We start from the raw sequence: 72,089 nt of genomic DNA on the forward strand, positions 1-72,089 counted from the left end.
TTTCGCCCGCAGTCAGCTGGGAAAGGCTCCAGCTTGCCTGCGACCCTGTAGAACAGAATAAAGTGGCTAGAGATAATGAGATGAAATGTCAGCAACACATTTCAGAAACGTTTGGACAGGGGCAACAAAAGACTGAAAAAATTGTGTAATGCTCAAGAAAACTAATTTGGTTCATTGGCAACATGACTGGGTATAAAAAGAGCATCCCAGAGAGGCTGAGTCTCTCAGAAGTAAAGATGGGGAGGGGTTCACTGCTCTGTGAAAGACTGCATGGGCAAACAGTGCAACAATTTAAGAATAACGTTCCTCAATGTAAAATTGCAGAAAATTTGAGGATCACATTATCTATGGTCCATAACATCATTAAAAGATTCAGAGAATCTGGAGAAATCTCTGTATGCAAGAGGCAAGGCTGAAAACTGACATTGGATGTCATGTAATCTTCAGGCCCTCAGGTGACACTTCATTAACAGCAGATATGTTTCTATTGTAGAAATCACTGTATGGGCTCAGGAACACTTCAGAAAACCATCATCTGTGAAAACAGTTCATTACTGCATCCACAAATGCAAGTTAAAACCATATATAAACAATATCCAGAAACACCACCACCTTCTCTGGGCCCGAGCTCTTTTACAGTGGACTGAGGTGAAGTGGAAAATTGTCCTGTGGTCTGACAAAACAAAAGTAGAAATTCTTTTTAGAAATCATAGACACCACATCCTCCAGGCTAAAGAGGAGAGGGACCATCTGGCTTGTTAGCAGTGCGCAGTTCAAAAGCCAGCATCTGTGACTGTATGAGGGGCATTAGTGCACGTGACATGAGTAGCTTGTACATCTGGGAAGGCATCATTAATGGTGAATGATATATACACGTTTCAGAGCAATATGCTGCCATCCAGACAAAATCTTTTTCAGGAAAGGCTTTCCTTCTTTCAGCAAGACAATGCCAAACCACTTTCTGCACATATTAAAACTGCATGGCTCTGGAGTAAAAGAGTCCGGGTGCTAAACTGGCCTGCCTGCAGTCCAGACCTGTCTCCCATTTAAAACATTTGGCACATTATGAAGCATAAAATACAACAAAATATGAAAAATGCTCCGTCCCAACTTTTCTGAAACGTGTTGCTGACATCAAATTCAAAATGAGCATGTATTTTTCAAAAAACAGTAAAATTTCTCAGTTTCAATATTTGGTATGTTGTCTTTGTATTATTTTCAATGAAATATAGGGTTTCCATGATTTGCAAATTATCACATTCTGTTTTTATTTACAGTTTACACAGCGTCCAAACTTTTTTTGGAATTGGGATTGTAAAAAAATAATAATAAAGGAGTTTTTCTTTAATAAGATATATGTGTTCAATTTCCTCTTTCTAGAAGATGTATTTGTGAGATTGCATATAAATATTACACAACAAATTTAATGTTTGGAAGAACTAAGATACTACTTGAGAAGTCCTGGGAGTTTGATTACCCTGGGTACCTAACTTTCCTTGAGCTTTAAAAAGCTTTTGATCAAGTTCCCCGCTGCAAATTGTGTTGTGGGAGGCCATCAGTCAAGCAGAATACCAGATTCCCCCCCTCCAAATTAAGAAGAATGATACAAAGTTTGTACATCATGAACAGGACTGCTGTGCAGCCTCTTGGTATGTTGTGGTTCGACTTTAAGACTGCTGTGAGACAAGGGTCAATAGTATCACCTATTCTGTTATTAAAACTGTCAATGAGAGGGAAGGACAAAGGGGTCATGAAATGAAAGACAACTTTGCTTATGTCGATGACGTAGCAGTTATTGAGTCTGACCCACTGACCTTGACCAACTCTGTCCTGGTGTGGAACATGGTGCTAAAAGAACATGGATTAAAATTAAACCTAGGGAAGACAGAGGTGATGGCAGTACCAAGGCACCCTGAGGAGATGAAAGTGGAAGTTGATGGAGTCATCTTGAAGCAAGTCAATCAATTTAAATACTTGGGGAATATTTTCGACAGCAAAGCTACACATGAGAATGCTGTTTTGGTGCGAATCAAGGAATATAACAAAAATGTGAACCTGCTCTACCTCTTTCTAAAAGACAAACATATACCACGAAAAGTGAAAATATATATACACTACCGTTCAAAAGTTTGGGGTCACCCAGACAATTTTGTGTTTTCCATGAAAAGTCACACTTTTATTTACCACCATAAGTTGTAAAATGAATAGAAAATATAGTCAAGACATTTTTCTGGCCATTTTGAGCATTTAATCGACCCCACAAATGTGATGCTCCAGAAACTCAATCTGCTCAAAGGAAGGTCAGTTTTATAGCTTCTCTAAAGAGCTAAACTGTTTTCAGCTGTGTTAACATGATTGTACAAGGGTTTTCTAATCATCCATTAGCCTTCTGAGGCAATGAGCAAACACATTGTACCATTAGAACACTGGAGTGATAGTTGCTGGAAATGGGCCTCTATACACCTATGTAGATATTGCACCAAAAACCAGACATTTGCAGCTAGAATAGTCATTTACCACATTAGCAATGTATAGAGTGTATTTCTGATTAGTTTAAAGTGATCTTCATTGAAAAGAACAGTGCTTTTCTTTCAAAAATAAGGAAATTTCAAAGTGACCCCAAACTTTTGAACGGTAGTGTACCGGTATATCAGACCATCCTACAACCAATACTGTGTTATGGCTGCAAAGCATGTACCCTTTCATCAAAAACCAAGAGAAGGGTGCAGGCAACAGAGATGAGAGTTCTTAGAATGATCAAGAGTGTAACCAAACCCGACAAAACCAGGAATGAAAAAATGACAAGAACTGGGTGTGGAGAGTGTCCTCATATTGTGGCGTGTGCCCAACTTAGGTGGTTTGGTCATATGATGAGAATGGAGGACCAACAAATACCAAAGAAATGGTTCATCTGGAAACCTACGACTAAAAGACGCATTGGTCAGCCAAGAAAGAGATGGATCCAAAACATTACTGAGTCGCTTACAGCAAATTGACATCTTTGGACTCTGTAATGGAAGCTGAATTATTTAGACCGGGATAAATGGAAGAAGCTTATCTGCTGACAGATGCTAGGCCTATCAGGAGTTTGGTGAGAAGGTGAGGAAGAATAAACAAACAAATACCAAAAAGCAGACAGGTTTATATTAGTAGATTTATTTGTATGATGTCTCTATTAGACAAGTACATTGTGAAAATACTGAATCCTATTCAAAATAAGTAAAAACGCAGTCTTTAGATTTGAAGGTTGCTTTAAATTACAAATTGTTGTGTAGCTATCTGTAAAAAAAAAAAGGATTCTAAAATAAATCTAATATAATGATGCCACTATACAGATTTCTAATTAGCTGCAGGGAAGAAAAATAAATTTAAAAAAATCGAAAAAGTTATGAAAGGACATTTTGTATGTGCATAGACTGGTGTAGAACATTTACAATGCTGATAATAAAGTTAATATCCAGAATTTCTTGTATTTGCAGGGCAGTGATCAAACATTGAGTTCAAGGAAATTACTATATATAAATAATTGCAATATATTATATAATTATTAAGACATACACACATACATACATACATGTCTAGTTGTATTAGATATACACTGTATTTTATTGTACACTGTATACCGTTTTAGTAAATAAAAACAGTGCGTTGAAGAAAATATCACAAATGATTCAAAAATTTATACAATAGTATATTACATTTTATTTGATAAGGCCAGTGGTGTTTAACTAGTTGGAAATCAAGCCCATGGTTTGATGGAATAGTAAAAGATCTAAAAATATTGTGTGCTAAGTACTACATTTTAAAGCGTCAATCTCAGTCTTATATCATGAAATGCAAACTGTATTGATATGTTGAAAGCTTTCAAAATAAATATTTAAGCACACAAAAATGTTGAATATTATTAAATAATAATAGGCAACAATACATGTGGTCTACCTTATTTCTTCAAATCAACAAATCAAAGCAAACAATTAGTGTATTAAAATTGCAACAATTAGCACTATAATCCTGCATCACATTTTAAACTGTAGCTGGAAAAAAAACTAAAAACCACAACATGGATTATTACATTAAAAGCATTTATCAGCAAGCAGTTAGCAGTACAGTCCTTACAGTGCACTGCCTGACTTCACTGGTGTTACTATCACATAGCCTTCCGGTAATAGTGAATATATGCACATATACATGGGCCACTCACTGTATCATAATAATCAGTTTGATTATGCAAAGCAATTTAAGGAACGAAGGCTGTAGCTATAAATCATGAACTTGAGATGATGTGATGTTATGTAGTAGGTATGTTGTTAAAAGAAAGCAGTGCTTTTTAATATAAAGTCATGCTTTAATTCAATTAATCAAATATGAATCAAACTGACTTACAAGATGTACAGTACTGTGCAAAAGTAGTAGGCACATATAAAGAAATGCTGTAGACCAAAAATGGCTTAAAAATAATTAAATTAAATGTTTCAACATAAAAAAATAAACCATAGGTGCTAAAAAAAAAAAAGCAATTGGACTTGCTTGAAGTTCTTGAAGACGTTTCACCTCTCATCCGAAAGGCTTCTTCAGTTCTGTCTGACTAGTGGGGAGTTCCAGGTATTTATCCTCCAGTGGATCAAAAGCAACCCTGAGGAGAGTTGTTGAGGTTACCTGGGTCGTTGAGTCATCCTGTAGGTGTAGGTCACTAGGGGCCGGGTGTGAACAGCGTTAGTGGCCCAGAGAGTCATTAGGGTGATCTGTGGGTCGTTGGCTCTCTCTGCCATCATGTGAGTCATTGAAGTCAGCTGAGTTTTGGTGTGGATGTGTATTCAGTTTTCTGGGACGTGTACTCAACGACCCAGGTAACCTCAACGACTCTCCTTAGGGTTGCTTTTGATCCACTGGATGAATACCTGGAACTCCCCACTAGTCAGGCAGAACTGAAGAAGCCTTTCGGATGAGAGGTGGAACGTCTTCAGGAACTTCAAGCAAGTCCAGTTGCCTGGGTTTTTTTTTTAGCATTTACAGGTTACGATGACCTGGATGACTGAGAACCTTCACAGACATATTAAAAAATACTATAAATAAACAGTAATCAGTAACCCATAATAAATGAAACAAAGGCTACATCCACACGACAACGGCAACGAGATTTTTTTTTTTTAAATATCGCGTCCACATGGGCAACGGATCAGTAAAATATCAGGTACATATGGCAACGCAACGCTTGCTGAAAACGATGCAATACACATGCCACACCTCTACGTGCGCTGTAAGACGGTACCATCGGAGACACCAGAACAATAGAAGAAGTAGACGCATGCGCATAAACCTCTTCTTCTGTAGCATTAGCCACATAAAGTTTTGATTATTAATCAGTAGCGTAAAACGAAAGACGCGGAAAGAGGAATGAATGGGGGTAGATGGAAGCCGGTACGCCAACATTCTGATATCCTCCAGAATTCTTTAATGGTCCGGAATAAATTCAGTGCTACACGTTGATGGATTACTTTGTTCTTCTACGCCCTTTTTGAGGAATGTATTGTCGGACTTAAACCAACATCTGAAGAGGTGAGATCGCTCCTTTTTTTTTCCTATTTTTGCTGGCGGGATTGTTTTTGTTTTTGGAAAGCGCACGGGCGGTACGCGGTTTGGTTATACTCAGTACTTCTGCAGTGTTTGGACTAAAGACTCTGCCCTAAGGGCTATTCTCTCCCTCTCTCTCTCTCCCTCTCTCACTTTGCACCATTACACAATAAATATTCACAGTTAAAATATTTTGTAAGCGCGTTTCATGAACCAAGTTATAGGATTTGTTGACAACTCGCATCGAGTTCGTTACACTTCTACCCAGCGTGACGCACTGACAGTCATGTGGTTGTGATGTCATCGTAAACAAATCCGTTCTACTCATCCAGACGACTTCGCAATGGCGCCGTTGCCAGATTTTTCCACTCTGGGACCCATTCTCAAAAGATTTTGTTTTGGGGCACCCAAAACGCCAGTGCCGTGTGGACGCTAGGCCAAAACGATAAACAATTTTATCAGATTCACCTGAATCCGTTGCCGTGTGGACAGGGCCAAAGTCAATATTTGGTGTGAGGCGACCCTTTGTTTTGAAAAAAAAAAAAATAGTAGTCTCAGGGACAATGAGTGCAGTTTTATAAGGAAATGAGCTGTAGGTTTTACTGAACATCTTGCAGAACCAGCCACAGTTCTTCTGGACACTTTGTCACACTCGTGTCTTCATTTTGCCCCAAAACCCAGTAGCCTTTATTATGGTTTTCTTTTTAATCTCAGATACAAACTTTTTTTTTCTGTAACATTTAATTTTGTGCTGGGAAACAAACATTTGGAACTCTAAAATGTTTTTGTACTGACTCGATAATGTAGAAGTCATAAAATAGAAATTTATAACAAAATTTGGATGGAAAAAAAAGGGTGCCTAAGACTTTTGCACAGTACTGTGTGTTGGGGTCGAACAGTATTATTTGGTTGTGTACAGTATTTGGTTAAAACTCAATGAAGATGACTTTACATATTGCACTGGGGTTCAATGCAAATATTACATTGCTAGGTCAAAAAAAATTCTAGCATTTTTGTTTCAAACAGATTTAGACTTAGTTTCGTGTATTTTATCAAAACCATGTAGAAATACCACTGTTTTTCACTCTGTACGTTTGTTCATAACAAGGAGGAATATTTTCATGTTTTAGCACATTCTAAAAAAAGACATTATTATTTATACTGGTAAAGCATAACATACAGGATATAGCATATCCTATCCTGCTATACTGTCATACCAGCACATTTTTACCTCCCTAGATATGTCAATAACTCAATACTGACCAAATCTACATTAGTCTGAAGTAACCCTTTGTTCTAGTTTATGTGTTTGTGTGTGTGGATGTATACCTCAGTCTAACTTAGCAACCACATACAAAAGGTAATGTCAACTTTAACCTTATTACAATGATAATATGTCAACTTCACATTAGCTGTATGACAGGTATGAAAGAAACAAAGCAACATTTTCATACACTCTTTATACTCTCACTGAGCACTTTATTAGGAACACCTGTACATCTAATCATTTATGAAGTTATCTCATCAGCCTATCATGTGGCAGCAGTGCAAAGCATAACATCATGAAGTCACGTGCCAGCAGCTTTAGGTAATGTCCACACTGACCATCAAAATAGGAAAAAAATGTGATCTTTTGACTGTAGCTGATTGACTGTAAAAACATAGCCTGGTCTGAATTATCTCAATTTCTGCTGAGGCACACAGATGGTAGGGTCAGAATTTGGCACCAACAGAATGAATCCATGGACTCAATCTGCCTTGTGTTACTCAACAGTCCAGGCTGGTGGAGGTGCTGTAATGGTGTGGGGAATGTTTTTTTGGCACTCTTTGGGCCTGTTAATACCAACCCATCATCACTTGAATGCCACAGCCTTTTTGAGTATTGTTGTTCACCATCCATTCATGGGCACGATTTACCAGCTTCTAATGGATACTTCTAATAAGAAAATGCCCCATTAAGCAAAACTTGTCTCAAACTGGTTTCATGAACATGACAGTGTTCTTCAGCCACCTTCCCAGTCACTGGATCTGAATCCAATAGAGCACCTTTGGGAAGTGGAAGAATGAGAGATTTGCAGCATGAAAATGCACCTGAAAAATCTGCAGGGATTGCATGATGCAATCATATCAACATGGACCAGAATCTCAAAGGAATGTGCCCAACCATGCCATGAGGATTTGAGGCTGTTTTTAGAGCAAACGGAGGTCCTACCCAGTGTTAGTATAGTGTTCTGAATAAAGTGCTCAGTGAAAGTATTATTTAATAACACAACCCCATGAAGTATTTACTCATTCATTCACAATCCAATGGAATTTTTTTGTATTAAATTTCTGTTTAATTTTCTTTTTTATGCATTTAAGCAAGCAATATTTTCCCTTTTTTGATTGTTCGTTTCCACATTTATTCATTTTTGTGGCCAAAGTAACTTGCAGTTTAGAGTTAAGGTCCTTGCTGGGATTTGAAATCCCAACCTTCTAATGTGTAGCCGACTAAGACATCGCTGCCATATTTTAATGCAACATTTTCTTTAGTGACCCTCTGTAGAGCCAACATTGGACCCTCTGTGCAACCAAAATTGGACATACACAATTTCTGAAAGAAATTACTTTAACAATGTATATATGTGTGACTTTGAAGCATAGGAAATTTTATACACAATATGTTGTTATGGCTTGTTTGGGATTAAAAAGACAGTAGTATTTACATCTGCCTTTTAAACCAATCCCTAAAGTTGATCCTGAATATCATTCAAGTACAATAAATGTTGCGACATTGCTAGAATTGATTAATAACAGCTTAATTAGTTTGACATGTTAAATAATTAATTATTCCACGAAATTGGGTCATACATGAACTGATAGCCTTGTCGGCTATAAGCCATGTATAACGAGACTGAGTGGAATAACTGTTTTATTATATCCACGTTCACTGGATTTTGAGAATCAGAGTATTTTTATTTTTTGCAAATTCGATAAATAAAAATTTTATACAAAACGTCCAACAAAATAATTTCTGCTTAGGCAGACTCCTTAAAAACCTATTGATGGCTGCACAAATTGACTTTTTTTTTCTAGACCTCAGCACGGTGTCTTGCTGTCGTGTCAAGGTATAGAATAGCTTGAGACTAGTGCTGTCAAGCGATTAAAATATTTAATCGCGATTAATGTCGCAACTGTCATAGTTAACTCGCGATTAATCGCAATTTAATCGCACATTTTTGTCACATGAAAAACCATTGTAATTCTCTTATCAGCATAAAAAAGTGAATGGGCTTGCTCACCGTTCGAATTACGGGGGTACTCGGGGGATCCGAGATCCCCTGAAACAGACATGAGATCCCTTGAAAACATGACTTGGGAAATGTTGGGGGGGTCTCTAAAATATTGTCAGAATGATGTTTATTGACATAGCAATCATGTGTAACGGGAAGCATTTGCATATCCGAAGTGAGCGCGCGATGGAGAGCCGCGCTCTGAAACAAGCGCAAGCACCCCCCCAAGGGAATAAAGGGACCCCCCGAAAATATCGGCATAGTTCGAACACTGGTTGTACCAATGTTTTTTTTTTTTTTATTGCAGAGCATAACACGTCTTGTCACAGCCACTGCAAAGTGGGTCTGGAGCCCCCGATGGGAAAACGAAACCTTAGCCGAGCACCGTGGCTCTTCGGGGGAGGGCAGAGGACTCTGGCTGTGTGGGGCGTGGCATCATGTCACAGAGCGTTAATCTCGCGATAAAAAAATTATCGCCGTTAAAATTGAGTCAAGTTAACGCGTTAATAACGCGACATTTTTGACAGCACTACTTGAGACATTTATTTAATTCTTTCTTGGACATTTCAGTGATGCAATTTTCAAACTTCTTTGAGCTTTTGAACCAGTCTAAAATAATTCAACAAATTTTAATGCTTAAAGATGAAGAACGTAAATAAATCAACAAAATGACAGTAGCAATTTGTGAAAAGTGCTATAATAATAATAATTCTTGAAAAATAAAAGATACGCTCTTACCATCAAATACTTTCATTCCATATTTTGTTGCTTTTTTGTAATTTTTTGGGGTTTTGTTTTCGAGTAGAGTTTTTATTTCATCCTTGGTTGGTTCAGCAACACGCTCCGCCATTTTGGTTTTCTCTACTCACCATATATGAGCAGATAGCCTAGTAGTAGAGTAGCCAATTAGAGCATGTGATTGCTCATACCCAGTGAATGTGGATAGAATAATGCCAGATATACTAACATTTAAATAAACATGATACATTTGTTAATAATCAAGTTGATTAGTAATGTCACATCAATAAGTCATTTACAAACACATCATATAGGTAGCTCTCTATATACTGGCTTTAGGATGTTAGTTGCATTATTTACATTTAAGGCAATATCTAATATATAAATACTTGCACATTACTTAAAAAATAGCACTCCCATAAAATAATACCATATGAATTTTCCTGTATATATCACAGCAGAAAATTAAAGGTTATATAACACAGATAGGCTATATGTGTGATAATCACCAGCAATTAGCTTTCTTTCTTTCTTTCTTTCTTTATTTATTTATTTATTTAGTTTACTACTAACATTTTGGTCAGAAGTGTTATAAGGCCTTTGTTAATAATAGTGCATGCATTATGATTTACATTCAGTCATGTTATGTTGACTATACAGATAATAGAGTATAGTGCAGCAGATATGGGCATGCAGTTCACAGGCGTGTTGCTGGTTAACGCTTGTCAGATTTTTGAGCAAATAAGTAAACACAGTGCTCGAATGTCTCAGTTTGGCAGAGTTATTTGGGTTTTCTGAAAATTCTGCATTGGTAGCAGATTCTGATCAGATCCTGAGCTGAAACAGTATTAGAATGGCTTTAAACTAAGTGTAATTATTGCACTGTCAGAAATAGGGGTACAGTAGGAGTCCATTTCTGTCCCCCAAGGTACAATCTACACTAATGTACCCCCTAGGCCTCATTATTGGACCTCAAGTTAACTATTTACTAGTTAATTATTTACTATTTTAGGGCCAAAAAGGTACTTATATGTTCCCAAGCAGTATATAAAGGGTACAATTAAGTACCTTAGAGGCTACTGATCCGGTGATAAGCCATTGTATCCTGAAAGGTACAACAATGTACTTTATTTTCTGAGAGTGTGCGGTAATGTGTTTTTGCAGCCTTTCTAAGGACAGCCCTCTTTCTGGCTGACTAAATACAACTTTCTAAAAAATTAAAACCTCATACGCTCCACCATTCATATGTCTTGGCTTCCATTTAAATGCTTTATCTAAACACTATTCTACTGGTCCCTTCACAGCAATCATGCTTTGCTTTGGCAGTTAGTTGTGTGTTGCTTCACCCCACCATGGCAATCTCTGCTTCCGCTGTGGACATGTGCCGGGGTGTATCCTGGATCTTATTTGGAGGAAGTTTAAATGCTTGTTTCTCTCTGCACAGCATCTTCGCCTTTCCTGCAGAGTTCCTCAGATGCCTGTCCATCTTCTGTGCAATCAGGTCCCTTGTCAGGCTCTTCGAGCTCTGCTTGCTTGTACATCTCCTGCTTGCGTTCTTTCTCCAGCAGACGGTAATTGATGAAGTTGCCAATGAAAAGCCAGATGCTGGCAAAGATGACTATAGCACCACAGCATATGTACATATACTTGTATTCCTTAGTAATATCCACTAGTTTCCCTGTAAGGCAACAATGGTAGGACGTAATGTTATTGAATGAGTTGGGTATGACCTAGTCATTTCTGGATAAAAGTGTATTTAAAAAATATAGGACTCATTTACTACTGTGATTTTGGACTAAACACATAGCATCCTTGTCACTTTGGCATTGTTGTTGTTGTGATGGGGATATTCAGGCCCAATCCCACAACACCGATAACTATAACGATACCTATAACTACAACTATGACTATCCCTCTGCCTGAATTTAGCTCCAGTCTGGAGCAGTCACACCACAACTATAATCCCAGCTATAATATCGGTTGGTTCTGACACTCAGGGAAATAAATGCATGCAACTTAGAAATAGTCATAGAAGATTTTTTTAAGTAGTAGCGCATTATTCTGGGTCATACTGTACAGCTTGGACTTCAAAACAACCCATGCACATATCATTGTGGTTGATATAATACAGATAAGTCATGGATTACGGAATTATAATAAAAAAAGATACAAAATACGGCGTGATTACAGATTTTAGTACGGTTGCATCACAGATGCTAATAATTTACAGATTGGTCACAGATGTTTCAGTATATTACAGATTGGTTACCGATTTCATATGGATGATGCATCACAGATAAAGAATTAAGAAGTCTAAAATAATTAAATGTTTGGACTGCCAAAGTTCATAATTAAAATATCTTACCTGCATTTATATGTGTACTTTATTAAATTCTCATCTCATCTCATTATCTGTAGCCGCTTTATCCTTCTACAGGGTCGCAGGCAAGCTGGAGCCTATCCCAGCTGACTACAGGCGAAAGGCGGGGTACACCCTGGACAAGTCGCCAGGTCATCACAGGGCTGACACATAGACACAGACAACCATTCACACTCACATTCACACCTACGGTCAATTTAGAGTCACCAGTTAACCTAACCTGCATGTCTTTGGACTGTGGAGGAAACCGGAGCACCCGGAGGAAACCCACGCGGACACGGGGAGAACATGCAAACTCCGCACAGAAAGGCCCTCGCCGGCCACGGGGCTCGAACCCGGACCTTCTTGCTGTGAGGCGACAGCGCTAACCACCACACCACCGTGCCGCCCCCTTTATTAAATTACTATTGATATTTCACAGAAAATCACATATCCATGAATAAAGGAACTGTGCTTTGTATTATATTTTTTTATTTTCCGTGAATCCGTATTCTGTGACTTCATGATGCAACAAGGATGTACAAAGATGCCTGGGAAAAATAGCATGTGCTCAGACAATGTCACATGTAAACAATTGCCTGATTGGTCAGATGTTTTATCGGATCAGGTCCAGGCCTGGAAAAATTACTCCAGAAGCAATTTCACCGATAAACCCAGGCCTGGGCTATAGGCATCATTATCAGTCTGGTGTGAACACCAACCACATAAACTGCAGGGGACCCATTTATTTATAGTTATCATTATAGTTGTAGTTATAATTATAGTTATCAGTATTGTGGGACCGGGCATTTAAACTCAAACCCTAATTAAAAGAACCAACAAGCAATACTTAATCATATTAGGATAATATAAAGATTAATGAATTGGTAATTCCTTCATTTAGAGTACTCCTGACCTGTATCCAAAGTAATTTCAGGATAAAATCACAAATCAGATGAGTTACATCATAATAATTCCTCAAACAACATGTCTTCAAAAATCCACTGAGTGTATCAATAATTTCATTTTCTGAAAATACTTTCAGCTCTGAAAAAAAAAGAAGAGCTGGAAAACTTTTTCAGTCTATGAGAATAGAAATGGGTAAACTGTATGAATTATATTTATTATGATAGTATTGTGTTAAAAGTCATCATGGGTTTGCTGTATATTAGTTTTGAGGAAAAAATCCTCCATGGTGGCATTTATGGTTTTTTGCTCTGCACTGGACTGCCTTTTTGAAGCATAAGTGTAAATTTGATTTGGTCAGACAGAATATCAATAGAAAAAAGCCTGAAAAGAGATCGGCATTTCTCAATTCTGAGAAAGAATTAAATAGATTATAATGGTTATATTTATGATATGATTCATGCTGTATCACTCTCTTGAGGACAGGGGTTTATTATCTCGACAAGGACATCAGAGTGCACACTATGTACAGTATGTGGACACCTAACCATCACACCCATATGTGGTTCTTCCCCAAAATTAGAAGCACACAGTTGTATAGAATGTCATGCTGTAGCTGTAGTTCACTAAGTAAACCCAAAGCGAGATCCATGAAGACATGGTTTGCCAAGGTATTGTGGAAGATCTTAAGTGGCCTCCACAGAACCCTAACCTCAACCCCACTGAAGACCTGTGGGATGAATCAAAAGGCCACCTGCATCCCTGGCTTTCTCACCCAACATCAATGCACAATCTTACTAATGCTCTTGTGGCTGAATGATCACAAATCCCTACAGCGATGCTACAAAATCTAGTGGAAAGTCTTCCCAGAAGAGCAAAGGACACTGACTCCATGTTACTGCCCATTGTTTTGCAATGGGATGTTCAACAAGCATATATTAGTGTGATGATCAAGTGTCCAAATACTTCTGGCCATGTTGTGTACAACTGAACATGTGCAGTGTGTAGGTCAGGCTTTGTCATTTGCACTTACATAGAGTACTCATTTGCAAACGAGTTAGCAAATGAGTAAATCTTACCTGCCAGAGGTGGTCCAATAAGCACAGGGCAGCACTCCACGATAGTGGTGAGACCTACAGCACTTGAAAACCTCTGAGGTCCTACCAGGTCCATGAGTGTCTCAAAGAGCACAGCGCTCACCATGCCAAAGGCAAACCCAAAGAACACAGCATATACTACCATGCCAGTGTAGGACTCAGCCAGTGGGCACAGTATGTGGCACACACCATTATAGAGGACAGCAAAGCTAAAGAAGTACTGGATTTTTGGCCGCACCCAGCGTGTGTTTGCCAGCAGTCCCATGGAAGGACGAGCAAACATGTCCACAAATGCTAAGATGGAGAGCAGGAAGGCTGCCGAGTACTCATCTATACCGTTGTCCTTGGCATATGGAGAAAGGAAGACAATGGGGGCAAAGAAGCCCACAAACATAATGACATTTCCTGACAGGTAGATGAGGAAGCCCCGGTGCTTGAAGAGTGACAAGTCAAGGTATTTGTTTATAATTTGCCACACTGTAGGCTTTGTTGTCTTAGCAGCTGGAGCCTCTTTGCCATGTTTGGTGTCATGTTTTGTCAAAGGCTGTGGCAGTGGCCTCATAAGGGATCCGGCCACACAGCAGTTGAGCAAAAGCCCCCCAAGAATAAGAAAGCTGCCTCTCCAGCCAAAAGCATTGATGAGGTACTGGTTTAAGGGAGCTAGGGTGCTTAAAAAGACAGGGCTACCTGCCATGGCCAAGCCATTAGCAATGGGACGCTTTTTGAAAAAGTACTTCCCAATCATGGTCAAAGCTGGCTGGAGGTTGAAGGCAAGACCAAGACCTGAGAGAGAGTGAGAGTAGTTAGTACAGAAATTAATTCCACAGTGAGCCAGTAAACATTTCAATTCCAATATTTACCCATCATGTTATAATTTGAGAGTCAAGCTGCTTTTTGAATTTACTTGTTTAGTTCAGTTTAGTGATTAATTATCCTTTTCATGATTTCTAATTTTTTGTGTCATATACACTGAGTCAGTAACCTACAAAGTTAATCACAGTAACCCACAAAGTTAAACACTGTTGTTGTCTGGTCTTACCACTGTTATTATTATTGCTGTTGCTGTTAGCATATCATGGTGGAAATAATAAAGAAAATACTCAAATGTATTTTTTGCATAATTATTACCGTATGTAATTTTTATCCACTCACCACCAATCACTCCAATACAGATGTAGAGCTGGATGACACTGTTGCAAAACGAGGCAGCAATCATGCTGATGGAACACAGGAATCCACCCATTATCATTACTGGCCGGCTGCCATATGTGTTTACAAGGACACTGCTTACAGGACCTGAAATAGAGGACAGAACCATTAAGAAGGGCATTAGGTATTTTCTTGTTACTGTCAAATCTGTAACAGGACATTTAAGAATATGAATGCCAAAACAACATGCAGTCTTAGTGACGTTAGCTCGTTTGTCTTTAAAAACCGATGGTGATGAGCCTCCATCTCCTGACACAGATATAGAATTAATCAATTCTCAAAATAACCATTAGTTGCAGCTCTAGTGTAAACAGATGTTTTAAACTGGATGAAATTTCCATTAACCAAAATCCTGCTTTATGCCAAGAGTTGGGGGAAGCCATGGCCTAATGGTTAGAGAAGTAGCTTTGAGATCAGAAGGTTGCTGGCTTGAATCCCTGGACCAGAAGGATTGACTGAACTGTCCTTGAACAAGGCATCTAACCCTCAACTGCTCCCCAGGCTGCTCTGGGTATGTTGTACATTGCTCTGGATAACAGTGTCTGCTAAATGCCTGTAATATAGTTATTTCTGACTTTTTACAAATGTATTAAATATCACTGAACAATGCAACACTTCCATAGTCATTGACCGGGAGCTGGCCTAGTGATTAGCATGTCCGCTTCTCAATCGGGCGATGGCAATCTGGCAAGGCATGCTGCAATACAGATGCGAGTGGGGAATCAAGCTCTCGCAGTTACCAGTGAGGACCAGTCCCCCACTGTAACCCTAGCTATGTAATTGGCAAAAGGCTGAGGGCTACTGAGATTGGCACCGCGCCCATGCGCTTGAAGAGCTGGTTAGTACTGGGACAGGAGACTGGCTGGGAAGACCAGATCCTGGTGTGGGAAGGACTTTTAAGGGACAATATTATTCAGTGATATCAACCAAAATTATTATTATTAGTTGCAGGAACTTAGCAATGATAGAGGACTGTAACTGAGTGAATATTAAGTTGTTCTCCTTAAGAGATGATAATTGAGAGCACAAGTGCTGTATATACAGTACATACATGAAAAACTGAATGAAAAAGAAAATAACATAAGGCTTACTTGTCCAAATGAAATACCATAAGGCTTAACTGTTCTAGGTATGAGAGCATCTTCTGTAAAGTTACCCACACAATTTCTGTCAAATACATTTCAGAGTGAACAATGTATTATAATAATAATAATAATAGGGCGGCACGGTGGTGTAGTGGTTAGCGCTGTCGCCTCACAGCAAGAAGGTCCTGGGTTCGAGCCCCGGGGCCGGCGAGGGCCTTTCTGTGCGGAGTTTGCATGTTCTCCCCGTGTCCGCGTGGGTTTCCTCCGGGTGCTCCGGTTTCCCCCACAGTCCAAAGACATGCAGGTTAGGTTAACTGGTGACTCTAAATTGACCGTGAGTGTGAATGGTTGTCTGTGTCTATGTGTCAGCCCTGTGATGACCTGGCGACTTGTCCAGGGTGTACCCCGCCTTTCGCCCGTACTCAGCTGGGATAGGCTCCAGCTTGCCTGCGACCCTGTAGAAGGATAAAGCGGCTAGAGATAATGAGATGAGATGAGATAATAATAATAATAAAAGTGCTACTGCCCCAAGGAGTCTCTTGAGACATGTTAATTCCGATTCAGGAAAATGTCCTCTTTTAGATGGGCTGCTGCTTCACTTCATTTGCTCCACATACATTTCACCTATGAGGAACTCCTTATTAGCATATACAGCAGCTGGAGATTTTCACTGGGATTCAGTGAGGGCAAGAGTTTACTGTGCAGCTGGGACACTCAGTGCCTCAAGTGATCCCTACTTTTAAAGGCTTATAAAGTCACAGTTCTTCATTCTCCAGAGTTTGATGAAGGCAGTAATGGATGTAGTGCTCGTTCACAGCTCCTAAACATAACTGGCTGGTGCTAAAATATGCATAAGTGACCAAACTTGGTGAAATAATAATTAGATCCCTGCACTAAAAAAAGAAGGAAAGTAAATGTTATTGCAACATGAGGTAGGATGAAGACAAAATGCAAGTGCATAAGATCAGCATGGTATTTATTAAGGGCAGTCTGGTAATTGGAGTCAGCAGTACAGGTGAGAGTCAAACTATAGGCAGACAGGTTCAACATAGGGCAATCCAGGAACAAAACCAAAACAAGATTCAAAACTACGTAAAATGAACAATCCTCAGGTAAACCCAAGGTTCAGATTTAAAGTAATACAGACACCTAAATAAATTCACACTTCCCTATGACTCCGTGAAAATAAAGATAGTAAAATAATATAAAATATAATTTAAAAAATAAAAGTAAAATTAAAAAAGTGAAGAAAAAAAAGCACCAAAGTGGCACGATCGAGCAGATGGGAACTGCGGCGCCTTGTTGTGACGGAGATTAAGGAATCTCCACAAACCGGAAGTGCGTGCTCAGCATCTAAAGCAAGGACTTTTAAACATCATTTTCCATCACTACCAAAGGAATACAGACAAGCCCAGTCAGATAATAACATGGCAGTTTATTTAGAAATATTATGGTATTAATGCAGTATTCCTTTGTGGTACTTTACAATACTGAAAAGGTTTTAAAATATTACTGACACCTAAATAATTTCACTCTTCTGTATGACTCTGTGAAAATAAAGCAATCTGGTAGACAGATTGCATACTCTATTGGACACATCCTCCATTACTCCAGAGTATTAAAAATGGTTGAAAACAATGACAAACACAGGCTTGAACAGTGGTTAGGTACTCTTAGGTAGCTGGGAAAATATTTTATTTTAGCCTTCAGGTAATAAAATAAGTAGAGTAGATCTACACTAGCACTGTTCTGGTACACTGGCTGTAGTCTGGTGACTACGTTCCACTACAGTTGTCTACACTAAGCAATGTATCCCTGTGCTACACTGTGCTTTTGGGAGGTCGGTATTCGGTAGGCAATTGCTGAATTGGAACAAAAACAATTATTTTATCTTGGCCTGAGTTATAACTTATTGACAGGAATTACTATTATACTAACAATTACGTCAGTAAAAGATTCTAACAGCAGCTGGTAATTGGTAATTATTAATGTAAACAAAAACAGGTAGTATGTTACAATCATCCCTCCATCCTGTACACTTGTCAGCTTGCCGAAATCTGAGTGGCAGTCACTCAGGCAACTCACATTGTGGTTGTCAATGTGATGGTCTTGGTATGGCTCAAACCGTACATTCTCCCTCTCCTCCTCTGCCTCCTCCTCACCAACCTCCTCTTCCCCAACTAACTCCTCTTCATCCCCATCATACAAGACATGTTCTGTCATGAAAACATGTTCTCTTGACACGCCTTCCAGGCAGGGGTTCACTGATCTATGTCATTTCCAGTTTGGGCCATTCTCAGCGAAAGGGAAGGGAATTCCAGCTATCGCTTCGTGGTGGGAGGTTTAAATGTTTTATTTTGTGGAGTTTTCATTTCCACACCTTGCAATTACATCGAAAATTTAAAGCTTGTGTTAAAATGACACAGAGGAGACCTGTTCATGTCGGTATTACTTTAAAGACATGGAGGCATGATAAGACTTCATCCTGAAAGAATGAAACACCAGGGCTTGAACAGGAAACTTAACCAAGGGAGGAACAAAAACTAGGTAAGAAGAAGTCTTTGTCACATGTACACTCAAGCACAGCAAAACTCCTCCTCTGCATTTAACCCATCTGAAGCAGTGAACACGCACATACCCAGAGCAGTGGGTAGCTATACTACAGCACCCAAAGAGCAGTTGGGTGCCTTGCTCAAAGCCACTTCAACCATGATCCAGAGGGAGGGGAAAGTACTGTTCATTCACTCAAGTCCCCTCACATTTTCCCAGTAATCAAACCGGCAAGCCTGTAAGTCCAAGGCTGTTTCTCTAACCTTCAGGCCTTGGCTGCTCCCAAACAATCCATCCATCCGTTATCTGTAGCTGCTTATCCTGTTCTACAGGGTCACAGGCAAGCTGCAGCCTATCCCAGCTGACTATGGGCGAGAGGCAGGGTACACCCTGGACAAGTCGCAGGGCTGACACAGAGACAAGCAACCATTCACACTCACATTCACACCTACAGTCAATTTAGAGCCGCCAATTAACCTAACCTGCATGTCTTTGGACTGTGGGGGGAAACCGGAGCACCCAGAGGAAACCCACGCAGACACAGGGAGAACATGCAAACTCCACACAGAAAGGCCCTTGCTGGCCGCTGGGCTCAAACCCAGGACCTTCTTGCTGTGAGGCGGCAGCGCTATCCACTACACCGCTGTGCCACCCCTCCCAAACAATCATGACACAGTATATGAAGATAAAATCATGACAAGACAGGGGTGGAGATAATACAAGAATCAAAAACTAGCATGCAGATGTCTTTATGAAAAAAATATACTGTAAGCCATGGAAGCACTGCTGGGAGCAAACAGCTCCTACATTTTGAAGTCTGTGGGCTTCTTTTCCATTCCTGGAATCTACAAGCTGACACTTTCATCCAGATCCTACTCCTGCCATTCTGAAGCCCACAAGCATCCTATATACAGTTATGTCCTGTCTTTACTACAAGCTCCCTGTCTTTGATTGCTGACTAAACTATCTTCCATCTTCATCCCCAGTTAAAAGGGACATATTTCAGAAAACATCTGCTTCAACAAGCCGTTCTGAATTAGATCCCCTTCCTATGTCACAAAAGGAGCTCATTAGCATTATACCGCCCCCTCATCTGCGGATCTCCACTCATGGCCTTTGCGAATGAATATTCATGAGGAAACTGCTACCTGATTGACTGGCAGAAGAGAGGGATGGAGTGAACAGAGTCTCATCATCATTTAAAGGAACAGACACTCAAATAGGCTGTTTTGAATAGGGCTGTTTAGACAGGGTGAGAAGGGAGCTGTGGTGTTTTGACCAAAGCATGTCACAGACATTTCATTAAGACCTCAGGGACTGTGATAACTTGTAGAAAAGGGGTATATGTCACCTTTAAAGGAGTAAAAAGAGTATTCTGGTGATATCTAGTATATTGCTATAAATATCACAAGGCATTAATTTACAATATATTCATTCATATAAACCAGTAGGTCTAAACTATTCAATATAAAAATGACTGATGATTTCCAGTACTGATCAGAGATGGATGTCCTGGTTTCTGTCATGTTTAATTCCTTCTACTGCCATTCTAATGATTTTTTCCTTGTAACTGTTAGCTTTACAGTTTGCCTGGTATTCAACTAGACGTACATCCAATCTGTGTACAGTAAATTATGAGGAAATAATGCTTGTATTTCCAGAACAGTCCTGACTGATTTTTATGTTAAAACAGGACAGAAGAGTTAACTGCTTTTGATTAGTATAATCCTCTTGTACAAATCATATCACATATAGTGGATACGGCCATTTTAAATAAAGATGAATCAGTAAATAAAAAGATGATGTAAACGAAAGATTAATGATACTTGTCAAAAAATATATGTTTTACTTGACTACATTATTGGCCATTATTCTGATGAGTGCCAATAATTCTAAACTCACATTCATAGGAAACTAGATGTAATGACAGGACAGTTGATCTCTGTATTGGTTACTTGAGTAACTGCCTTCTGTGGCAGGAGGTCAGTGAGGAGCATCACACCTGGATGGTTCATTATGAATACAGATGGCACTGAGAAGACAGGTAACAAGTCAGTGCATGCGACACAACAGCCTACTCTGAAAAGAATGATCAAAAACCAGGACGAGCATATCTGCATTACATGGATCATTGCACATTGTTGCACTGGTGGTATATTTAAAGCATTAGGCAAAGCCTGTTGCCTAGTGATATTCCAGATGCACAACAGTGTCAGACTCAGCTCCTCTCTCTCTCTCTCTCTCTTACATAACTGTCCATTATTAATATGCATTTACACTCACCGGCCACTTTAATAAAACTATTTCTTTCTTGTTTCTTTTGAAATTAGATATGTGGATGTGACTTGGCTGATGCCTGGGCCTTTCAAAGAGGACTGCTACCTGGTACCTGTTGCTACTGTTACTTGTAACGACCATAGAAAGGAAATTGGCAGCGCGAACAGGCCAGTTATATACATACATGCATCTTACATAGAATCTCCTGTCATTTTTTTAAGGTACCACCCCCTCATTATCATATGCAAATCCCAGAAAATTTCATTGAAAATAGTACAAAGACATCATATCAAATGTTGAAACAGAAGTATTGTTTTCTGAAAAATATAATGATCATTTTGAATTTGATGTCAGCAACATGTTTCAGAAAAGTTGGGACGGGGCAACAAAAGACTGAAAAAGTTGTGTAATGCTAAACAAACTAATTTGGTTAATTGGCAACAGATCAGTAACATGATCGTTTATAAAAAGAGCATCCCAGAGAGGCGGAGTCTCAGAAGTAAAGATGGGGAGGGGTTCACCGCTCTGTGAAAAACTGTGTGGGTAAACAGGGCAACAATTTAAGAATAACGTTCCTCATTGTAAAATTGCAAAGAATTTGAGGATCACATCATCTATGGTCCACAATATCATTAAAAGATTCAAAGAATCTGGAGAAATCTCTGTATGTAAGAGACAAGGCTGTAAACTGACATTAGATGCCTGTGATCTTCAGGCCCTCAGGAGACACTGCATTAAAAGCAGACACGTGTCTGTAGTGGAAATCACTGTATGGACTCAAGAACATTTCAGAAAACTATCGTCTGTAAAAACAGTTCATTACTGTATCAACAAATGCAAGTTAAAACCAGATATAAACAATATCCAGAAACACTGCCACCTGCTCTGGGCCCAAGGTCTTTTACAATGGACTGAGGCAAAGTGGAAAATTGTCCCGAGGTTTGATGAATCAAAAGTAGAAATTCTTTTTAGAAATCATGACACCACATCCTCCAAGCTAAAGAGGAGAGGGACCATCCAGCTTGTTATCAGTGCACAGTTCAAAAGCCAGCATCTGTGATGGTAAAGGGTGTGTTAGTGCACATGACATGGGTAGCTTGTACATCTGGGAAGGCATCATTAATGCTGAATGATATATACATGTTTCAGAGCAATATGCTGCCATCCAGACAAAACCTTTTCCAAGGAAGGCTTTCCTTCTTTCAGCAAGACAATGCCAAACCACTTTGTGCACATTTTAAAACTGCATGGTGCTGAAGTAAAAGAGTCCGGGTGCTAAACTGGCCTGCCTGCAGTCCAGACCTGTCTCCCATTTAAAACATTTGGTGCATTATGAAGTGCAAAATACGACAAAGGAGACCCCGAACTGTTGAGCAACTGAAATTGTGTATTAGGCAAGAATGGGACAATATTTCTCTTTCAAAACTACAGCAATTGGTCTCCTCAGTTCCCAAACATTTACAAAGTGTTGTTAAAAGTAGAGGTGATGCAACACAGTGGTAAACATGTCCCTATCCCAACTTTTTTGAAATGTGTTTGTAAGACTATAGTGAGTGGGTGGAGCAAAGAAGTACGGCAGGCCAGAACTGAGTTTATTTGCACTTTTCAGTCGCAAATAGACACTCTCCCTGCCACACACGCATACACACACACACACACACACACAAGTCATCTGGTTGGGGAGAGAGCTCCTTTCCTCTGCTCTCTCTCTCCTTTTATTGGGTGTGGTCACTGGGGAAGACACACAAACACAGGTTAATTGACATCAGGTGCAGTGATTCTGCCACTTACCTTCCCTGACTCCGCCCTCCTGTCACAGACCGACGCTTGACCACGCCCCCGCTGCCACATACCCCCACTGCCCGACTCAGGCCGGGCAGCTGTCCGGCCTGCAGCCGACTCCCCCCCCGACGGGAGAGGAAGTCCGCCACGACCATCTGCGCCCCCGGCCTGTGGATCACCTTGAAGTTAAAGGGCTGGAGTGCCAGATACCAACGGGTGAGCCGCGCGTTGGCATCCTTCATGCGGTGGAGCCACTGGAGGGGCGCATGGTCTGAACAGAGGGTAAAAGGGTGTCCCAGCAGGTAGTAGCGGAGGGTGAGGACCGCCCACTTGATGACTAGGCACTCCTTCTCTATTGTGCTGTAGCGCCCCTCACGCACTGACAGCTTCCTGCTGATGTACAGCATGGGGCGATCCTCCGCCTCCAACTCCTGGGACAAAACAGCCCCCAGCCCTCTGTCCGACGCATCCGTCTGCAACATAAAGGGGAGAGAAAAGTCAGGGGAGTGTAACAGTAGCCGCCCACACAGTGCAGCCTTCACCTCAGAGAAAGCCCGCTGGCATCGCTCCGTCTACTGGACCGGATCTGGTGCCCCCTTTTTAGTGAGATCAGTCAGCGGGCTGGTGACATCCGAATAATTAGGTATAAACCTACGATAGTAGTCAGCCAGCCCCAGGAACTGTCTCACCCCCCTTTTGGTCTTGGGCCTCGGGCAGGCCGCAATCGCTGCTCGCTGCTGTCTTATTAATTTGGGGACGCACCTGCCCATTGCCCAAGTGGAAGCCCAGATACCGTACTTCCACCCGCCCAATCGCACACTTCTTCGGGTTGGCCGTGAGAGCCGCTCGCCTCGGCAACCCAAGGATGGCCCTCAGGTGTTGCAGATGCCGCGGCCAGTCATTACTATAGATTATGATGTCGTCTAAGTATGCGGTCGCAGAGGTGGCGTGGGGGCGGAGAACCCTGTCCATAAGTCGCTGGAACGTAGCGGGCACCCCATACAGCCAAAAAGGAAGTGTGACAAATTGGTGTAAGCCAAACGGTGTGGAAAAGGCCGTTTTTTCTCGGGATAGTGGAGTCAAGGGGATCTGCCAATAACCCTTTGTCAAATCCAGTGTCGAATAAAAGACAGCCGTGCCTAGTCAATCCAGCAACTCGTCAATACGAGGCATTGAATTTAGACACCGCATTGACTTTTCTATAGTCCACACAGAACCAGACCGACCCGTCGGCCTTGGGAACCAAGACCACCGGGCTGCTCCAGTCACTGTGGGACTCCTTGACGATGCCCATTTTGAGCATGGCCTCGAGTTCTTCCCGAACCACCTTTTTCTTGTGTTTGGGTAGCCTGTAAGGGCGGCTGCACACTACCACCCCCAGGGGCGTCTTAATGTGGTGTTCTATGAAGTGGGTGCGGCCAGGCAGGGGCGAGAACACGTCCGAAAATTCGGTCTGCAACTGGGCAACCTCCGTGAGTTGGGTCGGGGAGAGGTAGTCTCCACAGGGGACCGGAGAGGTAAGCGATGTCAATGTTCCTTTTTGAACCTCCGGCGCCAGCTCAGCCTTCTCCGGAACCAATGACACCAACGCCACGGGGACCTCCTCGTTCCAGAGTTTGAGCAGATTGAGGTTGTAAATCTGTAGCGCCCCACCCCTGTCCGTTCGCCTCACCTCATAGTCAACGTCCCCGACTCGCCGTGTGACCTCAAAGGGTCCTTGCCACTTGGCGATCAATTTGGAGCTCAATGTGGGCAACAGTACGAGTACTTTATCTCCCGGTGCGAACTCCCTAAGGCGCGTACCCGTCGGACAGGCGGATTTGCCGTTCTTGGGCCTGCCACAAATTCTCCTGGGTTAGGTGTGTGAGCGTGTGGAGTTTTGCACGCAGGTCGATAACGTATTGGATTTCATTTTTGCTCAGTGAAGGTCCCTCCTCCCAATTTTCCCACAGTACATCTAGGATGCCGTGCGGCTTATGCCCATAATAATTCGAATGGTGAGAACCCCGTGGAGGCTTGGGGGACCTCTCGCACTGCAAATAACAGGGGTTCAAGCCACTTATCCCAATTGCATGAGTCCTCGCATACAAACTTTTTAATTATGTTCTTGAGGGTGCGATTGAACCGTTCGACTAAACCGTCCGTTTGTGGGTGATAAACACTGGTGTGGATCGGCTTAATTCCCAGTAACCCATACAGTTCGCACAGTGTGCATGACATAAATGAAGTGCCTTGATCAGTCAGAATCTCTTTGGGGATTCCGATTTGGGAGATGACGTGGAAGAGCACTTCCGCAATACTGCATGCTGAGATATTGCGAAGAGGCACTGCTTCCTGGTATTGTGTTGCATAGTCCACCAGAACTAAAATAAAGCAATACCCTTGTGTTGACCAATCTAATGGCGCGACGAGATCCATCCCAATTCTTTCGAACGGGGTCTCAATTGATGGTAGAGGGCGCAAAGGTGCTTTTGGAATGGCCGCTGGATTTACTAACTGGCATTCGCGGCATACCGTACACCACCTATGGACATTGCCGCAAATCCCTGGCCAATAGAACCGGGCCATTATTTGGGCTAGTGTCTTATCCTGCCCCAAGTGTCCAGCCATGGGATTAAAGTGAGCCGCCTGGAATACCAATTCCCGGTGGCTCTTTGGGATCAAAAGTTGTGAGATCGTCTCCTTAGTCTGAGTGTCCTGCGTCACTCAGTATAATCTATCCCTCATAATGGAGAAATAGGGGAAGGACGGGGTGGCGTTTGGCTGGAGTGTTTGCCCATCGATTACTCTCACTTGGTCAAACGCATGCCGCAGAGTCTTGTCCCGCGACTGCTCTAACGGGAAATCCGCGAGGGATTCCTTGAGAGAGGGAGGAGGAGCCTGCTGCTCCTCACTCTGACGCGGTGATGACGTAGACGGCTCTGTGACAGCTGCTCCTGCCAATGCCACACCGGGACCTCCCCCGGCTGAACTATGGCAGGACCCACTCTTCACTAAATGAGTCATTAACTCCTGAAATCCCGGCCAATCAGTCCCCAAAATTATTGAGTAGGTAAGGCGAAGATTAACTGCTGCCTTTATGCTAAATTTCTCCCCTCGAAATAGAATGTGGACTGACACTAAAGGGTAGTTGTGAACATCCCCGTGCACACACAACACCTTCACCAATTGTGCTCCCCCCAATGCCTCGTCTTGCACCAGGCTTTGGTGGATTGAGGTCTGATTACAGCCGGAGTCCACCAAAGCCTGATATGTATCCCCTTGGACACTCACTGGTATGCGATATGCTCCGGCCCGATCGAGGGTGGTTCCTGGCACATCAGGGATCCGGACCACCGTGCCCACCTCCATTGCCGAGCACTGATGCTGGAGGTGCCCCGGCTCCCCGCAGCACCAGCAAACCGGCCCGGGCTTTCTCTCTGCACCGGCATTCTGGGGCTCACTCACCTGAGGGGAGAGAGAGACAGACACGGAAGCGGGAAATGGGAGGGCACCGCGGGTGTGGCAGGCCAGCTGGGGTGGAGCCGGCCCCTGCCTCTGCGGTGGGGGAACAGGGCGAGGACGGGACACAGAAGGGGAGGGGGAGAGAAAGAGAGGAGAAGAGGAGATCTGCGATCCTGCCGTGGGAACAGCCGCCAAATGATCCTCCGCCAACTTGATGGCCTGATCCAGCGACGCCGGGCGATGGCACTGGACCCACTCCGCTGTTCCTTCGGGAAGTCGTACGATGAACTGCTCCAGTGCCACCAGATCAATGATTCCCTTGGCATCGCGGTTGTCAGCCCTCAGCCACCGCCAGCAGGCGTCCCGGAGTTGCTGGCCAAATGCAAACGGCCAGCCAACCTCCTCTAGGCGTAGAGCGCGGAAGCGCTGGCGTTGTTGTTCTGGGGTGCACCCCACACGCTGGAGGATGTCCCGGCGCAGGTCTGTGTAGACCAGCCGGCTGTCGGCGGGAGCTGTAGTGCGGCCTGCTGTGCCTCACCCATTAGCAGGGGGAGGAGGTGCGCCGCACGCTGTTCCACCAGCCAGCACCAGGCCTCTGCTGCTTGCTCGAAGAGCGCTAGGAAGGCCTCGGGGTCGTCATGCGGGCCCATCTTCGTTAGGGTGAGGTGGGGAGGGCCCACGGCGGTGGAGGTGGTGGACCCTGCCAACGCGAGGAGGTGCCGGAACGCCTGACGATCTTCCTGTTGCGCCACCATCAGGGCCTCAAACCTTTGCGATTGCTCCTTTCGGAGGGCGACCAGCGCCTGGTGCTGGCTCTGTTGGGCCGTGGTGAGGGCGTGGATCAGGTCCGCGAAGGGGGAGGCCTCCATGGGGCTGTTCTCCTCTGTGCTCCGGTCCCGGGTTTCGGCACCACTGTAAGAATATAGCGGGTGGGTGAACTGAGTTCTCAGAAACTTTTATTTTAGCTTTTCAGCTTTTATATTCCCTCACACACGCACACACATGCATTTGGGTCGGGACAGAGCCCCCTTTCTCTGCTCTCTCTCTCCTTTAATAGGGCGCGGTCACTGGGGAAGACACACAAACACAGGTTAACTCACATCAGGTGCAGTGATTCTGCCACTTACCTTCCCTGACTCCGCCCTCCGGTCACAGACCAACGCTTGACCATGCCCCCGCTGCCACAGTGTTGCTGACATCAAATTCAGAATGAGCATATATTTTTCATAAAAACAATAAAATTTCTCAGTTTCAACATTTGATATGTTGTCCTTGTACTATTTTCAATGAAATATAGAGCTTCCATGATCTGCAAATTATAGCATTCTGTTTTTATTTACAGTTTACACAGCATCCAAACTTTTTTGGAATTGGGGTTGTAGAAAACACCACGTCAATGAGACACAATGAGAGACACAAACACGTGTATTGCGAATTGATGATTAGAATGGAGGGCTCAGATTTGTCTGTGGTTCACCCAAAAGAAGGGAAACTCTTCAGCAAGCCACACTTTAATCTCACTGCTTCAAATCCATCACGCTGTACTTCCAAGCTGAAATAACAAACATACCACTGTCCAAGTACTAACAGACTGTGTCGTATATAAAAAGAGTAAACATATACAGGAATCTTAGATCTCATCAGTGCTTCTTATTGCTCATAAATGTTCAGCAGTGGGTCAATCCTTTGAGAGAAACCATTACAAAAGGGCCCTTTAGGATTTTCTATTCCACACAGAAGATCATTAACATTCTCAAAAAGATCTTAAAAACAGGGAGTTGGTCCAAAACCAATGGCCATCACTTCAATCAAGAACTTATCAGTGGAGACTTCAAGCATAGCTTTCAATTTGATGTTATTTATTTATTTACTACAAATCATTGGCTTGCTGGAAAGTGAGACACCATCTGTTTTAGGTTTCAACTCATTGCAAGAATACAGACGTGTGAATAGAAAAATGTGCATAGACAAGCTTTTATTCTTCCCTCCCACTTTCCCCCATTTTTTTTACCTCCAGCATACATGACAGCCAGCATGATAGAGGAGATCCAGGCAACTTGGCTGTATGATGCATCAAAGATTTTCTGAATGTCCTTGAAGAAAACAGTAGTGGCTTTGGGGAAAGCGTAGGAGAAGCCGATTGAGATGAAGGCTCCAAACACTATGGCCCAGCCCCAGCCTCCATCCGGAGGGGGCACAGCTTGACTGCCAGCATGGGGTGGCATTATACACACTGGTCTTTTCCTATAATATAGAGAAGAACAAGGAAATACAGAATCAGATTCATATTTATTGACCAAGTATATTAACACACAAGGAATTTGGTTTCAGCAGTTGGTGTCTGTCGAGCAATACAGAAGGACAAAACAAAAGAATTAATATATGTAAGTTATGTATATATAATATAAGAAAAAATTTATATATGTATGTGTAATGTACAATATGGACAATATAGACATTACACAATGTAATAAATATACAATCTACAAAAAATATTATAACTATTGTATACAATATAAATAATATACAGTACCTATATTACATACAATATGTCTAAAATATCTGTATTATAGAATACCTATCTATAATCTAAATATCTATACTATAGATATCTATAATATACAATATCTATAACAACGAGACTGTCAATGATGGCGTAGCTCACTCCAGGCCCATCTAATCCAGAAGGAACGATCTAAAGTGGGCCACCTTGCACAGTAAATGTTGCAAGCTATATATGTTGCAGATTAAATCCAGTCTTAGGTTAAACCTGTATTCAACCTAGGTAGAATTGGTGAACCACATTTTACCTAGGTAAAGCATCAACCTAGGTTCACACACTCTCTCCTCTTTCTCCCTATTAACTTCCCCTCTCTGGTCCTCATCACCTGGACTCCCTTCCCTTGATGTCATACCTTCTCAACTACCTCTCTACAAACCACAGTGAAATAAATAATTTTTACTGCACTCACCAGGATTTGAACTCACAACCTCCTGATCTGTAGTTCACAGTGTTTACCACTACATACACAGGTTAATGTTGCAAAGTCACCCATACTTCTTTGCATTATTATTAACATTTGGTCCTAGATTCACCTCAGCCAATATCTTAAGAAGGTACCAGGCCCCCAACAAAAAGCTAACCCAAACCCCAACAAAAACCTAACCCTAACCCCAACAAAAATCTAACCCAAACCCTAACAAAAAGCTAACTGCCTCAAAATATACAAAAATTATAAATTTAACCTAGATTGAATGCTGTCTATATATTTAACCTAGGTAAAATGTGGTTCACCAATTCAACCTAGGTTGAATACAGGTTTAACTTGAGAATGGAGTTTACCAGCAACATATACTGTACACCCTAGCAGCGTGGGAAATAAGGAATTTTAAGCAGTCTGTCACAGAACAGACATGTTGTTTGTCCATCCAAATTTCAGCCTGTCCAAATGATGGGCCAAAGGCCCGGAACAATGTGACCAGGGGTCTGGGGCCCGCCTGAGGGCCCCGGAAGCTGAAGAGCTTTAGATGCCTGAAGATGGCTTCTCAGCTATTTCCAGGCACATTTTTATGATCTTCAAAGGCCAAATTACACGAGACATTAGTTGCTATAAATGGATATAATTATTATCCATTTACATCCATATCCATTATATACACTATAAATGGAATATAATTTACAAGAAAATGTTAGAAGATTCAAGAAAAACATGCTTAAAGTTATGCCCAAGAAAACTGCAGCACACACAGGTCAGTTCCATGTCTAGAAGAAAGTATGGGGGGCAAGGATGTTCCTGTTGGTTACAACTTACTGGTACTCATATATAGGTACTATAATAACACTTGATGGCATGGTGGTGTAGTGGTTAGCACTGTTACTCACAGCAAGAAGGTTCTGGATTTGAGAACAGCGGCTGATGGGAGCCTTTCTGTGTGGAGTTTGCATATTCTTCCCATGTCTGTGTGGGTTTCTTCTGGGTGTTCTGGTTTCCCCCACAGTCCAAAAACATACAGGTTAGGCTAATTGGTGGCTCTAAATTGACTGTAGGTGTGAATGGTTGTTTGTCTCTATGTGTCAGCCCTGCGATGACCTGGTGACTTGTCCAGGGTATACCCCGCCTCTTGCCCATAGTCAGCTGGGATAGGCTCCAGCTTGCCCGCGATCCTGCACAGGATAAGCGGTTACGGATAATGGGTGGATGGATAATAGCACTCATGAAACATTATGTCAACAATGACTATTTTTATACTATGTTTATAATAAGTTTATAAGAAACTTAGTAATTAACAATACAACTATTCTTACACAGTCGAGTTAAAATTTTGAGTATGAGATTCCAAGTAACTTTGTAACAAAATGACTTTTAAAATGACTCAAAACTAAACATGGTAATATCATTTGGCATTCAGACTAAAATCTGCTGCACTATAACTTAGAAAATAGAAGAAAAAACCATGAAAGAGAAACAAATCGAAACCGAAAGAGTGAAAATGGTTATCATGCCATTACCATGTGAACAGTCTTTTATGAATGTGTAAGTGGGCGCACAGTGCTCCGACTCAGGTGTGACTGAGTAAGGTGACAAGTTTTATGTTTCATCTAATTTAGTTAATTTAAAAAAATAATATTATTATTTGGCAGTGGGCACATAAGAAAGTGTAAAGTTTTTGTCAATATGTTTATCATGCTTGTATGATAAAAACTTGCAAAGATCCATCCATCCATTATCTGTAGCCGCTTATCCTGTCCTACAGGGTTGCAGGCAAGCTGGAGCCTATCCCAGCTGATTATGGGCGAGAGGCAGGGTACACCCTGGACAAGTCACCAGGTCATCACAGGGCTGATACATAGAGACAAACAACCATTAACACTCACACCTATGGTCAATTTAGAGCCACCAGTTAGCCTAACCTGCATGTCTTTGGACTGAGGGGGAAACCAGAGCACCCAGAGGAAACCCACACAGACAACATGCAAACTCCACATAGAAAGGCCTCTGTTGGCCACTGGGCTCGAACCCAGAACCTTCTTGCTGTGAGGCGACAGTGCAAACCACTACACCACTGTGCTGCCAAAACAGTACACCATATACAGAAAATATGCAGCCTATTTACAGACAAGACACAATATACTCAAAATATACAACTGGTGAACCGGCAACAGGGTCATGGGTGCCGAAGGCTCAATGATTCACACAGGGCATGAAGGCTAACCCATATGATCCAAGCTCACAGAAGAGCTACTGTAGCACAAACTGCTGAAAAAGTTAACGTTAGCTAAGACAGAAAGGTGTCAGCATTTCAGCAGTTTGTGCTACAGTAGCTCTTCTGTGGAATTGGACCATATGGGCTAACCTTCATGCCCCATGCGAATCAATGAGCCTTCAACACCCATGACCCTGTCGCCGGTTCACCGGTTGTCCTTCCTTGGACCACTTTTGGTGGGTACTAACCACTGCATACTGGGAACACCCCACAAGATGTGCCATTTTGGAGATGCTCAGACCCAGTCATCTAGCCATCACAATTTGGCCCTTGTGAAAGTCGCTCAGATCCTTACGTTTGCCCATTTTTCCTGCTTCCAACACATTAACTTCAAGAACTGACTGTTCTCTTGCTGTCTAACATATTCCACACCTTGACAGGTGCCATTGTAATGAGATAATCAATGAGTGGCAGCAGGGGTGTGGTCAAGGGCCAGTTTGTAAATGGAGAGCGAAGCCGGGGAACGTGAGTGGCAAAGTGGAAACATCTGTGTTGAATTAATGTGCTGTGTCTGTGTGTAGTGACAGGGAGAAGATAAAAGGGGGAGAGGAACAGAGAGTGGTTGGTCTTCCCCAGGCTGAAGTCATGCTGGTGCATTGATTCGATCATTTGTTTAAGTCAGCTGAAAAGTGTGTTTGTTTTGTTTTGAGTGGTAATTTTAAATAAAACCCCAAAAGTGAACCTGATCCCACCTGCGTATTATTCAGCATCAACAGTAATCAGGGAATTGTTACACTGGTGCCAAAACCTTCAAAACCTGATGGTGAAAATGAATCGTTGGCATGGAGTCTTCCCCATTCAAAGAGCTGGTCCATGCCCTCGCCACCGCCCAACAAAACCAGCACCAGGTGCTGGTCGTGATGAGCACAGAGCAGGAGTGGTGCTTCAAGGCTCTGCTGCAGGCCCAAGAAGAAGACCACCAAGCAGTCCTGCGCTTCATCACTCCAATAGGTGCACCAGCCCTGGAGTCCACAGGACTTCCCCACATCACCCTCACATAAATGGGGCTGCACAACAACCCACAGGCTTTCAATGAGTTCTTCAAGTGAACCATGGTGGCGTAGGGGGTGGCTGGACGAGCAGAGAGCAGCCCGCCTGTTACCGCTCCTGATCAGTGAAGCGCAGCTCATGGCTCAGCAACTGCCTGCAGAAAACCAGCTGGTGTATGCGGACTTGCAGTGTGCAATTCTCCAGCGAGTCGGCCACCTCCCAGAGCAACACCAGCAGTGTTTCCATGCACTAACGCTGGAGGAGGTCGGCTGGCCCTTCGCCTACAGCCAGCAGCTGCGGGACGCCTGCCAGTGGTGATTGAGGGCAGAGGACCGTGACGTCGAATGAGTCATCAACACAGTGGCACTGGAACAATTCATCGCTCAACTGCCAAGGGGGAAAGCGGAAAGGGTCCAGAGGAGAGTCTCCTCCCTCTCTAGGGAATCCCTTCAGGGATTTCCCATTGGAGCAGGCACGTGACGAGTCTCTGAGACATGCTATTGACCACATGAAAGTAATTGATGGCCAAATCCTCCAGCCTAATGTTGCACTTTCCTTCCCATACTTTTGCATAATTAAGGATAGGCTATATTGAGTGATGCAGGACACTCAAACGAAAGGAAAGATGACACAGTTCTTGGTCCCGAAGAGCGGTAGGGAACTTTTATTCCATGTGCCTCATCATAATCCTATGGCTGGGCATTTGGGGCAGGATAAAACACTAAATTCCATTTGCAGTTTCCATTTGCCAGGGATTCGCGCCGATGTCCGCAGGTGGTATGCGGTATGTCGTGAATATCAGCTGGTGAATCCAGTGGTCACACTGAAAGCGCCAGTGCACCCATTGCTGTTAACTGAGATCCCCTTCAAAACGATTGGTATGGATCTCATCAGGCCATTAGATCGAGCTGCATGTGGGTATCATTTTGTGTTAGTCATAGTCAATTATGCAACACAATATCCGGAAGCAGTGCCTCTCTGCAACATTTCAGCATGCAATGTTGTGGAGGCACTCTTCCACATTATCTCCCGAGTTGGGATTCCGAAAGAAATCCTGACTGATCAAGGCACTGCTTTTAGGTCACACAGACTGCATGAATCGTATGAATTATTGGGGATTAAGTCAATTCACACTAGTGTTTATCATCCCCAAATGGATGGGCTGGTCGAACGATTTAACCAAACACCGAAGAACATGATTCATAAGTTTGTTCACAGGGATGCTAAAAACTGGGACAGGTAGCTAGACCCTCTGTTGTTTGCAATGCACAAGGTCCCACAAGTCTCCACCGGGTTTTCCCTGTTTGAATTATTGTATGGACGCAAGCCCTGTGGTGTCTTAGACACCATTAGAGGAAACTGGGAGAAGGGGCCCTCTCATCCATCCATCCATCCATTATCTGTAGCCACTTATCCTGTATAGGGTCGCAGGCAAGCTGAGCCTATCCCAGCTGACTATGGGCAAGAGGCGGGGCACACCCTGAACAAGTCGCCAGGTCATTACAGGGGGCCTTCTCAGAGCAAAAATGAAATTCAATACATTCTTGACCTGAGAGCAAAACTCTATGCACTGAGTCACATAACCCAGGAGAATTTGCTACAGGCCCAAGAACATCAATCTCACCTGTACAATGGAGGGACACAGCTAAGGGAATTTGCACCAGAAGATAAAGTCCTCATTTTACTGCCCACTTCAAGTTCAAAATTGCTTGCCAAGTGGTAAGGGCCCTTTGAGATCTCAAGGTGAATAGGGGAGGTTGACTATGAGGTCAAACATCCAGATAGAGGTGACACATGTCAAATTTACCTCCTTAATCTCCTGAAACTTTGGAGGGAGGAGGTTCCTGTGGCTCTGGCTACAGTAGTTTCAGAAAGGGCAGAGCTGGAACCGGAGGTAAGTCTAAAAAGTGCAGCCCAATTTACCCCGGTCCCCTGTGGAGACTACCTCTCTCACTGTCCCAGAGAGCACAAGTCATTAGGTTGCAGGAGGAATTCTGCGATGTGTTCTCACCCCTCCCTGGGCACAGTGACCTCATAGAACACCACATTGAGACTCACCCAGCAGTTGTGGTGCGCAGCCACCCATATTGACTCCCCAAACACAAGAAAAATGTGGTTCGAGACAAACTCCTGATGATGCTGAAGATGGGGATAATTGAGCAGTCACACAGCGACTGGAGCAGCTGGATGGTTTTGGTTCCCAAAACCAATGGGTCGGTCCAGTTCTGTGTAGACTATAGAAAAGTCAACATAGTGTCTAAATTTGACACATATCCGATGCCTCGCATTGATGAACTGCTCGATCAGTTAGGTGCAGCTCACTTTTTCTCAACACTGGATTTAACAAAGGGATATTGGCAGATCGGGCAGCACGGTGGTGTAGTGGTTAGCACTGTTGCCTCACAGCAAGAGTTGTTCAAGCCCAGCAGCTGGTGAGGACCTTTCTGTGTGGAGTTTGCATGTTCTCCCCGTGTCTACGTGGGTTTCCTCCGGGTGCTCCGGTTTCCCCACAGTCCAAAGACATGCAGGTTAGGTTAACTGGTGGCTCTAAATTGACCGTGGGTGTGAATGTGAGTGTGAATGGTTGTTTGTCTCTGTGTCAGCCCTGCGATGACCTGGCAACTTGTCCAGGGTGTACCCCACCACTTGCCCATAGTCAGCTGGGACAGGCTCCAGCTTGCCTGCGACCCTGTAGAACAGGATAAGCAGCTATAGATAATGGATGGATATTAGCAGATCCCCCTGACTCCATTATCCCACAAAAAAATTGCCTTTTCCACTCCATTCAGTTTACACCAATTTGTCACCCTTCCTTTTGGGTTGTTTGGAGCCCTGGCAACATTTCAGCATCTTGTGGACCAAATTCTCTGTCCCCACAATGCGTATGCAGTGGTCTACTTAGATGATATAATCATACATAGTATTGATCGTGAGTGGCATCTACATCTCAGGACAGTCCTGAGGTCACTAAGGTGCGCGGGGCTCACAGCAGACCCAAAGAAGTGTGCAATTGGGTGGGTGGAAGTACGGTATCTGGGCTTCCACTTGGGTCTCCAAATTGATAAGACTGCAGCGATTGCAGCCTGCCCTAGGCCTAAGATCAAAAAGGGGGTGAGGCAGTTCCTGGGATTGACTGGTTATTATAGGCGGTTCACACCTAATTTTTCAGACGTCACCAGCCCACTTACTGACCTCACTAAAAAGAGAGCACCAGATCCAGTCCAGTGAACGGAGCCGTGCCAACAAGCCTTTAACCAGGTAAAAGCTGCACTGTGTGTGTGTGTGTTGGGGGGGGGCTTCTTTTATATTCCCCTGACTTCTCTCTCCCTTTTGTTTTGCAGATCAACATGTTAGACAGAGTGCTGGGGGCCATCTTGTCCCAAACAGTGGAGGGAGAGGAGCGCCCCATGCTGTACATCAGCCGCAAGCGCTCCATGCAGGAGATGAAGTAAAGCACCATTGAGAAGGAGTGCTTGGCCATCAAATGGGTGGTCCTCACCCTCTGTTATTACCTGCTGGGACGCCCTTTCATACTCTGCTTGGATCATGCCCTGCTCCAGTGGCTCCACCGCATGAAGGATGACAACGTCTGGATCATCCATTGGTATCTGGCTCTGCAGCCTTTTAAATTCGAGGTGGTCCACAGGCCAGGGGCACAGATGGTGGTGGTGGACTACCACTCCCAGTGGGGGGGGGGGGGATGGGGGATGGCTCTCTGGCCTGAGTAGGATGGTGGGGATATGGAGCAGCAGGGGCATGATCAAGGGCTTGTTTGTGAATGGAGAGCGAAGCTGGGGAAGGTGAGTGGCAAAGTGGAAGCACCTGTGGTGAATTAATGTGCTGTGTCTGTTTGTGTGCAGTGACAGGGAGAAGATAAAAAGGGGAGAGGAACAGAGAGTGGTTGGTCTTCCCCGGGCTGAAGTCACACCTGTGCATTGATTCAATCATTTGTTTAAGTCATGTTTGTTAATGAGCATGTTTGTTTCATTTTGAGTGGTGGTTTGAAATAAACCCCAAAAAGTGAACCTGATCCCACCTGCCTGTAATTCAGTGTCAGTAATAATCAGGGAATTGTTACACAATGTTATTCACTTCACCTCTCAGTGGTCATAATGTTATGGCTGATCAGTGTATATGTTTGTATGTATGCATGCATGTATGTATGTATGCATGTATGTATCCTTCTAAGTTTTTCCTAGTTAGTGTAAAGTTTACAACATAATTTAAACAGTCTGACTCCCAGGCTATGTTCCTATGCAATATGAAGTACCTATGTTAATAATTTATAGGTTTTCATTAAGCATTTCCAAAATGTCATCTGCATAACTACTCCTCAAATGAGGTATACAGTAATTTCACATCATTCACAACAACAATCCATCCTTTGCAAGAATTTGTATTAATGATTTACAAACTACCATCATTATAAATGTCCTTCTTTGAAGCTATGGAACTGTGAAGCTGAAATATATTTATGAGAAAAAAAGAAAATATGTTTTTATTACATCTCAGAAAATTAAAGTTATCTTTTAACATATCATTCATTAAAGATTACATGTTTTGTGACCTAATGGTAAAAAAAGAAATGGTTTTAGGTGAATTTTTAAAAATAAGTTCATGTCCCCATTTCAGTACCCATAAGCGTGGAATCACTCATATATATATATATTTTTTTTCCAAATAGCACAAATACAGTATAGAACTGTACTAACCCAGGGAGTCAGATTTGACACCATTAACTTTTGTGTGAAAGATGGCTGTAAAGCCCTGAACTGCTGCATGTAATCACGTATGGTCAACCAGGATCTGTACCTGTACCTTAAACAGAGACATTAAAGAACATGACCTGTCTCTTCGCACCTGCTGACATGACGGTCATATCAAGTGAACAATAAGCCCTCTTTAAAAGAATAAACCACACTGCAGCCAGTGTCTATGACTGCATACATGGGACAATTGTAATCCCATACACATGAACAGTTGTGATTGCGGTGTTTTGAGCAAAGCTCAAGTGGCTGCTCTTGTCACCTGATACGCTCAACTGAAGAAATAATTCACAGTGAAAGATTAAACAATAAGCAAGGAGTTCAGGTTGGCATTGGCTTAACTGAAGAATTACACAAGGAAGCAGGACACAAGTATGTAGTGGGAGAGTAATGCAATAACCTGTGATCAGGAGGAATGTGTGCCCATACCTGTGGATATAGGTAAAGGACAGAAAACTAATTACCTATTGTGTGACCTATTGTGTGAAATGCATGAGCAAGAGCCTGATAAAATATAAACATACACTATCACTCGACTGCCCTTTTGTGCACGCATATAGTAACTATTATCCATCAAGGTCAAACAGAGAGTGGAGCGTGGAATAGTGCCTGAACCCACTTAATGGATAGTGAGTCATACATTTTTAATGCACACTCTGCGTATGGTTGCCTCTGCTTCACATATTACTCAGGAAGTCCAGCTAATACTATGCAACCTGTGAGAAAGTTTTACAAAATGTTTCACAATTACTAATTCAAGATTACAATCTTGTTCATACATCTATACCATCGATATGGTGTGAACAAGGACACTGTAGTTCTTGGACATTATTAATGCTCCTGTTTGTTTAACTTTCTGTTGGCAGTTTCACAATCTCAGCTGAAGGATAAGGGTGACCGCACCTATGCAGTGTCTGCACCAAGGTTGTTGAACAGGCATCAGCCAGATAGGCGTGCATCCTGTATAACGGGTTTTTAAATCAAGACTGAAAACAAACTTTTAAACATTAGTGTATTAACCTGAGGAATAATCCAGGACATTGTACTTCCATACAGATAGTGTACTTCCGTACAGATAGTGGACGTAGTAAACACAGCAGCAGCTCATGACCATAGATTTTGGTAGGGAAGGGCAACTTTAATAATAACATAGCCTCAAGCAAAACTAAGTTCAGATGCTATCAGACGTGGCTTATGCTACACGACATAGGGATGTAATGATACTAACTACTTATTAACTGAGTGCCAGGTCTTTACAGGAAAATATCAGACTGAGGTCTTGACAGTACGGACCAAGCCATAGGTGAGGTCCATACAAAAAGATCAAGGTCTGATATTTTCCCATAAAGACAGAGCAAGCGAGGTTAATAGGGAGTTTATTATATGGCTTTTTTTATTTCTAAGATTAAAATAGACAGTCAATCTTCACTGGCACCATTTTCCTTGTCAACAAAGTTGTAGTCTTCGTCATGGCTTTCTTGTTCACTTCCCTGTGCAGCCTTTTCAGGGTAATAAAATTCACTTTCTAAATGCTCTTTGTTGCTCATTTCTTGAATAACTTGGTGGCTCTTGTTTGTCTTCTGTGTTTTGGCTGTTTTTGATTCCGTTTTGATTTCCAATTAATCTTTTTTTGTCGTTTTGTTTTTGTTTGTTTTTTGCAACACTGAAAGCCGGCGCCCTGGAAAGAAAGTCCGTAATCACCCACAGGCATTACGGGAAAATACTGCCCGCCAAGGAACCAATCAAAGCGCACGATTTTACCAGAAGTAGTTTGTGCTATATAATAAACTCCAGTAATGAGTCCATTCAGTTCATGATACTCGCGTCACAATTCAATTGAATTCAATTCCCCGAGAGAAAATGACTGACTGAAACATAATTAGCTCTGTAGCAGCACCTGATACAGTATCCCTTTCCACAAAAGCAAACCAGGTACTAGTTCTGGGCTGATGTTAGTGCTGGTTTGGAGCTGGTTCAACTTGTGAACCTTCTAAGAACCGGTTTGCTTTTCCATAGGCTAGGGAGTCACCATAGAGCCACGTCATTACAGCACCATATGTGTCTCCACTTTCCCAGCTAGCCTGCCGTGCTAGTGCTGCTAGTGCCAAGCACAACAAAAATTACAGACTACACTGGCTCTTTTTCTCTTTTAGATTAGTGAGTCTAGGCGCTACACTAGCTCTGGTTTTCAAAATGGTTGTCACAAAGTTTTAGTTGCTCTTGTTGGTCACAATAAACCTACCCCTAGCCCCTAACATAAATGGTTCTTTATTCGAGACCAGTTAAGAGTTGGTGCCACTCTGGAACCAGTTTTCCTGGCCGAGATCCAGTTCTTAGGGTGACGAAATATGAAGAACTGGTTCAAGATTGTGCATGAGCTCCAAACCGGCCCTGGACCTGCCTTGGTGGAAAAGGGGTATGAGACATCATTTTCACTGGAAACAGAGCTCCAAAGTCGACTCAAATGTCCGGTTTCTGCATCTTCTGTCTCAGGCACTGGAGATCGCAGGGGTACAGGGTTGGTGTCATTTGATCCGGAATTAAACATTTCTATCCGGAAGGGAGTAGCTGCTTCCAGGAGGACAACGTCTCCAGAGGGGATTTGATCAGTATAAAAATTATGTAAATCATGCGCTATGGTCTTTGCCGTCACCAAATTTCGACCCAGCTGAGCATTCACGCAAGAGTTAGGAGCAATGTCTGAATAGCAAGCACAAATGTTTGCATCCCTATTGACAAAATTTATTCAAATTAATTAAAACATGTTAAGTCTTGTAGAGGCTCTCAGGCAGTTTCCTGTGAGCTGTCAAAAATCAGCTCACTTTAAATAGAATATAAACTCGATAATAGTGATCTTTCACAGATGCGAGATATATCAAAAGATACCAAAAAAGTGCTTTCAGACTCATCTCATTATCTCTAGCCGCTTTATCCTGTTCTACAGGGTCGCAGGCAAGCTGGAGCCTATCCCAGCTGACTACGGGCGAAAGGCGGGGTACACCCTGGACAAGTCACCAGGTCATCACAGGGCTGACACATAGACACAGACAACCATTCACACTCACATTCACACCTACGGTCAATTTAGAGTCACCAGTTAACCTAACCTGCATGTCTTTGGACTGTGGGGGAAACCGGAGCACCCGGAGGAAACCCACGCGGACAACATGCAAACTCCGCACAGAAAGGCCCTCGACGGCCACGGGGCTCGAACCCAGACCTTCTTGCTGTGAGGCGACAGCGCTAACCACTACACCACCGTGCCGCCCTGCTTTCAGACTGGAAAGTCTTATTCATTGTTCTTAGAACTGTTGAAGGAAGTTCTCTTTTTTGTATGTCCCCACTGCAAGATTTTTCGTTCCTACTTCATGGTAGGTACTCTCACAGCACAAGAGGAACCATGAGTGACGTAAGTGTACAGTGATTGATCCAGACGCAAGTGTACATTCATGAACACGAGCCAATGCAGCACCTGCAACCGCCATATTTAAAAATATGTGTAAAATTTTAGCCGTGTAAACAACAGCTTTTAATGCTAGTGTTAAAAATGGAAAAGAAAAAAAAACACAAGTCCAGGCTTTGTTGAGCATATATGCAACAGGAAATACAGCACGATTTTTATGTGTCTAAGCGAAATGTAAAAATCTTCGCTAACGTTTCCTGCTAACGTCATGCTAGCAAGCAGCTTAAGTCACTTCAGCATTCCTACTGGTCATGTGAATGCAAACAGAAAAAAAAAGCCCTTGAAGGTATGTAGTTTTTGGGGGAACTCCCCAGTGGGTAGTTCCTCTCAATAAGTCCCTCGAACTGTTTGGTCCAAAAGCACGTAAAGTGTTTAAGGAGACCATTAACAGAAAAAAGATAATCACAACGATGCTATATCAAAATGTGGAAGAAAAATAATTGAAAATACTGCTGAAGGGGTTCATAAAGATTCAAATCATACAGTAGGAGAACTAAAAAAAATAATCTGTCATGGAAAATCTACATTTATATCACATTTATAAACAAATAATTTTGAGAAGAAGCCTTTATTTGTCACATGTACACTCAAGCACAGTCAAATTCCTCCTCTGCATTTAGCCCATCTGAAGCAGTGAACACACACAAGTGAGCAATGAGCACACACACATACCCAGAGCAATGGGCAAGTATGCTACAGCACCTGGGGAGCAGCTGAGGGTTAGGTGCTTTGCTCAAGGGCACTTCAGCCATGATCCAGAGGGAAAGTGCTTTTTATTCACTTAGGTCCCCTCACATTTTGCCTGCTGGACCCAGGATTCGAAGCAGCGACCCTCTGGGCCCAAGGCTGCTTCTCTAATCTTCAGGCCATGGCTGCAAATATATGGATCCGCTAATGTATGAATCTACATTTATATCACATTTATAAACAAATCATTTTGACTGTTTCACTATAAAACATTAAGGCACATGTTTTGCAGAGAGCTCATTATTTTTGGCTCCCAACTGTAATTGTAGTTCCTGGATAATTAAAACCAAAAATCTTACACATATACTGTAATTTCTATATTTTAAGCTCCTAAGAAGCAGATTACAACTCCAGGATATATGTGGTGATGGGGGGGAAACCTGCCAGATGTCACTGGAGCTGAATTCTGGGAAACAGTCCAAAGTGACCAAAAAAAATCTGCCCATTACGTAGTTGACTTCTCTTCTTTCAGAAACTATAAATATACTTCACCAAAAACAGCATGGAAATATTTTACCGATTAGTCAAGTGAAGAGACGATGAAGCCACAAGTGACATTTAAGGTCACGTAAGAGACTGATGTGGATGAAAGCCTCACTAATGTAATTTTTCCATAAAGTTGGTTATAAATGTAGAGGTAGGCGGGGCATTTGCTTGCCTATCAGCTCAGGATAATATTAAAGCAGGATAATCCTACCTGAAATAATATAAAGATGAAATAATTATTACATAAGGAGTCTTAAAATAGTTTATGATGTAAATATGAACAAAGCCTGTTTTTTTAAAAAAGAAAAATTTCATGTTCGTTATTATAACTTATATATCTTATTACCTCCGCTCACTTTGTTGAAGGAGGTTTTTGCCTCAGTTTGTTTGTTTACAGCGTAACTTAAAAAGTAGCGAATGGATTTTGATGAAATTTTGAGGAAAGGTGGGCTATGGGCCACAGAACACGGAACAACTGATTAGATTTTGGTGCAAATCCGGATATGTATGTGGGACCAGGACTTTTTTGTCTATTCCCAACATAATTCAAAAAGTAGTGAACGGAGTTTAATGAAACTTGGTGTACAGCTTTAGTATTATCCTAGGTTCAAGTGATTAGATTTTGATGTTGATAATATGTGGCTTGGCAGTTAGGCGCTCTACTGAATACCTTTCTGGTTCATTATATATTGAATGAAATACAAATTTTAGACAATCAATGTCTTTGTGTCTTTCAGTGAAGTTGGAATGGGAGTGAACGTTTCCTCTTATTTTCCCACATTTGGGGGGAACCAGATTTTACAATATATTTATAACTATAAAATTAAAACCTTTAAATTTATAACTTTATTTCTGCTTGATGCATGTAAAATAGAAACATAGTTAAGGAAAGTCATAGTTTTCATAGGATAGTAGAACATTCTACCAAGAAATACAAAACCAACAGCTACCAAGAGATACAGAAGTGACTTTTTTTTTTTTTTTGCCTTTTGTGTTCCTTAACATCAGCCATAACCTTGAGCTTTGAAGGTATGACTTTACAAATTGGCTGAATGTTTGCTGCAGTTTTAATATTAACCACAACTTCAGACTGTTTTCTCTGTAGGTCATAATGACATGCTGCATTCTAACAATGCCTGTTTAATATTGCTCACCACTGTTCTTGAATAACTATTAGAATTACTGTGAGTATGAGGGCTTCAGAGGAAGCGCTGAAGTTCTTCATGTGAGGCTGAGTAGAATAAACCAGTGACAACGATCACTCACACTGTCAGAAATAGGGGTACAGTAGGAGTCCATTTCTGTTCCCCAAGGTACAATCTAGAGGTCTGCGCAGGTCGGATTTTTCAGTCCCGCTCCCGCCCGCGCCCGCATTGTGCAGTCCCACTCCCGCCCGCGCCCGCAAAGAATTATGATTTTCAGTCCCGCTCCCGCCCGCGCCCACAAAAAAATTATGATTTTCAGTCCCGCTCCCGCCCGCGCCTGCCATATTTTGTCCCGCTCCCGCCCACAAATCCTGCATGATGCAGACATTCGCGTTATTTCTCAGGAAAGTTCTTGTCTTGACACAGCATGATGGTGCCCCACCCCCTACTTTGAGTGGATTTGAGCATAAATATCTACAGCTCACGTTTGTTATTGTTTACCTTGTTTCTGAATTCAGCATGTAGTATCTCTAATAATAATAATTAGTGCTGTCAAACGATTAAAATGTTTAATCGCAAATCGCACATTTTTATCACATGAGAAACCATTGTAATTCTCTGATCAGCATAAAAAAGTGAATGGGCTTGCTTTGTACCAATGTTTTGTTTGTTTTTTATTGCAAAGCAGAGCTAATAAAAGAAGTGAATTGATTTACTGCTTGCGTTAGTCTACAACTTTAATCAGAGAGACATGTTACACAATGACGGTAGGCTTGACTCAATGCTATCCCAGAAATCCTTCCTGTAATATGCAAATTTGGCCGCCTATGATTGGACAGCCAAATTTGCATATTACAGGAAGGATTTCTGGGATAGCATTGAGTCAAGCCTACCGTCACTGTGTAACCTGTCTCTCTGATTAAAGTTGTAGACTAACGCAACAAGTAAATCATGGTTCTCTTGCTAGCTGGGTGTGAACTGCGAGTCATTAGAGTGATCAAAGAATTTCCCCTTAGGGTGATCAATGGCAAGTATAAGATGCCATTTCTCACTCAATCTGGCAATCTGACTTTCTCTGCAAATTTAGGCATCTTAAAGTGTTTTTATTAATGCCAAATAAAATATCCAGCACAAATTATATATGATAGACATAAGTTAATAATTTATAAATTTTATTTCAAGCACGTTTTTAGTTAGCGGGACTGCAGCTTATCACCGCTCACACCCGCGCCGCATATGTGCACTCCCGCTCCCGCCTGCGCGCGCATATGTGCACTTCCGGTCCCGCCCGCGCCCGCAATGAGCTTTCAAAATTTGTCCCACGCCGCACTGCTTTGCGGCAGGTCCCGCGAGTCCCGCGGGACTCCCGCGGGAGTGCAGGGCTCTAGTACAATCTACACTAACGTACCCCCTTGGGCTCATTACTGGACTTCAAGGTAACTATGTGTACCTTTTAAGGGCCAAAAAGTTACTTATATGTTTACAAGCAGTACAACCCCAATTCCAAAAAAAGTTGGGACACTGTAAAACATAAATAAATACAGAATGTGAAGATTTGCAATTCATAGAAACCCTATATTTAATTGAAAATAGGACAAGGACAACATATCAAATGTTGAAACTGAGAAATTTTATCCATCCATCTTCTACCGCTTATCCGGATCTGGGTCACGGGGGTAGCAGCCTAAGCAGAGCAGCCTAGACTTCCCTCTCCCTGGCCACCTCCACCAGCTCTTCCGGGGGAATACCGAGGCGTTCCCAGGCCAGCCGAGAGATGTAATCTCTCCAGCGTGTCCTGGGTCTGCCCCGGGGTCTCCTCCCGGTGGGGCATGCCCAGAAAACCTTCCTTGGGAGGCGTCCAGGGGGCATCCTAACAAGGTGCTCAAACCACCTCAACTGACTCCTTTCGATGTGGAGGAGCAGTGGTTCTACTCCGAGTCTCTCCCAAATGACCAAGCTTCTCACTCTGACTCTAAGAGAGAGCCCAGCCACCCTGCGGAGAAAACTCATTTCTACCGCTTGTATCTGCGATCTCATTCGTTCGGTCACTACCCATAGCTCATGACCATAGGTGAGAGTGGGAACATAGATGGACCAGTAAATTGAGAGCTTTGCCTTTTGGCTCAGCTCTTTCTTTACCACAACAGACTGGTTTAGAATCCGCATCACTGCTGACGCTGCCCCAATCCTTCTGTCCAACTCCCGCTCCCCCTTACCCTCACTCGTGAACAAAATCCCAAGATACTTAAACTCCTCCACTTTAGGTAGCAACTCCACCCGACCTGGAATAGGCACTCCACCTGTTTCCAGCTGAGCGCCATGGCCACGGACTTGGAGGTGCTGATCCTCATCCCAACCGCTTCGCACTCAGCTGCAAACCGTCCCAGCACATGCTGTAAGTCACAGATTGATGAAGCCAACAGGACCACATCATCCACAAAAAGCAGAGACGTGATCCTGATGCCACCAAACCAGATACCCTCCGCCCCTTGGCTGTGCCTAAAAATTCTGTCCATAAAAGTTATGAACAGAACCGGTGACAATGGACAGCCTTGGCAGAGTCCAACATGCACTGGGAACGAGTACGACTTACTGCAGGCAATGCAAACCAAACTCCTGCTCCAGTCATACAGGGACCAAATGGCCTGCAGTAGTGGGCCCTGAACCCCATACTCCCAAAGCACCCCCCACAGGGCACCACGAGGGACACGGTCATAAGCCTTCTCCAGGTCCACAAAACACATGTAGACCGATTGGGCAAACTCCCATGCACCCTCCAGTACCCTTGCAAGGGTAATGAGCTGGTCCAGTGTTCCACGACCAGGACGAAAACTGCATTGTTCCTCCTGAATCTGAGATTCGACTATCAACCGGACTCTCCTCTCCAGCATCCCAGCATAGGCTTTCCCAGGGAGGCTGAGAAGTGTGACCCCCCTATAGTTAGAACACACTCTCCGATCCCCCTTTTTAAAAAGGGGGACCACCACCCCAGTCTGCCAATCCAGAGGCACTGTCCCCGACCTCCATGCAATGTTGAAGAGGCGTGTCAGCCAAGACAGCCCAACAACATTCAGTGCCTTCAGGAACTCAGGACGAATCTCATCCACTCCCGGAGCCTGGCCACCGAGGAGTTTTTTAACCACCATGGCAACCTCAGCCCCTGTGATAGGCGAATCCTCCCAAGCACCCTCAGACTCTGCGTCCTCCTCGGACAACCTGAAGATGGGATTGAGGAGATCCTCAAAGTATTCCTTCCACCGTTGGATGATGTCCCTAGTTGAGGTCAACAGCACTCCATCCTCACTGTAAACAGTAGGGACAGAGCACTGTTTTCCTTTCCTGAGCTGCCAGACAGTTTGCCAGAATCTCTTTGAGGCCAACTGAAAGTCACTTTCCATGGCCTCTCCGAACTCTTCCCACACCCAAAATTTTATTGAGTTTTTTTTTTAAATATACATTCATTTTGAATTTGATGTCAGCAACATGTTTCAAAAAAGTTGGGACAGGGGCAACAAAAGACTGAAAAAGTTGTGTAGTGCTTAAAAAAAAATAATTTGGTTAATTGGCAACAGATCAGTAACAGGATTAGGTTTAAAAAGAGCATCCCAGTCTCTCAGAAGTAAAGATGGGGATCACCAATCTCCAGAAACATCACCACCTTCTCTGGGCCAGAGCTCTTTTACGATGGACTGAGGCGAAGTGGAAAATTGTCCCAAAGTCTGATGAATCAAAAGTAGAAATTCTTTTTAGAAATCATGGACACCATGTCCTCAAGGCTAAAGAGGAGAGGGACCAGCCGGCTTGTTATCAGTGCACAGTTCAAAAGCCAGCATCTGTGATGGTATGAGGGGGCATTAGTGCACATGACATGGGTAGTTTGTACATCTGAGAAGGCATCATTAATGCTGTATGATATATACATGTTTCAGAGCAATATGCTGCCATCCTGACAAAATCTTTTTCAGGGAAGGCTTTCCTTCTTTCAGCAAGATAATGCCAAACCATTTTCTGCACATATTAAAACTGCATGGCTCTGTAGTAAGAGTCCGGGTGCTAAACTGGTCTGCATGCAGTCCAGACCTGTTTCTCATTTAAAACACCTGGTGCATTATAAAGTGCAAAATGCAACAAAGGAGACCCTGAACTGTTGAGCAGATGAAACTGTATATCAGGCAAGAATGGGACAACATTTCTCTTTCAAAACTACAGCAATTGGTCTCCTCAGTTCCCAAATGTTTACAGTGAGTTGTTAAAACAACAGTGCTCTGAGAGCACAATATCCCCCGCTGGCAACTATGCCATAACTCTGGTAAAATGTGACTGAACTGAACGTAATTGCAATATGTGTATTGCTGACGTATAACAAAGAATCCTGCCAAGTTTCATGAAATTCCTCCAAAAATTATGAGAGGAGTTGATTTCAGAAAGTGAGTACCCTTCTCAGGATGGACGGACAGACAGACATCACCACATCATAATCCCCAATTTGGCCTTTCGGCCAGTGGGGGAGAAAAACTTTTTGCAAAATTACATGAAATTCCTCCAAAAATTGTGAGGGAAGTTGATTTCAGAAAGCAAGTACACCTTGATGAATTGCAAAAGTACAAGTTTGTTAATAATCAAGAGCATAACTCTGGTAAAATTTGCCCAAATTAAATGAATTTTCAATATGCGTATAACTGTCATATAACAAAGCCTTTTGCCAAGTTTGGTGAAATTCCTCCGCAAAATGTGAGAAGAGTTGATTTCAGAAGAATGTACACCCTCATGAAATTGTCAAAGTACAAGTTATTTAATCAAGGGTCAAAACTCTGGTAAAATTTTCACAAATGAAATTAAATTGCAATATGCATATTACCATTATATAACAAGGCCTTTTGCCAAGCTTTGAGAAATTCATCCAAAAATTGTGAGAGGAGTTGATGTCAGAAGGCAAGCACGCCTTCATGAAATTGTGAAGTACAAGGTTGTTAATCAAGGGCCACAACTCTGGTAAAATGCGACCGAATTGAATAAAATACCAATATGCGTACTAATGACATATAACAATGCCTTTTGCCAAGTTTCGTAAAATTCCTCCAACAGTTGTGAGAGGAGTTGATTTCAGAAGGAAAACACACTCTCATGAAATTGGCAAATTATAATTTTGTTAATCAAGGGCTGTAACGCTGGTAAAATGTGACCAAATTTAACGAAATTATAATATGCGTATTACCAACGTATGCCACAGAATCCTGCCAAGTTTCGTGAAATTCCTCCAAAAATTGTGAAAGGAGTTGATTTCAGAAGGTGAGCATCCTTCCCGGGACGGACAGACGTACATACGGATGGACGGACAGATGGACGGATGGATGGACAGATGGACGGACGGACAGATGGATGGACAGACGGAAATCGTCACGACATAATCCCCCTTCAGGCCTTTCAGCCAGTGGGGGATAATTAGAGGTGATGTAACACAGTGGTAAGCATGCCCCTGTCCCAACTTTTTTGACTTTTTTCTTGTTGACATCAAATTCAAAATGAGCATATATTTTTCAAAAAACAATAAAATTTCTCAGTTTCAACATTTGTTATGTTGTCTTTGTACTATTTTCAATTAAATATAGGGTTTCCATGATTTGCAAATCTTCACATTCTTTTTATTTACAGTTTACACAGCGTCCCAACTTTTTTGACATTGGGGTTGTATATAAAGGGTACAAATGAGTATTTTAATGAGTAGTCTTATTGGTACTGTTCTAGTGACAAGCCATTGTACTCCTAAAGGTACAATAATGTACTTTATTTTCTGAGAGCGTACTTCTCATTTAAAGAGAAGCTTCAGATCACAAGCAGAACATTATGATAATCAGCATACAGTATTACTTACCATTTCCAGGTCTGCAATTGTTATCCAGTAAAATATACTCTACCTGCACTTTTAACTGACTGTACCATCTACCACAATATTCAAAACATATAACACAGATGCTTCAAAACATTGTCATTTCCCATAACATTTCCAGTTTAGTTTAATTAATTTCACCAGTGAATGTAATGTCACCCAACAGACTGTTTATGTAACTTCAGCATCATGATGTTTTTATCTTGACAATAAGCAAAAACAAATGCTAAACATGCCATTTTCAAATACAATACCATGACAAAGTAAAATCATGATGAAAGGTATTTCAGCTACTGAGATTCAATTATATAACTAAAAGTACAGGAGCACATAAGCAGTTATTATACATACAGGATATATTGCTTGTCCTACGTGTATTATGTCACTCTACCCAATAGAGAATGAGTGTTGAATGTGGTTTACGATATTGCATGGTTGTCAAGACAACATGATGTCACACGTCGGAGCTGATGTGAATATTCAATGAGAGAGTTTTTTGATGTGCATGTGCAGAATCATTTCTTTGTTCGCTGGGAAAGAGAAAGATGCATTGAACACCCAAAAGACTACAAAAACATCATTAGATATTCTTCATGCATATTTACAAGCAGTGGCAAACTGTTACTATTAGAGCTGGGAATTGAGCTCAGCCAAAACTTACCCAGACACACCAAAAAAGCAATAGAGCAAAGGATTTTGTAAGGGATTAGCGGCAGGCTGCCAGGTCCTTCTGTTATGTGTAGCTGTCGATGTTGATTTTAAAAGTAACTAAGTAAATTACAGAGGGAAGTGAATAGTTAAGTCTGAGTGAAAAATACTGTGGCGAGCGTGTGTGGAAGAAGAGTCTGGAGACAGAAATCGTAGTTTCTCGGTCGTTAGCCTGTGCTACTTGTTCTCAATAGCACTAGCTTGACTGCTTTATTAGCATCCGCTAACACTACTGATGAACGCTACACCGGCTGGAAGGTGACTTCACTGCTGCGCTGACGGCGCCAACTCGCGGTTAAGCTAGTGTTGGCCTTCGAGGAGGCCGAGGGCAATAAATTTTTGGCCCCTCCCACTATAAATCAAAATCTGATTGGTTAATTCATCTGTCACTTCCTCCATAAACATACACTTCCATGGCCTTCTGTCCCGGCACTGAAGTCCTAACCAATGAATGAACAGCTCTAAACCATTCTCAGCCTAGAGACAACAAACAAAAATATCTCATTGGATAACTCTATTTTAATGTTTTCAGTGCAGGAAGATTTTGAGAGAATTTTGGAGAGAAAAATGGAAGATTTTGAGAGAATTTTGGCTGCCAGGTCACTCCATTGTGTGTAGTTGTCAATATTGATTTTAAAAGTAACTAAGTAAATTACACAGGGAAAATGATAATAATAATATCCAGCTTGACTGTGCTAGCACTGGCCTTTCATTTCTGAAGCAAATGTGATAGAAAATGAGGCCAAATTTGAATTAGAAGAGAATAATTATCATAAAATTATGAAAGCATGAAAGAAATTAAATATAACATTTGAAATGCTGATATGTTTGGGCCTTCTCTGAAGGCCTAGAAGGTCCTGATGGTTCCCCTCTGTTTACAAGAGAAATACATACCAACGGACATCGAAAAACTGGAAAAGAGAGTGTGTATGTATAATAATAATAATATTGGCTGGCTTTTTTCATGGTATATCAGATATATACTCGTCTTTGACTCGTTCAATATGCTAGCCAAATGGAATATATCTGACATACCACTCAATGCCAGCCAATAATTAGTATCCATACAGGACACTTTTTCGATGGAATAAAAACATATGTTCTATTCCCTTCTAGCAGGTTTCATTCATTTGGTTTGATAGCATGCAATACTGTTAGCATATCACTTATCCTACATGTATTATATCACTCTACCCAATGGAGAATGAGCGTGCAATATTATTACAATATTGCATGTTGTCAAGATAACACAACATCACACGTCGGAAACGTAAAACTTGTGCGCTAATGAATGACAGTGACAATTTGTCAACAAACATGGTGGCCAGGTTTGCTTTGTTAAAAATGGAAGATTTTGAGAGAATTTTGGCTGCCAGGTCACTCCATTGTGTGTAGTTGTCAATATTGATTTTAAAAGTAACTAAGTAAATTACACAGGGAAAATGATAATAATAATATCCGGCTTGACTGTGCTAGCACTGGCCTTCACTAACACTACACCAGCTGAAAGGTAACCAGACTGCTGCGCTAACAGCACCAGTCATGGGTAAGCTAGCATTGGCCTTCACTAAGACTACTCCGGCTGGAAGGTAACTGGATTGCCACGCTAATAGCACCGAGTTGCAGGTAAGCTAGTGTTGGCCTTCACTAACGCTACTGTTCAGTGCTACACTGGCTAGAAGGTAACTGGACTGCTGTGCTAACAGCACCAAGTTGCGGGTAAGCTAGCATTGGCCTTCGCTAACACTACTGCTCAATGCTACACCGGCTAGAAGATAACTGGACTGCCATGCTAACAGCACTGAGTTGCAGGTAAGCTCATGTTGGCCTTCACTAACACTAGTGGTACACCAGCTGGAAGGTAACTGGACTGCCATGCTAACAGCACCAAGTCGTGGGTAAGCTAGCATTGGCCTTCACTAATGCTACTGTTCAATGCTACACCGGCTAGAAGATAATTGAACTGCCACGCTAACAGCACCAAGTTGTGGGTAAGTTCATGTTGGCCTTCGCTAACACTAGTGATGAATGGTACACCAGCTGGAAGGTAACTGGACTGCCATGCTAACAGCACCAAGTCACAGGTAAGCTAGCGTTGACCTTTGCTAACACTACTGCTCATTGCTACACCGGCTAGAAGATAACTGGACTGCCACACTAACAGCACCAAGTTGTGGGTAAACTGCGTTGGCCTTCGCTAATGCTAGTGACGAATGCTACACTGGCTGGAAGGTAATTGGACTGCCATGCTAACAGCACCGAGTCGTGGGTAAGCTAGTGTTGGCCTTTGCTAACGCTACTGCTCAATGCTACACCAGCTAGAAGACAACTGGACTGCCGCGCTAACAGTACCGAGTCACAGGTAAGTTCACACTGGCCTTCATTAACACTAGTGATGAATGCTACACTGGCTGGAAGACTGGACAGCACCAAGTAGCAGGTAAACTCACATTGGTCTTCAAGAATGCTGATACGAAGAGAGTGTGTATGTATAATGATAATAATTATCATCTTCGACTCATTCAATGTCATGCTAGCTGAATGCAATATATCTGATAGACCACTCAATGCCAGCCAGTATTATTTAAATATTCTACATTAAGGTTTGCTCTAAGATTCAGAATCTAGATACTAAACAGTAACTCAACTTTTCTCTCTGTAGTCACAGCTGTTAGTGAACCTATAAATGTCACATGGTTAGAAAGGTGAGTTTGTCTTACCACTGGCTGACCTTCATAGATTCTTTGAAAAGCAACTTGTTAAGTGTTGAGCCAGCATGTGACTGTGATCCTGAGGTCACCACAGTTCACATGGTTGTTGAGAAAACAGTCAATCATCACAAGTCATATCACAAGGGTAAATACCACGGGAAGTGATCTAGGATCCGATCTGGCGGATTGGATATTCATTAGATGTTGATGGGTACTATTCATAGTATATTCTCTTATCACAATAAGTTACCAGGATATGCTTTTGTGAGCAGGTCAAAGGACGTCTCGATGCTTTTAACGTACCTGTTGAAGTAGGTTTCCTACATGAGATTTAGACCAATTATAGAAAGTTTTTACACAAGAAACTGAGGTCATATCGCCATAATATTATGTAACCTTAAAAAAAAGTAGCAACCTATAGCAAATCATGACATGAGCTAAAAGTTTACATTTGCAGTAAACACAAGGGCAACTGTGCTCGAGGCTGGAATAAACTCTGGAAGAGATCCATCACAGTCCATCAAAGGGCACCATGCACACACAGATTCAGCTCCTGCATCACATACCAAAGAGCAATTTAGAGCAGATAATTCCCCTACTGGCATATTTATGGGAGGTGGAAAGAATCCAGAGAACTTCACAGACAGTAACTGACTTCATAACAGAATCTGGTAGTACCTGCTGCCATTTTTAAATTTTTCATGAATCTATTTGATCAGTTTTAAATACTGAAGAATAATACACTCACCGGCCACTTTAATAAGAACTTGTTCTTGATTCTAAGATTCCTGTTCTTGGCTGCAGGAGTGGAACCCAATGTGTTCTTCTGCTGTTGCATGCTGAGATGCTTTTCTGCTCACCACGGTTGTAAAGAGTGACTGTATGAGTTACTATATCCTTCCTGGCAGCTCAAACCAATCTAGCCATTTTGCTCTGACCTCTCTTATCAACAAGGTGTTTGTTTCCACCCACAGAACTGTCACTCCCTCACTCAGTGTTTTTTTGTCTTTCGCACCATTTTGTGTAAACTCTAGAGACTGTTGTGTGTGAAAACCCCAGGAGATCAGCAGTTTCTGAAATACTCAAACCAGTCCATCTGGCTCAAACCAACACCCATGCCACAGTGAAAGTCACACTTGGAGATCACAATTTTTCCCATTCTGATGTTTGAACATTGTGAACATTAACTGAAGCTCTTGATTTTTATCTGCATGATTTTATGCATTGTGCTGCTGTCAAAGGATTGCCTGATTAGAGAACTGAATAAAACACCAGGTGGATGGGTGTTCCTAATAAAGTGGCTTGTGAGTGTATACCGAATTCACATTTTCTGTTCTATTGGTTCTTATACAACAGTTAGTTCCGGTCCACTCATATTTTGGCACATTTTACTGTGTGTGTTACTCCACTCATCTGTGTCCTGCACTTAAAAATCCACTCCCTAGTCCGAAACGGTTACCACAGCAGTGTTAGCGAAATCATCAGCGGACATGGCAAATGATACTTTTTTTTTAGAACTTAATCTATGAAAGCTCGTCAGATAAAGATGAAAAGGAAGAAGGGACACAAAATTTTACTGGAAGTACCTTTAACAGGAATGTACAAATCAATGTGAGTTAACTAGCCAGCTAGCCGACATGCTATAAAGTGATTTTAGCTTCTTCAGGATCTATTTCCACTTACGGAGCAAAAATAAATAGAACATTTGGCCATATTGTATCCAAAATGTCACTTACTTGATATTAATTTCTTGTTTATAGAACAGTTGTATAAATGCAATATCAACACGATTTTTTTTTCAGTAGCCTGACCAAGTGCCATTTGAAGTTGGCTAACGAAAAAAAGCAAACTTTAATCAGGTTTTTTTAGGACACAATGAAAGTAATACAAGTCAATTCATTCCCACTTGGTCACACAAACAGCATCACCTTTTTTTTTCATGGTCCATCAAATCCCACAAAATGAGCTGTGTGTCATAAATACTAGCATTCTCTGAGAACCTTTGACACATTTTCTTTTAATAAACTGTTTCAGGACAAAAAAAAAACTGCACGAGAAAGAAAAGTTGAAAGCAATCAATTGTGCTCTATTTCACTATGGTTTACAACGTTTCACACTCATGCACATCCACCTGAAGCCATCATCGCATTTTAGACGAGGCTCATGGACATCTTCGGTAATTAAGGACTCACTTCAAGCCTGTCTCTTCTAGTCTACTTTGGATTTTATTTCCTGCAATGGAAGCAATGATGTAAATTTGTAGCATGACATCAGTAAACCGAAGTCCAATTCAGACAATTCAAAGACATGCAGATTAGGGAAAAAATACCCAGCCACTGGGTTTGTACAAGACAGTACATACTTAGTGCTGGTCCCAGGCCTGAATAGATTGGGGAGGGCTGCATCAGGAAGGGCATCTGGTGTAAAAACCTATACCAAAGTTGAAGGCCCAGTGTGAGATTTGCGTGAGCTAAACGGGTTATTAACCTTCTGAAAATAAAGTCAACTGTTCTATCCACATTCACTGGATATGAGCAATCACATGCTCTGATTCACTACTCTACTACTAGGTTATCAGCTGGTATACAACCCCGATTCCAAAAAAGTTGGGACAAAGTACAAATTGTAAATAAAAACGGAATGCAATAATTTACAAATCTCAAAAAACTGATATTGTATTCACAATAGAACATAGACAACATATCAAATGTTGAAAGTGAGACATTTTGAAATTTCATGCCAAATATTGGCTCATTTGGAATTTCATGACAGCAACACATCTCAAAAAAGTTGGGACAGGGGCAATAAGAGGCTAGAAAAGTTAAAGGTACAAAAAAGGAACAGCTGGAGGACCAAATTGCAACTCATTAGGTCAATTGGCAATAGGTCATTAATATGACTGGGTATAAAAAGAGCATCTTGGAGTGGCAGCGGCTCTCAGAAGTAAAGATGGGAAGAGGATCACCAATCCCCCTAATTCTGCGCCGACAAATAGTGGAGCAATATCAGAAAGGAGTTCGACAGTGTAAAATTGCAAAGAGTTTGAACATATCATCATCTACAGTGCATAATATCATCAAAAGATTCAGAGAATCTGGAAGAATCTCTGTGCGTAAGGGTCAAGGCCGGAAAACCATATTGGGTGCCCGTGATCTTCAGGCCCTTAGACGGCACTGCATCACATACAGGCATGCTTCTGTATTGGAAATCACAAAATGGGCTCATGAATGTTTCCAGAGAACATTATCTGTGAACACAATTCACCGTGCCATCCGCCGTTGCCAGCTAAAACTCTATAGTTCAAAGAAGAAGCCGTATCTAAACATGATCCAGAAGCGCAGACGTCTTTTCTGGGCCAAGGCTCATTTAAAATGGACTGTGGCAAAGTGGAAAACTGTTCTGTGGTCAGACGAATCAAAATTTGAAGTTCTTTATGGAAATCAGGGACGCCGTGTCATTCGGACTAAAGAGGAGAAGGATGACCCAAGTTGTTATCAGCGCTCAGTTCAGAAGCCTGCATCTCTGATGGTATAGGGTTGCATTAGTGCGTGTGGCATGGGCAGCTTACACATCTGGAAAGACACCATCAATGCTGAAAGGTATATCCAGGTTCTAGAGCAACATATGCTCCCAACCAGACGATGTCTCTTTCAGGGAAGACCTTGCATTTTCCAACATGACAATGCCAAACCACATACTGCATCAATTACAGCATCATGGCTGCATAGAAGAAGGGTCCGGGTACTGAACTGGCCAGCCTGCAGTCCAGATCTTTCACCCATAGAAAACATTTGGCGCATCATAAAGCGGAAGATACGACAAAAAAGACCTAAGACAGTTGAGCAACTAGAATCCTACATTAGACAAGAATGGGTTAACATTCCTATCCCTAAACTTGAGCAACTTGTCTCCTCAGTCCCCAGACGTTTACAGACTGTTGTAAAGAGAAAAGGGGATGTCTCACAGTGATAAACATGGCCTTGTCCCAACTTTTTTGAGATGTGTTGTTGTCATGAAATTTAAAATCACCTAATTTTTCTCTTTAAATAATACATTTTCTCAGTTTAAACATTTGATATATCTGTGTTCTATTCTGAATAAAATATGGAATTTTGAAACTTCCACATCATTGCATTCCGTTTTTATTTACAATTTGTACTTTGTCCCAACTTTTTTGGAATCGGGGTTGTACCATGAGTAGAGAAAAACAAAAATTTTGGTGGAGCATGTTGCTGAACCAACCGAAGAAAATAAAAACTCTACTCAAAAACAAAACCCCAAAAAATACAAAAAAGCAACAAAATATGGAATAAAAGTATTCAGTGGTAAGAACATATCTTTTTTATTTTTTAAGAATTATTTTTGCATTTTTCACAAATTGCTACTGTCATTTCACCGGTTTGTTTACATTCTAAGCGGAAATGATTTTGTCGGACGTTTTGTATAAATTTTTTATCGATCGAATTTGCAAAAAATAAAAACAAAAATGCTGTTTCTCAAAATCCAGTGACCATGGATAGAATAAAACAGTTATTCCACTCAATCTCGTCGTGCATGGCTTATAGCCAACTCGGTGCTATGCGCCTCATCGGCTGTCAGCTCATGTACGATTCGATTTCATGGAATAATTGTTAATTATTACGTATTCTTTCATCATGCTTATGTTCCAAATATTCCTAATCAGACATTTATTAGCAATATTTACTTTTATGCATATATACAATCTTCATCTGTCACAGTGAGCACTCATTCACTCTCTCACATCACACACACTTGCCTTACTATACTCATGACGACCTTCCATTGACATAATTATTAAGATTGTTAATTAATGCTATGTCTGTGCCTACACATAACCCTAACCTTAAACTTAGAAACAAAAAGGAAACTTTGTGGCTCATTCATTCATTTTTAAAACAACAACAACACTTTCCTTGTGGGGACCATCGAAATGATCTTACTATCCTTTTAGGGACAATAGGTCTACAGTAGTATATAAAAAAAAAAACACACACACACACACACACACACACACACACAGAGAGAGAGAGAGAGAGATTAATTTAAGTCCACCAGCTGGCCTACATGGAACATCCACTCTCCTCCTGCCAAACCCTCTTACAAAGAGCCTCCTGGCCAAATCCCTGATATTTATAGCACACACACACACACACACAGCACCACTGGTAGACGAGTGGGCTAGTCAGTGGGTTAAAGAATGAAATATGCAAAACGCACGTAGGAGAAAAGCTCAAACATGATTGGTGGATGAAAATGATGCAACATTTGGTGCTTCTCTGCATCAGGGACCAGCGCGCGCGAGGAGGTAAACCGAATGAAACCGGTCTGCATGCTCGTCACTTAAAGGACTGCATGTAATGTAATCAATAATTAATAAACTCGTACATATAAATAATAATAAACACATCCATTACTCTTTTGTGTGCCTTACTGTATACACACACCTGATCTCGAAATACTGGAGCATCATCCAGTATTCACTTTCTGTCTCTCTTTTTAAAATAAAGTATCACTGGGTGGTCATAAAAGCACACCGAGTGCCATGAGCAAGCTTATCGAAAAGAAAAGGCTGTTTACCTTAGGAAGTGTTAAGCACCGGGTCTGTCCTGTGTCCTTTCCTCAATGACTGACCTCTCCAGTGGCGCAGAGGGACGCGCTTTACGCACGGGTTGGTTTGGACACTGACGTGTGCAGCGTGGAGGGGCGGCGTGCAGCATTTTTCCATTGCAGGTCCCCTCATTTCTGCTGTTTACAACCGCAGCAGGAGGTCTGAACCAAAGCTGAGGTCGTCAGTGACCTCAGTGTGGTGCCATATTCAAATTGTGAACCTGATCAACCTTGATGTATAATTTACATCTTAATTATAGAATAAAAGTGCTTTCTATTATACTCTATATTTCAAAATACACACCCTCACATATTTTACAAAATTGCAGTTAATCTGCAGGCATATCCTAGGTATAATTTTTTTTTATTATTCAAGCTTGTGTAAACTCCATCCATCCATTATCTGTAGCCACTTATCCTGTCCTACAGGGTCACAGGCAAGCTGGACCCTATCCCAGCTGACTATGGGCAAGAGGCAGGGTACACCCTAGACAAGTCGCCAGGTCATCGCAGGGCTGATACTGAGACAAACAACCATTCACAATCACATCTACAGTCAATTTAGAGCCACCAACCTGCATGTCTTTGGACTGTGGGGGAAACCGGAGCACTCAGAGGAAACCCACGCAGACATGGGGAGAACATGCAAACTCCACACAGAAAGGCCCTCGCCGGCCGCTGGGCTTGAACCCAGGACCTTCTTGCTTTGAGGCAACAGCGCTAACCACTACACCACCATGCCACCCTTGTCTAAACTCATTAATGTGTTTTGGAGACAAGACACAGTAGGGCAGAGTGGGGATACTTGGGATGGGGGAGACCTGGGACAGTTTATATTCCCAAAAATTAATTTCAGCCAATCAGGTTTACAATTACATCAGAAGTTAGATGTTGGCCCTTAGAGTAACCTACTTACTTTGGTGCCGCAAAGCTGGACACTGCAGTAAAGTTTGTGCAGTTCAATATTTTTATCAACCAACACTTGTATTTTCTACTTTGCCTCCACCTCCATTCTATGGTGTAATATACGCTGGTGAATTGGGGATTTGTTAGGAATTTAAGTATGTAGCCATGAGTTACCAGATATAGTATTATTTATTAAACTTAACTTCTGGGGGGAACATTTCAGTATTTTTTTTTCAAAATGAACAGATGAGGAGAGTTGGAACAGTTAATCATGTTACAGGGTTTTTTTTCTTGTGGTTTATAAATATAACATTGTTTACATTTTTTTGTTAAAAATGTGGGTGTGTCCCTGCATGAGGATGAAGCTTATTTCATTCCTTCTTGAGAATGAACTGTTTTGTCAAGTCAGGTTTTGGGTAAACTGACATTTTTCTATTGCTGTACCAAAATTGTGTGTTCATACAATTCATATGTTACAAGTTTTGATAATAAATAAAAATTAAACATGTAGGATTAAGCTAGGTATTTTATTTTTGTTCCATGTCTCCCCTCAAAGTCTCATGTCTCCCTGCAAAAATAATGACAGAGAAAATGAAGCCTGAAGGCCAGTATATGTGACAAGCTGAAAAACTAATGTTGTGGTAAGAGGGTACAATAAATACTCCCTAATGCAATATGAGAATGTGATGCTACCTGAAAATAATTTCACACAGTCTACAAAAGCTGAAAACTTGCCCCAAGTCTTCCTGCTCTCCCCTATCATTGGAAAATAAATGTTACAACTGTGTTGACATACAAACGTATTTAGAACTACTAAGCCTATATACCTGAGAAATGCCTCCCAAATGTCCTTATAAATGTTTGGGTAGAACATATAAAGGACTCAGTAGGTTTTTATTAGATATCAATCTTATTCAAACAGCATAGTGGGCACGTGAGCGTGGTTATGTTACACTGGTGCAGTACAAATTAAAAGCTTGATACTTTGATATAAATTGTATGCTTGTATCAGAATATTTATGTTCACTGCATATAAAATGCTGCAAATACATAGTATACACTGGCGATTGCTCTAAGACAACGAGGGAGGCTCAGCCTCCTCTAAAAATGACGAACATCGTGTAGGATGAATTGCGCTAGGCTTATGTTATAGCCGACCTTATAACATTGCTATTTCAGATCCAGAATCATAGAAATATATGTGCTCAACCCACTACAGTGCGAAATCATTCCCTTATAACTTTAATGTGTGCATGAGTTTTTCCCCCTCGTGACAGCGCGATGCAATGCAGCCTCAGTGGACTTCAATGGCATTTGGGAGCTCTGCGCTTTTCAATCTCAAAATGCAAGACGATTATTGGACAAATACTGCGAAAACGCCCACCCACAGACTCCCAGCCTCAGTGCACTTCAATGGCATTTGGGAGCTCTGCGCTTTTCAATCTCAAAATGCAAGACGATTATTGGACAAATACTGCAAAAACGCCCGCCCACGGAGTCTCACGGACTCCCAGCCTCAGTGGACTTCAATGGCATTTGGGAGCTATGCGCTTTTCAATCTCAAAATGCAAGACGGTTATTGGACAAATACTGCGAAAATGCCCGCCTACGGACTCCCAGCCTCACATGGGAGGGACATGGCAGTTTCCGCGAGGAGACTGGTGATTGGTGAAAGCAGCCAGATATTTTCTTTGATTGACAGCTCGTTTCAACTATAGACAGGCAGCGGTGAATTTCAGTTCAGTCTCATGCGGATTCGCAAGTGCTGTGGTGTATTGTAAGAGATCAGCTTACATTTCGATTTCATTCATTACATACAGTTTCTACCAGCTTTTTTAGTTTGTATATATTTTCATTGTAAATAAAGTGTAAATATAGTGTTGTCAAGTTTGCTATCTTAGTTCCAGAAATTTCGTTTATTTGAGTGACTGAACTTGAACTTGAGGGGGCTAGTCAGCTAGCAAGAAAGCTGCGCATGGATGCCAAGCATTGCTGATTTAATTTTGGCGAAGCCATTTGCCAGTCTTCCTTTCGAGGAAATAATTAAAATTAAAGAGCAGGGTAGACCAACGCCTCAAATTGACTTGGTGAAAAAGGTAGGGAATAATACTCGTTCCTTTCAGCTCTCCTGGTACGAGAAAGTGAATTGGCTAACAGCAAGTGACCCACATCAACAACAGTAAATAGGCTACTTTAGTAATATGTCATGGATGGACCAAAAATATAGAATCTATTTAAAATGTTTATGCTGAGTATATTATATTGGAATATATATTTTTCTGGATATGAATTAAACACAGCTACAATTTGGGAAACATTTTTAAACAAAACCACAGCCGAGAACATTTCACACTACAGACCTGGATTAAAAGTGAAGGGTTATCAAAATTGTCAATAAAACATTTCTCAGTTAAAATAAGTAAAATATAGGGAAAGTGTCATTGAATGAAATGTGTGGCACCCAGCTCTACTGCTGAGGTTCCTGACAAAGAGCTGCTTTCAGTAATGATCAATTTTTAAACAACATGCCACAATTTTAAAATATAAAATGTTAAAATATACCCCTCCCCCCCAACACCACCATCATGTATACTGGACAGTAGGCTAATGGGCCAAAAGAACCTGTTATTTCACAGTTTGTGACGCTGCCAACAATCAGCCAGATCAGAGGCAAGAGTATGGGCAAAATTGATGTTTTTTCTTTTAAAATCTGGAAATATCGTAACCGACCAGCCTCCCCTGTTTGAAAGACTACCAGCCGCCACTGATAGTATCCAATATTTTCTATGAAACTGTATTAGATTTGTACATAATTTTTAGTGCTTATGGAAAGTTACAAACTCAGGTCAGGTTGAGGTTTGTGTGCATTCACATCACATCTCTGTTTACACTCAGTCAGATTTACACTCTTTTTCATATTATGTACACTGCTGTGCATCATTTTAAATAATATTTTGAGATATGTTTTTTAAATTTTTTTGCACCGTAGGCCATAATTATCAAAATTAAAACAGAAAAAAATGCTTGAAACATTTTAGTTTATGTGTAATATAATATATAATAGAATACATTTTCATTTTCTTAAATAACTGATGGAAAATATTGAACTTTTTCATGATATTCTAATTGTTTGAGATTGACATCCTCATTTATTTTTCCTGAAATGTTACAGTGTTCTCGTTTCTTTGCTGGTCCAGATCTCGAAAATATCTGGATATCATTACATTACAGACATTTAGTGGACGCTCTTTGTAGCAGCGGGGGCTTGGTCAAGAGCTGGTTTGTGAATGGAAAGCAAAGCCAGGGAAGGTGAGTGGCAGAGTGATTGCACCTGTGTGTAATTAATGTGCTGTGTGTGTTTTCCCAGTGATGGGGAGCAGATAAGAGGGTGGAGAAGAGAGAAGGAAGGCAGAGCTTCCCAGTGCATGGTGTTTTGTGTGTGTGCACCTGTGTGAGAGTGAGACTTTATTTTTGAATTGTTGAAAGCTGTAAAGGTAAAATAAGAGGTGCCAAAGTACCGAACCCACCTGTCCAAATGCTTCAGTGGCCCACCACTCCCAGTGAGAGTACTACACTGGTGCCAAAACCCAGGAGAATGTTGAAGCGAACCACTGTCATGGAGTCTTCCCCACTCAAGGAGCTTGTCCATGCCCTCACCGCCACCCAGCAGAACCAGCACCAGGCGCTGGTCACAATGCATAGCAAGCAGGAGCAGCACTTCAAGGCCCTGCTGCAGGCCCAGCAGGAGGACTGTCAGGTGTTCCTGTGTCTCATCCCACATGCAGGTGCACCAGCCATAGCGTCAGTGGGATTCCCCACATCACCTTCACGAAAATGGGGCCACAAGACGACCCTGAGGCTTTCAGAGCACTCTTTGAGTGAGCCACAGAGGCATGGGGATGGCCAGACGAGTAGCGAGTGGCACGCCTACTGCTGCTCCTCACTGGTAAAGCGTAGCTTGTGACCCAGCAACTGCCTGCTGACAACAGGCTGGTCTATGCAGATCTGAAGCATACTATCCTGCAGCGAGTTGGCTGCACCCCCGAGCAACACCATCAGTGCACAGAAACGCTGATGCTGGAGGAAGTTGGCTGGCCATTCACCTATGGCCAGCAGCTGTAGGACACCTGCCAGCGGTAGTTGGGGCCGAAAGACCACGATGTCAAGGGGATCATTGATGCAGTGGCACTGGAGCAGTACATCATTCGACTGCCGGCGGGGACTGTATAGCGGGTCCAATGCCACTGCTGGATCAAGCAACCAAGCCAGCAGAGGACCATCTAGCAGCAGTTGCAGTGACAGGCAGACATCCTTCCTTTTTTCTATCTATCTATCTATCTATCTATCTATCTATCTATCTATCTATCTATCTATCTATCTATCTATCGCTTTCATCCTACCCCCTCCTCCCATTCTGTCCTTTCCTCCTGTCCCCTCCCTGTACTGCAGAAGTGGGGGCTGGCTCCCCTGCAGCCAGCTTCCTGAGCCTGCGGTTCCCCTTCCCCTTCTTCCATTTATGCTTCTGTGTCTTCACATACCAGTGAATATCCAAGGGGGTACATACAGTGTGTTGGTGAATTCAGGCTGTAATCAGACCTCTATCCACCAAAGCTTGGTTCAAGGTGAGGCATTGGGTACAGGTGAAGGTTCTGTGTGTGCACAGGGATGTTCACAAGTACCCACTGGTGGCTGTCAGATCCAATTTCAGGGGAAAAGTATAATGTGGAGGTGACGGTTAGTCCATGCCTCTCCCACCCATCAATTCTGGGAAAAGATTGGCCGGGGTTTAAGTATTTGTAGGAGTTTGTAGGAGGGGGAGGAGCACAGAAAGATGGCAGGCCAAAATAAAGTTCAAGAAACTGTTTTATTTTGCTCTTTTCAGATGCAAAATCCACTCTCCCAGCCATGCACGCACACACACACACACACACACACACACACACAAGTTGTCTGGTTGGGGAGAGAGCACACTTCCTCTGCTCTCTCTCTCTCCTTATATAGGGCGTGGCCGCTGGGAAGACACACAAACACAGGTTAATTGACATCAGGTGTAGTGATTCTGCCACTTGCCTTCCCTGACTCCACCCTCCAGTCACAGACCGATGCTTGACCATGCCCCCGCTGCCACATACCTCCACCGCCCGACTCAGGCCAAGCAGCCATCCGGCCTGCAGCCGACTCCCCCACCCCCCTTGACGGGAGAGGAAGTCCGCCACGACCATCTGCGCCCCCGGCCTGTGGACCACCTTGAAATTAAAGGGCTGGAGAGCCAGATACCAACAGGTGATCCGCGCATTGGCATCCTTCATGCGGTGGAGCCACTGGAGGGGTGCGTGGTCCAAACAGAGGGTGAAAGGATGCCCCAAGAGGTAGTAGCAGAGGGCGAGGACCACCCACTCGATCGCCAGGCACTCCTTTTCGATGGTGCTGTAGCGCCCCTCACGCACCGACAGCTTCCTGCTTATGTACAGCATGGGGCGGTCCTCCCCCTCCACCTCCTGGGACAGAACAGCCCCCAGCCCTCTGTCCGACAAGTCCGTCTACAATGTAAAGGGGAGAGAAAAGTCAGGGGAGTGTAACAGTGGCCCCCCGCACAGTGCAGCCTTCATCTCAGAGAAAGCCCACTGACATTGCTCTGTCCACTGGACCGGATCTGGTGCTCCCTTTTTAGTGAGATCAGTCAGTGGGCTGGTGACGTCTGAATAATTAGGTATAAACCTACGATAGTAGCCAGCCAGCCCCAGGAACTGTCTCACCCCCTTTTTGGTCTTGGGCCTCGGGCAGGCCGCAATTGCTGCCGTCTTGTTAATTTGGGGACACACCTGCCCGTTGCCCAAGTGGAAGCCCAGATACCGTACTTCCACCCGCCCAATCGCACACTTCTTCAGGTTGGCTGTGAGACCCGCCCGCCTCAGCGACCTAAGGATGGCCCTCAGGTGTTGTAGGTGCCGCGGCCAGTCGTTACTATAAATAATGATGTCGTCGAGGTACACGGCCGCATAGGTGGCGTGGGGGTGAAGGACCCTATCCATCAGCCGTTGGAATGTAACAGGAGCCCCAAACAGCCCAAAAGGAAGTGTGACAAACTGGTGTAAGCCGAACGGTGTGGAAAAGGCCGTTTTTTCTTGGGATAATGGAGTCAAGGGGATCTGCCAATAAGCCTTTGTCAAATCCAGTGTCGAGTAAAAGCAAGCTGTGCCTAGTCGATCGAGCAACTCATCATCAACACGAGGCATTGGGTACGCGTCGAATTTAGACACCGCGTTGACTTTTCTATAGTCTACACAGAACCGGACCGACCTGTCGGCCTTGGGTACCAAGACCATCGGGCTGCTCCAGTCACTGTGGGACTCCTCCACGATGCTCATTTCGAGCATGGCCTCGAGTTCTTCCCGAACCACTTTTTTCTTGTGTTCGGGTAGCCTGTAAGGGCGGCTACGCACTACCACCCCCAGGGGCGTCTCAATGTGGTGCTCTATGAGGTTGGTGCAGCCGGGCAGGGGCGAGAACAAGTCCGAAAACTCGGTCTGCAACTGGGCAACCTCCGCGCATTGGGTCGGGGAGACGTGGTCTCCACAGGGGACCGGAGAGGTATGCGATGCCAATGCTCCCTTTTGAACCTCCAGCCCCAGCTCCGCCTTCTCCGGAACCACTGACACCAACGCCACGGGGACCTTCTCGTTCCAGAGTTTGAGCAGATTGAGGTGGTAAATCTGTAGCGCCCCACCCCTGTCCATTCGCCTCACCTCGTAGTCGACGTCCCTGACTCGCCGGGTGACCTCAAAGGGTCCTTGCCACTTGGCGATCAATTTGGAGCTCGATGTGGGCAACAGTACAAGTACTTTATCTCCCGGTGCGAACTCCCTAAGGCGCGTACCCCTGTTGTACAGGCGGGTTTGCCGTTCTTGGGCCTGCCGCAAATTCTCTTGGGTTAGGTGTGTGAGTGTGTGGAGTTTTGCGTGCAGGTCAATAACATATTGAATTTCATTTTTACTTGGTGAAGGTCCCTCCTCCCAATTTTCTCGCAGCACATCTAGAATGCCACGCAGCTTATGCCCATATAACAATTCGAACAGGGAGAACCCCATGGAGGCTTGGGGGACCTCTTGCACTGCAAATAACAAGGGTTTCGAGCCATTTATCCCAATTACATGTGTCCTCACTTATGAATTTTTTTATTATATTTTTGAGGGTGCGATTGAACTGTTCAACTAATCCGTCTGTTTGTGGGTGATAAACGCTGGTGCGGATCGGCTTAATTCCTAATAACCCATACAGTTCGTTCAGTGTACGTGACATAAACGAGGTGCCTTGGTCAGTCAGAATCTCTTTCGGGATTCCAACTCGGGAGATGACGTGGAAGAGCGCTTCCACAATACGGCATGCTGAGATATTGCGAAGAGGCACTGCTTCCGGGTATCGTGTTGCATAGTCCACCAGAACTAAAATAAAGCGGTACCCTCATGTTGACCGATCTAATGGCCTGACGAGATCCATCCCAATTCTTTCGAACGGGGTCTTAATGGGAGAGGGCGCAAAGGTGCTTTTGGAATGGCTGCTGGATTTACTAACTGCCATTCGTGGCACGCCGTACACCACCTACGGACATCGCCGCGAATCCCTGGTCAATAGAACTGGTCCATTAGTTGGGCTAGTGTCTTATCCTGCCCTAAGTGTCCAGCCATGGGATTAAAGTGAGCTGCCTGGAATACCAATTCCCGCTGGCTCTTTGGAATCAAAAGCTGTGTGACTTGTTCTTTAGTCTGAGTGTCCTGCGTCACTCGGTATAACATATCCTTCATAATAGAAAAATAGGGGAAGGACAGGGTGGCATTTGGCTGGAGTGTTTGACCATCGATTACTCTCACTTGGTCAAACGCATGCCGCAGTCTTGTCTCGCGATTGCTCTCACGGAAAATCTGCGAGGGATTCCCCGAGAGAGGGAGGAGGAGCCTGCGGCTCCTCACTCTGACGCGGAGATGACGTAGACGGCTCTGTGACAGCTGCTCCCGCCAATGCGACACCGGGACCTCCCCCTGCTGAACTACGGCAGGACCCACTTTTCACTAAATGGCTCATTAACTCCCCGAATCCCTGCCAATCAGTCCCCAAAATTATCAAGTGGGTGAGGCGAGGATTAACCGCCGCCTTTACTCTAAATTTTTCCCCTCTGAAAAAAATGTGGACCGACACTAAAGGGTAGTTGTGAACATCCCCATGCACACACAACACCTTCACCCCCTGTGCGCCCCTCAATGCCTCGTCTTGCACCAGGCTTTGGTGAATTGAGGTCTGATTACAGCCAGAGTCCACCAACGCCTGATATGTATCCCCTTGGATACTCAACGGTATGCCATACACTCCGGCCTGATTGAGGGTGGCTCCTGGCGTGTTGGGGATCCGAACCACCGCGCCCACTTCCATTGCCGAGCACTGCTGTTGGAGGTGGCCTGGCTCCTCACAGCGCCAGCAAACCAGCCCGGGCTTTCTCTCTGCACTGGCGATCTGGGGCTCACTCACCTAGGAGGGGGAAGACACAGACACAGAAGGGAAAAATGGGAGGGCCCCACGGGTGCGACGGGCCGGCTGGGGTGGAGCCGGCCCCCGCCTCCGTGGTGGGGGAACGGGGCGAGGACGAGACACAGGAGGGGAGAGAGAGAGAGAGAGGAGAGGGGATCAGAGGATGTCCGCTGTCCTGCCGTCAGAACAGCCGCCAAATGGTCCTCCACCAGCTCGATGGCCTGATCCAGCAACGCCGGGCGGTGGCACTGGACCCACTCCGTAGTCCCTTCAGGTAGACGGGCGATGAACTGCTCCAGTACCACCTGATTGATGATTCCCTTGGTGTCGCGGTTGTCAGCCCTCAACCACCGCCAGCAGGTGTCCCGGAGTTGCTGGCCAAACGCGAACGGCTGGCCGACTTCCTCCAGGCGCAGAGCGCGGAAGCGCTGTCACTGCTGTTCAGGGGTGCGCCCCACACGCTGGAGGACGGCCCGGCGGAGGTCTGCGTAGACCAGCCGGCGGTCGGCGGGGAGCTGTAGCACGGCCAGCTGCGCCTCTCCTGTTAGCAGAGGGAGGAGGCGCGCTGCGCACTGTTCCACCGGCCAGCCCGAGGCCTCTGCTGCCTGCTCAAAGAGTGTGAGAAAGGCCTCGGGGTTGTCATGCGGGCCCATCTTAGTTAGGGTGAGGGGAGAAGGGCCCACAGCAGTGGAGGTGGTGGACCCCGCCGACGCGAGGAGGTGCCGGAACGCCTGTCGATCTTCCTGCTGCGCCAACACCAGGGCCTCGAACTGTTGTTCTTGCTCCTTCCGGAGGGTGACTAGCACCTGGTGCTGGCTCTGCTGGGCTATGGCGAGGGCGTGGACCAGGTCCGCAAAGGGGGAGGACTCCATGGGGCTGTTCTTTTCTGAGCTCCGATCCCGGGTTTCAGCATTGTGACAGTTCGTATGAGTGGGAGGAGCACAGAAGGACAGCAGGCCAGAACTGAGTTCACAAAAAAATTTATTCAGCTTTTCAGCTTATCTAATTGTCTCCCAGTCACACACGGGCACACACACACAGGTCGTCTGGCTGGGGAGAGAGCTCTCCTCCTCTGCTCTCTCTCTCTGTCTTTAAATAGGGTGCCGTCACTGGGGAAGACACACAAACATGTTAATAGACATCAGGTGCAGTGATTCTGCCACTTACCTTCCCTGACTTCGCCCTCCGGTCACAGACCGATGCTTGACCACGCCCCCGCTGCCACAGTTGTTTTAAGGGGTGTTCAATTAGCTCTCAAAGCAGGGCTAATTCAATAAACATGAAGCAGTTTATATCAGGGGTTCTCAACCTATTCATACTTGTAACAAGTCGGGGCCCACTAAAAAAGATCCCCAATTATTTTGGCTCATCTATTCTATTAGAATTAAATAATCTATTGTAAAGTGTATTAATGGGATGTAACATCACTCCCTGTTACAGATGGGAGCCCAGGAATGAAATACATTCCATAAATACAAACTGCTTTTAATTGTAGGTATTGTATTTAAAACTATATGGATGTGCCAGAAGCCAACGTAAACCCATGCATGCAGGCAGGGCATTCTCAGTCAAAAGGGATTAATGATCCAAAAGTGGAGTCTGGTCAATTAACACAAGAACTTACTGCCATGTTTTTGTACAGCAAACAAGCAAATTATTAAAACCAAGAACTACACTCAAAAGAAGTGGATATAGAAACCACTCAATGGGATAGATCCTTACACGTTAACAAAGAAGGATTTTTCCTGTGAGTTGGAAAATTATCTGTCCATTGAGTTCCTTGACATCTCAAACTACCTGCTGCTGTAGACATCATTGTACATGAGCAAACAGCTGAAAACCTGGGAGAGCATGGAGATGTACAACTTTTTATATGTGGCTGGGTAAAAGATCTGGGGGTCAAGATACTACAAGATAAATTCTGTGTCGTTTTTGCCCAGGTAAGGAGGCATTTTTGGGCTTTTTGTATGCATCTTTTCGATGGTTGCTAGGATGCTACAAGAATTATTATCAGGTGTAAACATACCACAGTCTATAGCGAGGAGCACAAACATCACTCATGGTAGACAAAGGCCTGAAGGAAACCAACACCCAAAACTGGGTCAGGAGTTACACCACAACATGCAGACAAAACATTCAAACAAAAAACATTCAAACAAAGAACAAACATCAAACTATACAAACACAAAAAGAAAAACAAAGGCAGGAAAAAAGAAAAATAAAAAGCTCTGGTGAGAAGTGGCAGCCAAAATGCGTACAGCATACTCAACCGGAAAATGTGTGGATTCTTTTAACCCCCAAAAACTCATAGAGTTCACAAAGGGTGCGTGACATAAACATAGTGCCTTGGTCAGTCAGGGTTTCTTTCAAAATCCCAACTTGGGAGATGATTTTAAACAGTGCCTCTCCAACATTACATTTGGAAATGCTATGCAGTGGTACTGCTTCCGGGTATTGCGTTGCATAATCCACTAGGACTAAAATAAAATGATGCCCTCATGCTGATCAATCTAATGGCCTGATGAGTTCCATTCCAATTCTTTTGAAGGGGGTCTCGATTAGGGGAAGATGGCACAATGACACTTTTGGGGTAGCCACTGGATTCACCAGCTGGCATTTGCAACATGCCACATACCACCTGCCCACACAGGCCCCTGCAAATCCCTGCCCAGTAGAAATGAGCCATGAGATGGGCTGTTTTATCTTGTCCTAGGTGTCCTGCTATTGGGTTATAATGAGCCGCATGGAATACGAGTTCCCTACGGCTCTTTGGGACCAACAACTATGTCACTTTTTTTTACCGGTCTGAGTGTCCTGCATCACTGGATACAGCCTGTCCTTAATTAGTGAAAAGTACAGGCAGGCTAGTGCAATGTTGGCCTGGAGGGTTTGACCATTGACTACTCTCACTTGGTCAAAAGCATGTCACAAAGTCTCATCCTGTCCCTGCTCAAAATGGAAATCCATCCATTATCCATCGCTGTGCCGCCCCGCTCGAAAGGGAAATCCTCTGGGAAATCCCAGAGAGAGAGGAGGGCTGGGGCACTCCCCACTCTCTGTGTCACTATAACACAGAGCTTCATAAAGTGATGCCCTCATGCCGACCAATTTAATGGCCCAATGAGATGGCTCTGGGATAACCTCCCCAGTCAATGCTACACTAGCATCCCCTTGTGATGCATTACTCCAGGACCCACCCATCACTACTTTCTCCATTAAATACTGTGGCAGCAGGGGCGTGGTCAAGCGTCGGTCTGTGACAGGAGGGCGGAGTCAGGGAAGGTAAGTGGCAGAATCACTACACCTGATGTCAATTAACCTGTGTTTGTGTGTCTTCCCAGTGACCACGCCCTATATAAGGAGAAAGAGAGCAGAGGAAGTGTGCTCTCTCCCCAACCAGATGACTTGTGTGTGTGTGTTGACAGAGCCATCTATGTCATCTCCACGACAGAGTGAGGAGCAGCAGGCCCCTCCTTCTATTGAGGAATCCCTCGTGGATTTTCCATTAGAGCAGTTGCGATACAAGACTCTGCAGCATGCGTTTGACCAAGTGAGAGTAATCGATGGTCAAATGCTCCAGCCAAACGCCACCCCATCCTTCCCCTATTTCTCTATTATGAAGGATAGATTATACCGAGTGACGCAGGACACTCAGACTAAAGAACAAGTCACACAGCTTTTGATTCCAAAGAGCCGCCGGGAATTGGTATTCCAGGCAGCTCACTTTAATCCCATGGCTGGACACTTAGTGCAGGATAAGACACTAGCCCGAATAATGGCCCGGTTCTATTGGCCAGGGATTCGCGGCGATTTCTGTAGGTGGTGTATGGCGTACCGTGAATGGCAGTTAGTAAATCCAGCAGCCATTCCAAAAGCACCTTTGCGCCCTCTCCCATTAATCGAGACCCCATTCGAAAAAATTGGGATGGATCTCGTCGGGCCATTAGATCGGTCAACACGAGGGTTTCGCTTTATATTAGTTCTGGTGGACTATGCAACGCGATACCCGGAAGCAGTGCCTCTTCGCAATATCCCAGCATGCAGTATTGCGGAAGCGCTCTTCCGCGTCATCTCCTGAGTTGGAATCCCCAAAGAGATTCTGACTGATCAAGGCACCTCGTTTATGTCATGCACACTGAACGAACTGTATGGGTTATTAGGAATTAAGCCGATCCGCACCAGCGTTTATCACTCACAAACGGGCAGTTTAGTTGAACAGTTCAATCGCATCCTCAAAAATATAATTAAAAAATTCGTAAGCGAGGACGCACGAAATTGGGATAAATGGCTCTAACCCTTATTATTTGCAGTGCGAGAGGTCCCACAAGCCTCCACAGGGTTCTCCCCATTCGAATTGTTATATGGGTGTAAGCCGCACAGCATTCTAGATGTGCTGCAAGAAAACTGGGAGGAGGGACCTTCACCAAGTAAAAATGAAATTCAATACATTATTGACCTGCGCGCAAAACTCCACACACTCACACACCTAACCCAGGAGAATTTGCGGCAGGCCCAAGAACGGCAAACCCGCCTGTACGACAGGGGTACGCGCCTTAGGGAGTTCGCACCGGGAGATA

The 72,089-nt window shown here is 43.2% G+C and overlaps 1 protein-coding gene across 1 annotated transcript; it reads right to left on the reverse strand.

Moving 5' to 3' along the window:
* Nucleotides 1-10,999: 10,999 nt before the first annotated feature.
* Nucleotides 11,000-52,978, reverse strand: zgc:165507 (uncharacterized protein LOC561188 homolog). Its single transcript, XM_060903600.1, has 5 exons — nucleotides 52,908-52,978; nucleotides 28,302-28,534; nucleotides 15,096-15,239; nucleotides 13,926-14,726; nucleotides 11,000-11,259 (listed from the first exon to the last, which is right to left on the reverse strand). Exons 1-5 carry the CDS (start codon nucleotides 52,967-52,969, stop codon nucleotides 11,000-11,002), a joined length of 1,500 nt encoding a protein of 499 aa, XP_060759583.1. The 5' UTR covers nucleotides 52,970-52,978.
* Between the last annotated feature and the right edge of the window lie 19,111 nt (nucleotides 52,979-72,089).

This window comes from Neoarius graeffei, chromosome 21 (genome assembly GCF_027579695.1).
Source record: "Neoarius graeffei isolate fNeoGra1 chromosome 21, fNeoGra1.pri, whole genome shotgun sequence".
NCBI lineage: Eukaryota > Metazoa > Chordata > Actinopteri > Siluriformes > Ariidae > Neoarius > Neoarius graeffei.

Coding starts and splice junctions, on each gene's coding strand:
- zgc:165507 (XM_060903600.1), bottom strand. CDS start 52,969: ATGGATCTCTTCCAGAGTTTATTCCAGCCTCGAGCACAGTTGCCCTTG. Junction 15,240..28,301: donor GGCTGTCATGTATGCTGGAG/GTAAAAAAAATG, acceptor CCTCTATTTCAG/GTCCTGTAAGCAGTGTCCTT. Junction 11,260..13,925: donor TATTGGACCACCTCTGGCAG/GTAAGATTTACT, acceptor GTTGCCTTACAG/GGAAACTAGTGGATATTACT.